Below are 70,299 nucleotides of genomic sequence, written 5' to 3'. Positions count from 1 at the left end.
TTATACCCTTAGTCAAATGAATGTCAGTTGCAAAATCATTTTTCTTCGTAATGCTTATCTAGTATTCTGTTTCCTCACTTGTTGATGTGATTAATAGATAAATAAATTCTGCTGGGACTGTATTATATAAAAACTATATAATGATAAGTACAAGGAATCTCCTTTGCTCAGATTTATTTCCACATGCTTCTGTACAACTACAGACTATAAATCTGGCTTCATTTGTGACTGATAGTCACATTCCAAAATCCTATTTTGAGTGCGTATGCATGTCACATTGTGAATGATAGGTTTCAATCAACCTCATGATCAATTAATTTTCCTTCTTTCTTCCTTTCCCAGATATTCCTGATACTTCATATGCAAGTTCAATACCAAATGGAGTCTTCTCCAGATTTCAATTCAGACCATCATTTGATATATCTGTAAAGACAGCTTTAGAGTTCCTAATCCCTAATAAAAATGCCACGGACATATGATACAATACACTCATCCATTAAAAAACACATTCTGGAGATTCAGATTTGTAACAAAGGTTAACTTTGTCCGTGCTCACTTTATGCTAGGTCATGTATCATCTGTCCATGCTGCACCAGCTTTGTAGTAGATCAGATATTTTCTGTTATCTCACATCCAGTAGAAAAGCAGAAGCCAACATTAGTATCACCTTGCACATGCTAGCTAATATAACAGAAGTTTTACTGTGTGTTCATCCCTGCTCTATATCAAATCTATATCCTGAGCCCTGTGACAGGACACAGACTTGGTATTAATGATTGAGAAGCCACAGCCTGAAGAGGAAAAAAATCTGTTTGCTTAGCATCCATGTATGCTGCAAGCTGTACCATCATTTTTTCCTATTCTGTTATGATCAACTGGTATTATTCTGGAGTATTTCAGCTCCATTCATGATGCATACATAGAAAAATGTTCTTCAGAGTCATTCTAAGAGAAAGCTATATAGCTTAAATTAAACATGATTATTGCTGCTTAGAACAAATAGCAGACTTTCTATTTTGCACATCATGAGCTCTACATTGTGACATTGTTTATTTTATTGAGCCTACTTTACAGAATTAAAATATTAATATATTAGTATTATTTGGATGATGGGCTTGAGTGTGTTTTTCATTTATATTAATTTCTCAGGAGAAATATGTTTCAAAGACTGAGTCAGAGAACAGAAATAACTTTATCTTTTAAAATTAAGAAACATCCTCTCCCTCTCAAAGATATTTACAGTTAAAGGTTTCAGTGCTGCATTCCTCAAAAATCAGAATATGCCAGTCATCCTATGACATCTGTTCAGCATTTCCAGTCCTCTCTCTCTGCTCTGCTGCCAGTTTTGCTGGTATGGCACAGGCCCTTGCCATGGTTCAGAGCTGCTTGGCCATCTTCTCACCACTGACCTGAGTGTAAATGGGGGTGTGCTGTCATCCAGACAACCACTACAAGACAGCCAGGGTGCAGGGAATTATGTAGCTGTGAAATAAGTGTGTCAGAGTGAACTAATATTTTTTACAGGATCCCCATGCTGTGACTGTGAACTGTTGTATTACGGTAATATTTCAGGTTCCACTTCACCCGTTTGCCCCTTCTGCGTTTCATGACTGCTATTATGAGACTAGGGAAGGAGTATCTGACCCTGCTCTTTGTACATCTCTACGGCAGTTGACCAAACTCGATTAAAAACATTAAGGCTTTCATTGGGAAGTGTTATTTTCAAATACGCTTGTCTCCCATCCTGATGCTTTGGACAGAGATGTGTTTTAATAATCCATCCATCTTGATGCTGATTCAGACTGTGAGCTTCTTAAAGCCACAATGAGCCAAGAGGGCATATTTTCTAGTGACAGGTCTGAAGAGTTACAGCACCTTAAATCAAATCAGTAGACAGCCTGTGAGTGGGAGCCTCCATGAGATGAATGAGCTGACATTTTTTAAAGAGTAACAACGAGGTAATAAACAAGATTAACACAAAACTAATGGATGAATGGAGATAAATACTCAGAATGTCCATGTAATGTCAGGGGAGTTGCATGCCAGACTTCTGGCAAAGTATTTGAGACAGCAGTAGGTAACTCATACCTACTAAATCACAGACATAAATCCTATGCTGCGTTACTGGAACATGAACAATCTACTCTGAAATGAAAGGGAAAAAGAAAGGGAATTCACGATCAGTGATAAAAAAAGAGCTGCTAACATAACTTGCTCCTGCTTTTTGAGCCAGGTTGTGGCTCAAATGTGCATAGGTACGCACCTAAGAGAAGTCCATAAGAAAGCGCACCACAAAAATGGCTCACATAGTCAGCTCTTGAAAAAAGAGAAAATTTATACTGGCAAGTTGGTTCCCAATTACATACTAAAACCAAAAATAAGAGAAAAATGACCTACTACTTCCATTCACAGTAGATCTCTTTGAAAAACTGAGATAACCTAAACCAACCTGTAAACATTCATAGCAAGGTTTAGAAAAGATTTCAGTGTATCAAGTCTCCAGCTGCAGTCTGAAGTCTTAGTCCTTTTTCAGTCAAACATTAATTAAAAAAGGAGATTATTGATTAATAAGTGAAGTACAAAAATCTGTCCAATGGAAAAGTTTTTGTGGCTCCAGCACAACACTGGAAATCCAGACATCTGACCTTTGCTGCTTTGACATGGAATTTCCCTGCTATTGGAAGCAGGTCATGTTAAGTTCCTTGTCTTTCAAATTCATTTGGACAAATATGGGTAAGATAAGGGAAAATATCTTTTATTGGATGACCTGTATGTTTAGAAAAAGGAGAGAAGCCTTTGGACTCAGAGGCTTCATCAAATTGTAACTCTATCAACTCTTCATTTTTCAGTTGTATCAATGGGTCTAAAGCAAGATACTACTTCTCTCTGCAGACCTTGCCTCCTTCCTATCCTCAGACTATCAAAGTATAAAAAGAATATTATTTGGTTACTTATCTGGAGCTGTTGAGTGTGACTGTGTAAATGCATGGTTAGTCTTGTACTTGTCAAATATGTTTTTATTAGCTTCCACACCTAAAGAACAATGAAAAAGGAGACATTAACAAAGGCTTAAAGGGCTGTGAAGTAGGGAAAAACACTATTGTATACTGTCCTGAGCTCTGCATGAAAGCTGGGATGTAAAGAGAGCTTTCCTGAGCTCATGCCACGGGTACAGATACAGTAATTAGTTGTGGGGAAGCAGGAAGCGGTGCAGAGGCGGTTACAGTGGTGCCATTCTAGTGAATGGACTTGCGAGAGTCATGTTGTAAATCAGAGTTTATCACTTTTGAGTGAGGCTCACTTTTTAGGCATGTAACCTCATACTTGAATAGAAACCCTTCTGTGCTGTTTGCTGCTCTTATAATCATTTGAACAAATAATGGAAACTATTACATTTGTGATTTTGTCTGCTATTGCTCAAAAAAATCCCATACAGTACAGAGATGCCTTTCATTTTTAAGCACTGCATGGTTTAAACTTACAAGAACATTTGATAAACTCTAGTTAAACTCTAAGGAAATAAATGCTTTCTTTTAAATCCATCGTTGTTTTTTGAACTTGTGAGCAACCAGTTAAGCTAGATGGATTTAGAAAGACCCTACAGTGTTTTTCTACTGAAATACCAAATGATAAACACCATTTTTCTCATGTCCCTGCAGAAACTAGACAGCCTAGGGTAACATAAAATTTTCTTTTACTTCCTTCCAACAATGGCACATTTCTTCTTTTAGAGGTTGATTAATATTTATTACTATAGTGAATGGCAACTTAAATATATGCTAGCAATTATGCAGTATATCGTTAATTTAAGAAAACAGGACACCTACTGTCAAATCACAATGGGTCCTTCCACAAAGAATAATTGGGGTGATATGACAACCTTTTAAAGGGAATTATTGGAGCATCATAATACCAGTTTAAATGGAAACACTTTATCATGCCAAAGCAGAGATTTCCAAATAGTATGCATGATTACATAGGTGATCAATAAGTGAGGCCCCTTAATTTATGTTCTATGAGTGGCAACAACAGCAAAAAGTGGGAAAGCAGTCATAACTTGAACATTAAAATTAGTGTTCTGTTCATGAATGATACTGAGAGAAGTATTTCATCCTGGATCTGTTTTTGGGGTGCAACGATGCATTCAGCAGGGGCTCTTGGGTTGGTGCATGATTTATGTGAAACTAGTCTTAAATTCTTCTCTAAAGAGGGCATAAAATAGGAGGTAGGGGAGAGTCTTTGGGGTTTGTTTTTCAATTTAGATTGTATTTAGAGCAGAAATCTTTGTTTTAATTATTTTTCTTTTTGAGATTCCTTGGTTGTTTTTAGATGTGAGTTTTGGAAAGTTAAAAGAGAACTCTAAGTGTCAAAAAGACACAATATTTAATTCATAAAACTAAGTGCCAAACTCTAAAACATCAGGTAAGCTTGGTTCTAGTTTGTTTATTTTTTAACTGCAATGCTCTGCAAAACTGCTTTTGCTACTTTTATAATTTTTTTTTATATTCTTTTAAAAATATTGTTATACTTCTACCATTTTTCTTTCTGATAGTGAAGGGCTAAATATCATAACATTTCAGTCTGAGATAAGAAGTCCAGCAGTATGATACAAACCCAGGCACTTGACACAGTGTTGAAACAGAGGGCCTAACACCTTTACCTGGACATTTTGTATTTTCTTTGCAAACACCCACTGTTTTCTTAAGCAGTCCTCCTGCAGATTCAGCTTCCTCCCTTCCCTGATCCGTCTCTGCAGCCATCCCTGCACAGAGGAACTGTGCTGGTGTCAGGTACTTGGGTGCTGTCCACCTTGAAGGGTGAGCCAGGCAGCCCGTTCCTGGTGTGTCCATCTGCACTGAAGCAACTTAGTGTGAGCTGCATAGCCAAGACAAAAATTGAAAAAAAAAAAAAAAAAGAAAGCCTTTGAGATTCAAAATAAAAGGTGGAAAAGAAGATTAGTTTTCTTCATAAACTCTGTATATATTTTTTTTTAACTTCACAGATAGTATTACAGAATTCAGAGACTGATCCATGATTTTAAGAGCTTTACTCACTACGAATAATCTTTTGATGATGAAACTAACTGCAGAAAGCTTTGGAAGAAAAATCTTGCATGAATATAGCCAAATTAGGAAAGCGATATCACAACAGCTATGTTCATAACCACATGTGTTGCTGTTTTAGTTTTTGATCTACATTTCTTGATCTATTTTTGGCTATAAATTAGATGACTCATTTGATCACAACCAGTGAAAAAACATAGCATATTACCACAAAATATCTTTTGAAGTAGAAAATACAGATTTTTTTTTTCCACTGCAGTAATAAATCTATTCACAAATAACCATGGGTAAAATCAGCACATACAGGAATTGGCTTGCTTAATTTGTTAATCAGTAGTAAAGGAGCTGCCTGGTTTTAATTCTCATTTGTCTTCTTTTTGATTATTTTCTTCTAATTATTCTTAAGTCTTTTTTTCCTTTTGATTGCTTTGCTCTGATTAAAAACCCAGGAGATGAAAATTTCTTCAGAAAGATTTCAACCAAATCCATATTTTTACCACTATATTCATGGAACAGGGGCAAAGACTTAACCCAAAGCAGCTGTGGAACAGTATTTTCTACTCCACTTAGCCCCTTTATGTTTGCACAAAAGAGAAAAATTGAGAACTGGCCAAGAATGTAATAACAAATTTCCTTGCTAGATGACGCAGCATAGTTTGAAGAAATCCCTTTAAGCGTAGCGTTTGCTCCTTGATTTGCAGCTCACAAACTGTTCTCAAAGAGACAAACGACACCACAAGCTATATGCAGACTCGGTATCACTGAGCCTGCAGCAGTCCACACCAACCCATTACAATGCGTTGTCTGTAACTTGAACGAATCCATGGCATCGTGAGTAAGTATAGTCATTGTCTATTTCTGTTGTCTCTGTGCCAGATTTTCACTTGTATCATCAAGGAGCAAGACCTGTGGAGCTCTTTTAAATTAACAGTATCAGCGTGAACTCACCCTGTGGGCAGAAGCAGTACTGATTGCAATGCAAGGATGATAGTAGCTCTTTCAGCCCGGTGGCATCAACCCGCTGGTTAACATATGAAAATTCATTTTCAGCAGCTCCAAGATTTCAGTTCTTTTTCTTTAGGGATGCATTTTATTTCTTCACAACAAAACAATTCAGCAAATTCCGGGTAGAAATTTGGCCTTTTCCCCCATGTGGAATTCCTGGAGAAATTCAGAAAATCTTACAGAACATCTTTCTGCTCCTTCCAGGTGCTGCCTTTCTCCTCCATGAGAGCTTCCAGCCTAACCTTCTCTCTCTAATTTTGGTCTCGTAAGCCCTCCAGTCTCCCTTTAGTCCTTTTGGCTAGTGTACATTGTGTGTTGTTAAAGCTGTACTAAAAAACTGGGCAGTATTTTAAGCAGGGCTAGCCAGGCTGCAGCCCCAGTTAAGGAGAACTTGTGCTAGATGGTAAGACCTGCTGCAGAGAAGTGCAGGTAAGAGCGCAGCAGTTAGTGCCCATAACGAAGGCAATCCAGGTGCAGTGTCCAACACTAAGAAGTGCATTGAGCGTATCTTGATTCCTAGCTCCAGGACCAGGCACTGCATGGGTCATCAAACAGGCCTGTGCGATGTGTCCCTTGTCACCCTTCTCTTTTTTCATTCCTTTCTTCCCATCTTTTGGTGGATCTCTGCTGCAACAAGATTTTGTGTTTTAACTGTGCTTGCCAACTGAAGGAAGCAACCTTGATGCACAAGTCACGCAGGGACAGGTTTGCAAGTTGTTACCTCTGCCCTCAGCTGAATGCTTTCAGGATTCAGTGAAGTGTAGGGAGGACAATCTTAACTCTCTAGATTCAAAAGTCAGAAGGGCCAGAGAGCTGCAGCTGCTGCACTCACATTGCTTGCTCTCTTCTTCAAAGTGAAGGCTGAAGCAATATAAGTGGCGGGAATATAAATCATGAATATAGCTGCAAACTCAGCTGAGTTAGAGGCTGCAAAACCTATCTTAGAAAGTATGGATCTGACCTGAGAAATGTGTGTTGCTGAGGATGTTTTAAATCACAGGAAATGATGCACTAGGAAAGATGGCTATCCGCAGATGACCTAATATGTTTTATCCTCCTCTGTCCTCAGTGATTCTAGTAAACTTCTGACCCTGGCAAACCAATAAAAAAGAACTTAAAGGAGTCAGGAAGTCTAGCTTAATCTTCAGCATCTTGTCAGAAAAAGAAAGGAACTCTGGTTAAGAAATGATTACTGATTTCAACTTCTTACTGCCATTATATCAGCTAGCAACTATTTTTTGTCTGGGGTACAAACTTCGGTCTTTGTAGTTCAGCTGACCTCTGAATGCACTTCAGGAAGCAATAGTTTGAGGACACCTCTGTGGGGATAGTTTTATGCTGCTAAAAACTGCCAGTGAGTCAACAGGAAGCTTGAAATCTCTTGCTGCTCCATTTCTGATAATGGAGCATCTTTCCCCCTTTGTCAATTTGTCATCAATTTACGAGGAATGACTACTACAGACATTTAGCTGTGTTTAGTCATAGGATGATTTTGTCTCTTCTTAGCAAGGAACTAAGTATAGCACAGACGCATTATTCAGAGGCCGTCAGTGATAACTTACTCTGGAATTCTTCCCGTGCGGTTTGTGCATTCAAGCCTTCCTCGGTGCGGGCTCTGACTTTCCCTCGCCACTGATAGAAGTGCTGCTCTTCCTGCCTTTATCTCTGCCTAGCAATCTAATGGGAGGCTAAAAGCAAATCTCGTCCTCGAGGACACCTGTGATTGTTCACTCCTGATGACCGACTGAATCAGCTAGAAACCTAAGAACTAAAATATTCAAAATCCAGCTTGGACCAGTTTCCCAACTCTGACAGTAGCTAGTATCAGGTGCTTCAGAAGGTGTTCTTGGTAAGGGGGTTTGAAATAATCTGTCCTTGATAGTATATCTCCTTCTGACTACAAATAGTTACAGGTTGCCATAATTGCATTGTGTTATGGTTAATTATAACAATTTTAGATATTTTTGTTGTAGCTACCAGCATCTAGAATATTTTTGAATCTTATTCACATCTTGGTTTTGTCATCTTCAAATAGCAAGAAATTAAGCAGCCTAACTGCAAATTGTGTAAACTATTGTTTACATGCTGATGAATAGCCTTTGTTATGCTCGGGAAGTCTAATCATCCATCTTGGCATGCAGTGTGCACATCTTCACAATTGCTGTTTAAAACTAAAATAAAACTTGCACTTCTGTATGAAGAAAACAACTGCATTTGCCATCAATACACAAATTGCTTTCTGTCCATGCTTATAGGAAATGCATCTCTCTGATCTGAGTCAGTGTATAAGGTCGAACAGACACCTACAGCAGCTGCCTCCAAATGCAAACACTGCGGAGGCAACAGGCTTAGCGGGCTGAGGTGCTGCTGCTGTCCCTGGCAAGGACAAGGCCCTGACTAGTGAGTCCTCATCCTGCACAGCACCTGGAGAAGCCACAAAAGTGTCAGCTTTCCCCTCCTTGGTCTTGATGCTATCAGATCTATTAAGCAGAGGCTATGTTTTGAAGTGGACTGAGCCTGTTAGCAGTGCAAAGCCCCTTGATTTGGGGTGAAACCACACGAAAAGAGATGGCACCTTGGCTAGAGCCACGATCAGGTGCACATGGCTGGGTACCTACAAGGTGCTTGGCAACCCCGTAGTGCCATGGAAAACGCTCACAGATCCCCCTCACTACGTATCTCCATGCCCTGCAGGTTTGAAAAATGCCTTCATAAGTTCTTTCCTATTTTCCACGTGCATGTATCAGGAAAATGAGATAATGTCATCACATTGCCATTTCAGACACTTTCTCTGGCTGCCAAATGCCCACCCTCCATGACATGAGTTTGAAAAACAATATCCCTGTGCTATTCCCTATGCTTAGTCTCAAAATGCCTTGGCAAGGTCAGGTTAAAACCTCTCCCAAAGGGATCTTCTCTCTCCTGAATTCCTTATCAGCATTTAGCATGATTCTTTGATAACCCAGATTATTTTGAAGATCTCTCTTCTATTTAAATATATTTAAATATACCTTCTAAAAATTTAGAAGTTTACTATGCAAATCAGGGTACATAATCAATTGGTTTCATTCATTGGTTATCTAGCCCCAAAATGCCTTTGGCCTATTTCCTCTCTTAGGCTAGCGTTACCTGTACAGCTCTATCTGGATTATTTCTATTGAGCTCAACAAGTTTACTGTCCAGAAGCCATATCGCATGGAGTACTGAGGACCCCTTGTTCTTGTGGACGTTGTTGGAAGCAGAGAGGCGACTGCAGAGAAAGTCTGAGCTTTGCTCAGTCTGTAAAAAGATACATTATCACCATCATCATCATCATCATGGTCACTGAGCACCCTGAGGCACCACCTGAGAACTGGGGTTGAAAGCTCTGCTGGGAGATGCCGGGTCAGTTTGCTTCTTGCCCCCAGCGAGGCTTCTCCATGCAGGCAGGGCAGCAGGCCGGGCAGGTGGGAATCGCAGAAAGCCCATACCTTCGCCACAGCCGGCCGCGCACGCGTCGAAGCGGGGAAGGAGGCTGGAGCAGGAGGCTGGAAATGCCAACTCCTGCCATCTCTTTCGAGGCTCCTCGCCATGAGATAGCAGCTCTGCCTCTGCTCACCCGTGGCATTTTTTGCACAGCTGCTTAGAAATGTGTTTGTTTGTTTTTGAAAAGCACGCCCAGGTGCTGGGGACAAAATGCAGCATGAGCGCTAGCAAACCCTGCCGGGGTCACAGGCAGAAGCGGTGAGCAGAAGGGACGTCACTAACCACAAAGTGCTCCTAGAAACAAAACACAGGTGAATGTGAGTGCAGTATGTCTGCGTCCATTTTGTTCAGGAATGTAGGCAAGAAATCTCAGAAAAATATAACAATATGTGAGGACGTCACATAAGACTGTTCAGACTGGTTTTGTTCCACTTGCAGAGAGACGGGGCAGTGCTGAGCCGGGGTTCAGCTCTCGGTGCCGGCAGCTCTGCCCTGATGCCGCGCATGAGGAGGCAGCTGGCTCCTGGGTTTTGTTGCTTCAGCACAGGCTTCCCCCGTCCCGGATGCAGGCAGGGCTGGGCGGTGAGAACGCGCGGGGACGGAGAAAAGGGGCAGCCGGGGCGGCGCTGAGCGCCCGCGCGCCCGGAGCCCCTTGCTTTCCGCGGACAAAGGCGCTTTGTGTGCAAACCCCGCGGCGCAGCAGGCGCGGGCAGGAGCGGGAAGGGAGACCCCGCTGTTCCCCATACGGAAAGCCAAAAGGTAAAAGGTTGTTCTTCAACATTTAACAGATACTAAAATTACAAGAAAAACATGATTTTAGACACTGTCTTCTGCTAAAGATATTTCATGTCTGTGTTCTGTGATAAACTGACCCAGCACATTCCTGTCTGATTCAAGAAGCCCTCTTCCCCCGCACGCTGAGCGTCCACGCCGCGGTGACCGGCCTCGCTCCAGCCCGGCGGCGCGCAGTGCCGGTGGCCAGCCGGGGAGCCGGCCGCCGCGCTGGCCGCAGCCGAGCGCCGCGGCCCTGCCGCAGAGCTCTGCCCTCACGCCGATGCAGCCAGCGGTCTCTCTGGCCCCAGCGCCCCCGGTTCCTTCCCCTCCCGCTCCCAGTTTCATAGAGAAAAACAGTAACGCGGCTTGGGGAAGCATCTGCCTGCCTTAAACCAACATGTTGGTTGCGGCATCGTTTCCTCTGCCGTCGCTGGAGGGTTGGGGTAGGGAGCGGCCCCCGTTCGGGTGGGGGCGAGCGGCTAAAAGCACCCTTGGGGCACTCCTTCTTTCCCATTTTCTTTCCCCCCTTTTCTTTTGTTTTTTCTTTCTCTTCTTCTTTCTTTTCTTTTCTTTTTTTTTAATTTTTCTTTTTGCTTTCCTTTTTTCCTTCCCCTTTTTCTTTCCTTTTCTTTTCCTTTCCCCTTTCCATTTCTAAGCGCCGCAGCCCTCGCCGTGAAGGAGCGGGGGGGCCGGGCGCGGCGGCTGCGCGCCGCGGGGGGCCGCGGGCGGCTCCGCGCCGCTCCGCACCCGCGCACACGTGCAGGCCGGCGCGCCCCCAGCCCCGCCCCGGGCGCGCGCCATTGGCCGCGGAAGTTAGCGGCGCGCCGCGGATTGGCTGTGGCGGGCTCCGAGGGAGTCGCGGCCGCCAATGAAAGGGGCCGAGCGGCGGCGCGCTGGAGCCGCCGGAGTTGCCGCGTAGCCGCGCGCGGGGAGCGGCGGAGCCCGGCGGGCGCGAGGTGGGTGCGCGCGGGGGGCGCGGCGCGGTGCGCTGCGGTGCGCTGCGGTGCGCTGCGCGCTGCCCCGGGGCTCCGCGCTCCGCGGAGCCTCCCCGGCGGTCCCGGTCCCGGTCCCGCTGCGCCTGCCCTGAAGGCTCAGCAGCCGCCGCGGAGGGGGGGCGCGGCGGGAGGGGCCGCTGCCGCGGTGGCACCGGCTGCGCGCTCCGGCTCGCAGCGCGGAAGGGAGCCCGTGAAGCGTTGCAGCGAGTCGCTTTTGCTGCGTTTTGGTAGGAAAACGCGTAGAGGGCAGAAACGCAGGGCGCAGCACATCCAGCGGTGTGGTGTCCTTGGGCAGATGTGGTCCTCTCTGGTGCTGCCCGGCCACAAGCGAGCAGATCTGAAAATACATCTGGATTTGCTCTTATTTCCATACCAGAAATCCACTTCAATAAAACTCCAGTGAGAAAAGCAACTGCCTGTCATCCAAATTAGTTTGTGTAAGGACTCTGCCTGCTGCCTCTCCTAGTCTTGCATCTGCTGGGGCAATTGCTCAAAGACACTTTGGGAAAAGCTCACCCCTCTTGAGCAGGCTGCTGAGGGCTTGCAGTGGCCTGGAGGATCCCAGTTCTCTTCCACCCTCCACAGTGTCCTCTGAGCGCCCCTCTTGGTGTGGTGCCAACACGAAGAGATGGGATGTTTGGTGCTGGCTAGAAACGTGTGCAGTGGGTTGCCCAGAAATAGGCGTTCTTGTGACCTCAACTGATGAGCCTCTCTGTCATGGAGCGGTTAGAGGAGCTGGATGTTTGTCAGCCCTTCCGGGTTCCTCGGGTGTCATCCCATCCCGGCTGGGCACAGCACGGGCCCGGGCTCTGCGTGCAGGATGGAGCCGCCTGCCCTGCTGCGCGACCCGCCTTGCGCCTGCTCTCCTTGGAGATCCCTCCAGGGCTTGCGGGGTGGGAAGCGCCCTCCGTCTCGGAGGTGGACGTGTCCCTCTGTCCCGCTAGCCTTGAAATGCCCCGCTGGTGAACGCGGGGAGGTCCTGCCTGGGAGAGCGGTGGCCCCAGCAGGCGGTCAGCGCAGGCGCGGGAGCTTCCCGCGGCGCAGCCTCCCCGGGCACCGCCGCGTCCCTGGGCGCCACGGGAAGGGCGCCGTGGGCACCTTGGCTCCAGCCCGCCCGCGGCGCCCCGGTGCTCGCGGCGGGCTGCCGGCCTTGGGCACCTCCGCCGGAGCAGGGCGCAGCGGCGAGGGCAGGCGAAGCCCAGCGGGTTCGTGCTTCAAACAGGCAATGAAATGACATAATAACAAAGGGGAAAAAGCGCGGGATTTGGGTCACTGTCTGAATAACGCGTGTCCGAAGACACAGGTGTCTCTGCGGAAGACGGCTGCTTAATTTCCTGACTCGTCAGAAGGGCACTTCTGGGCACGGGGCGAAACCCTGCCAAGCTTTAATCGGCCTTGGCAGCGTCGCGCAGCCCGTTCGAGCGAGGCAGCGAAGGCAAGTCTGGAATTCATTAGGGCTTGTTGCAAGGCCCTGAATATTTTTTTTCAATCACTGTTGGGTTTAATTATTGTTGATGTCTTGTCTAGCATATTATGGGATTCCTTGAGGAAATTAAAACAGCATGAGCAGGAAGGCGTTGTTTGGCAAATGGGTTGTTTAGATTAAATCCTAAATGGAGAGTTAAAACTGAAAACAAAGATAAAGCGTGATGGCTGGCATTTTGTGCCTTACTGGAGCTATTTGAACTGGACGGTGGAAACAAAAGGCACCAGGATTTGTATGCTGTTCTCGCTATATTCAGTCAGTATTTTTTTTCAGGAGAAGAAAATAACCCAGCTTATCAAAAGTACTATTCAAAGCCAATGTAAAGTTTTGTTCAGTTAATACAAATATTAGTTTTTTTTCTCTCCTCAATTTTTTGTCCTTCAGTTCCCTAGCATGGGTTTTACAGAAGTGCAGAGCAGACAGGCTATAGAAAAGAGCATGGTTGCTGCTGTGAAAAATCAGATCAACTACATGTGCAGCTCAAGATGACGGGGTACCTCGGGAGGTGGCAGGAGCCTCCAGCAGGTGTGCAAGGGAGCTCTGCCCTGCTAGGGGTTGAGAGCTTGTCCTCGCTAAGTCCAAACTTTAAAGCTCCTTAAACTCAAGGAGAGTAAGGGAGACTCAGCTGTCTCTATTCGTGTCATGAGCTGTATTGCTTGATCGAGGTGTACAGGATACTTGAACTAAATCCGTGAAGCTCTTCTCCCTTCCTTCCCCACCGTGAGCGCTCCTCTGTCGCAGAGCTCCGTGGAGAGCTGCAGATGGCTGCTCTGTCTTGGAGAAGACACTGCACTCAAGTAACAGAGGTTGTGCCTACAAGTAGTCTTCAGAGCACATCTGTAAAACTTCTATTCTGTCCAAAACATTTTCAAGCAATTTGGGTATGCGGCAATGAAGATAGTAAACACTGCAAGTGCTGTGATTGTGCGTGCAGAGCAATCGCATTAGTCATTTAAATGTGCAATGCTCATTTGTGTAAACGGTGTCAGGAACTGTACAAGCGGTTTCATTTCTGCTGTTGAAAGTCAGACCTCATAATTTTAAACAGTTAAATCATAGAAAGTTATTTATCCCTGGCAGGTTTTTCTTGACGGTTTGTGCAGACTGGCTGTAGTCCCTGTTACCAGAAGCTCTGTCTCGTGAGGAAAGGCTGGTGCAGGCCCCCTTTGCCCGACGGGGTTTCTGCCCGGGCGGGTGGGTTGTAGCAGCTCGCGCCCCAGCGCGGTGGTGACGTCTCGCCTTGCGCACGCCGCGCTGCGGGGTGGCGTGTGCTCCTGCACAGTGCAGATCTCTGCTCCAGGTGACCACGTCGCTACATTGCAGCCGCAGGGAAAACACTGCTGCAGCAGTCACGTAGGGAAACGTGTTGATCTCGAGGTGGAGACCTGCTGACTAGTATAGGTATGAAACTGTAAAGCAATAGAGGGGTTAAAGAGCTTATTTCGGGACTCAGACCTAAATCTAGTCCCATAAATTTACAAAATCGTTTCCTCCTGCATGGAGGGAGTCTGGAGTATTTGTCTGGGCTGAGCTTTGTCTTTTTTATTTTTAAAAATGGGAAAAATATTATTTCAGCCCCCCAGGAAGAGAGGTATTTGGATGCCCCAGTTCAAATCTATTGCTTCATTTAAAGATAAAAGCTGAAAGAAGAGGGAAGATGTCAGGGAGGAGTTTCCTCTTGCAGGTCACCAAGCTGACTCCCCGTGCTCTTCCCACCTTGCCTGATGTAAGTGCAGCTCCTTTGCCTCAGCTACAGGTGGTCTCCGAGCAGGCACAGACCACCGTCTGCCTCTAATGACACTCCTGTCTTGCCAGACGCGCTGTTCCTGCTCCCTCCTACTCACCGGTGTCTCGAGTGAAATGCCAAGTGCTTTTTCTAAGGAAGTTGCTAAAACTGAAAATTAATAGCAACTTTGGCTTAGGGTTGCTGACAGGTAAGACATGTGGAAGTAGTTCTGGAATTAATTTTCTGAACTGATAAAAGGGACAGGGAAAAGGAAAGTCTTTTCCATGTTTTTGGGGGGAGGGGATAGGTGATCCTACTGCTCATCTCTGGTTCATTTGGAACATAAGGAGTGCATGTGCTGGGTGACTACTTGTAAGTCAAAACTATGCATAAAAACACTACAAAATGGAGTAAAGACAGCTGATGAGCAGTTAGAAACAAAAATGCAAAAGGATTTTTCTGCTGATGCTTAATTCTGGATGCTGTTACCTGTACCTTTCAGGTATTTTTCAGAAATGTGCATTTGCATAAGTTCTGCTTCTGCCTGCAACATTAAAACTTCTTGCCATGGTTTAGAGACAGACTTCACATGATGCAGCGAAATGGCCACATGACTCCTGTATTAAAAAGTGCCATGAAAGTAGTGTTTATTTCTAGCAGTTGTGTGTGGCTGTTGGATGTTTTAGGTGCTTGAGTTTCGTATGGGATGTCAGACAGCACGAGGGGAGGAAGAGGACTGGCTTGAGAGGACATCCATGCTGTGGGAGCACCTCTGCTGCGTCCATCCTGTCCCTTGCGCTCCTGCAGCATGCCTGTTGGTGCAGGCAGCCAGGCTGAGCATTGCTGTTGCTCATCGCAGGGGAAATGCTGCAATTCAGTATGCAAGGAGGGTATCCTGCAGCTGTGCTGATGCAGCCTACCTTGGATACCTATGGATATCTTTGCTGGTGGCATAGGGTGTTCAAGGCTGTTCAGACCTCTGAAAGCTTCCTGAAGGAAGCAGAGGAGCCTGAGGAAGCAAGCTGGAAAGGCCAGAAGCAGCCACTGCTGTGGGGAAACAGTCCTAGCTCCAGCACATTTATGTAGGTGTTGGCCAGAGCAGCAGCAGAACAGGACCCCAGGCTCTAGAAGAACAGTCTAGAGTGGATCTTAATCCTGATGAGGCCTCACTAGACTTGGTTTTGCCTTTAGAGTGACAAAGTCTCTACTGAATAAATGAAAGGAAAGTTAAATCTAGCTCCAGTTGTCATGGTGGAAGTGTTGTTTGGAACCAGCCTGCTAAGGCAATGGGCTAAAGTCTCTCAGGATTAGCTTTAGCATAACCTTTGACAAAGTGTTTCTGACAGCATTCTTTAGCAAAAGAGCCTGTCATGGGAAGCAAAAAAAACAAAAACAAAACAAAACAAAAAAAAAAAACTTCCATCTTATCAGCAGGAACATGCAAGAACAAGATTGCCCAAAAGGTGTGGGCAACTGGCCATGGCACCATAGGCCATATTTGAGGTGGCAGGACCCTTCAGATGCTGTGTTCAGCTTCTGGGTATCACTAGCCACAAAACAGACTACTTCATGTGCTGCCTGTGAGAATCTGGAGCAGTTTCACTCAAAAGCAAAACCTTTATTTTTCTCTGTTTAAGAAACTCATGCATCAAGATTATGAAGCTCCAGGCAACAAAAAGCCCTTGTTCCTATCCTCTGTTACCAAGCCTGCTTTGCAATTACTCCACAAAAAAGCACCTGCAAGTGCCAACTAAAACAAGGAGTCTTCGGAGGGGAAACAGCCAGGCAGCTCCTGCCGGCCACACGTCTTAATCCAGATCATCAGGATATAATAACTGAGCAGTAGTATTATTTAAAGTACCCGTTCCTGTGTTAAATGTCCTGATCCAGGACACGGGCTGCAGTCCTGGAGATGGCTGTGGCAGCCACGAGTTCTCATTAGCCGTCGAAGGGCAGCTAACTTGCAGGGTTAGCGCCTGGCCAGCTGAGCCCCTGACGGAAGGGCGGGCAGGACGTGGGGAGGAGAGGCGAGGCAGGGGCTCGGGCATGCCCCTCGCACACCTACCTCCTCCTGAAATGCCTTTGTGCCCCTGGCCACATCTCTTGACTCTTCCTGTCTTCGTTTCCTCGGCTGTAAAATGAGAATAGCAGAGCTGAGGAGAGATTTAGGAGGTGTAGAAACCTGCTGGGAGCAGCTACAGAATTGCAAAATGTCACTGTACTGGGGGGTGGGGTGGGGTGGGGCAATTTCTCACAATTCAACCATTTCTCTTCCTGCTGGAAGCAGGAATAACAGAACTGATTAACTGAAGGATAATTGATGATGAAAACAAGATACTTACCTGAACACTTTGGAACTTAGCGCAGCTACTGTTTAATTAAATTTGGGTGGGTTCTTATATAATCCTATATGATTCATTCCATATACTTACAACTTGTTTTTATAATGTAGACCAAGTGTCTGAAGCTTTCTTTTCTTGCTAGTGGAAAAATCTGTTCACCTTATTTTTAAATTTGCCCTTTCCTTATCATTAATTCACACATTGTTACTGGAGAAGGGAATCCTGCCAACTATGTGCTTTTGGAGAGCAAGATATTTGCGGAGGCTCTGGGTCTACTATATCTCTGTCATCCTGTAGGTTGAAATCTGGCAGCTCTATTGAAATAGCTTCCTCGGATATCAGTGCTTTTCCCTGTGCTTTGTATGTTGCCAAAACAAAAGGCAATAAACTTCTCCCTCTGCAAAGTGCAATATCAATTAGTGCTTCCAGTATTCCAGATGATGCTACCTCGTCCACTGACTAACTTCAAGTTCTCTCACTGTGGGATAAATTTAAAATAGTCTTTTTTAAGTGTTGTTTTTTTCCCTATCTTGTGACCTTTAATTTGGATAACTCTGCCTGCTTACTGAATCTGGTTGGGAAACAAACTACTTCTAAGTCATGTCTACAATAAATGTTTTTCATCTACATAAACAGAACAGATCCGAACTCTCCTTTGCTGTTCAGAGTCAAAATGATCATAGTAGCAGGCTCCTGCATTGAATAATCCTGCTCCTGAGGATCATTGGTCACTTCCATAAACTTACTCCACCTGCAAGCACTGTCAAGGAGCCCTTCAGAAATCTGGGAGAGTTTGTCTTGTACAGCCCTGAATTTTCCACTTGGAAAATAATCCCTTCCCTATAGGGTGGTTTTCTAGTGGTAGTTTCAGATGGTTCGCTTCTGTGCCAGGACCATGGTTTGGCTGGGGAACACCACACCTGAAACTGCACCCAGCATGATATCATTGCTCAAATCCAGGAGACTTGTCACTCGTCGACAGGAGAAAACAGGAGCGTAAAGCTGAATGAGCGAAACTGCTAAGCTAGGTCGGAGCGCTGCAAAAGTGGCCAAGGCTGTTGGTCTCTGCTGTGCTATCGGTTTCCTTAGTAGTAACACCAACAAAGTGGAAATATATGCACCTCTAAAGCACACTTACAGTTATTTTTCATGTTTTGATTAGTCCAAGTGCTCTATTTTGGACAGTCTGCTCTATGTGCATCTCCCAGGACGGCGTGTTTTGGGGAGGGCAGTGATGCTCCCATCGGCTCTGTGCGAGCAGTGCTGACGCGGGCATCAGCCCCGTGTTGTGCCCCGCTGCTCAGCTTAACGAGCGCGAGCAAGCAACGTCCTCCTCGAACGAAACCCAGTGGTGCTTGCCTGCGAGACGCATCAAGTGTCTCTTCAGAGCCATCCCAAAGCTGACTTGGGCTCCGTTCTCAGGCTATGGGTAAAGGGGCTTGATCCCACCCAAGGTTCGCTCGCTGGACAGCTAAATGAGATCCTGAGAGAACCGTAGCGCCGAGCGCTGCGCGTAGGTGCAACATCCAGCTTTCGGTCACGTGTGCCTGCACTGCGCCAAGGTCGCTCGCGTGCTGCTTCGCTCTCTTCATCCACCCCGGAGGTTCAGAGGAGCAGGGAGCCTTCTGGAGCTCGGGTGGTGCCGGCCTTGCATCGTGCTTACTGCTGTGGCTCCCGAAGAGCACGTCTGCCAGAGCGCTCTCTGGAATGTTTCAGCTCTCCAGTGGTGCCTTTGGGGGGAGTTTTTTCCCCCACCCAGTCTTTGAGAGGCAGGTTTAATCAGAAGCAGGTGGTCCACTTCCTTGCAGGCTTGCTGAAAAGATCTTATAGGATTGGAAAACTATCTAGGAAATGCGGAGTGAGACTGATTACCGCTGCAAACTGTGCATTGAGGTGCATGAGGCCAAGCTCTTGAAAGGAGGTTTCCTGCCACCCAGGAGAGGGTTGAGTGGGACTGCTCTTCCACGCAGTAGAAGGACCTTTGCTCAGTGTTGTAGGCAGCAAAATAGTTTAGGTATTTAAACAACAGCTGCATGGATTTTTTTTTAAGGCCAAATTTTCAAAGTTTTCTGTTAAATGAAAATTTGGACCATTGTCCACATACTTGCACAAAAAAAGAAGTTTTTTTTTTTGAAACTTTCTTCAGTTTCACCTTGTGACTGGTGAGTCTTAGTAGATAGCTCAACCTTCAGAATTACTGTGCCATACTGCTGTGCTGCAATGTGCATAATGCTGCATGAGTACCCTCAGAAGTTTTACCTTGCTAATTGTTACTGCATTTGATTAGTTTTATATGCTTATACAAGTAGCAAATGGTCTCATTCAGACAAGCAGCCAGAACTTCAAACTTCTGAGACTGATGCAAACCTTTCACAGCTTGGGGGGAAAAAAAATCTCTAATTCAAACCAGGTACCTAAGAATCTCCTTTCTATTAGTGTATCTGCTTTTCAGTTTGAATTAAGGAAATGCAGATATGAGTAAGAATATTCCCTACACTAGTAAGAATATTCCCTACACAGAATATTCCAGAGTGAATATTCCCTACACTAGCTTGACTATAGCTATTTGAAGCACTGATACCTTATTTAAGACTTCAAATACTGTATAGCCTATGCATAAATATTTAGAGGAAGTATGAGTTAGCTCCCTATTCTTGTACAAGCTTAGCTCTATAGTATAAGCAAATAAACATTATCTAAATGATGACAAATTAACCTCTATCAATAATATTCCTAAACAGTTGTGCTAAGCAAGCTAGTCCCATGTGTGTAAATGTCATATGACCTTTCCCTTCTTGGTTGAAGGGACTTTCTCAAAGTTAGAACTCTTAATTTCCAATTCATTGCAGCTGCAGGAACCGCACCCAAAGCATTCAGACACTCCTGCAGCTTCCTTTTAACTCTCTTTGGCCCTGGCTGTGATTTATTGAAGCAGTGTCGATGCCAAGGCTGCATGAAGGTCTTTGGGTGTAGCCTCTGAAAGATCGGTGTTAATCAGACTCAGTGTGGGTGCTGGGGGGAAAGCAGCCTGCCCACCAAGGAAGGTGAAACGAGGACCTCAGCTCTGAAACGCTGCTATGAACTTGCAGGAACTTTTTGGAAACCAGCTTTTTCTCCTCCCTTCCTAAAAAGGAGGAAAAAACATACTTGAGGTAGCTAAATGTCTCTGTTGCAGTTTTCAGCCTCCAAATAAGGTGCCGCATAATAAGTGCTGTCGGGATCCAGAAAGCTCTTTGCGGAGCAGGAGGGCCTGGCTCGGCGGCCCGTTCTGGAGCCTGCGCTGCGGGCAGTACTCCTGAAACGCCCTTAAAAGACTGGAGCACGCGGTGACTCATGTAGCAATGCATCGGGAGGAATAGTGCTTTGGTGGGGGTACCCTTAAGCCTGCTCATAAATCTGCTTTAGTAGTAATTGTGGTCTCTTCTGGCATTAAATACAGTGATTAAGTCTGAGCTAGCTGAATCAACTCCTGCTTCATGTCCGATAGATAAACTGTCTTTTGGGAAGATGTGTATTCTTTGAAGCTTTCAGAGCCTTTGATTAGCAGCCATGTTAACCAAACTTGCCAAAACTAAATCTGACCTCAGGCCTGAGTTCCTGTGTGGATGCCGCTCCAGATCAGCCGCCTGTACTTGCGCCTGCTGCAGAAATAGGTGATCCTGCTGTTTCTGCCTCACTTCGGGCCGCTTGTTCCTTCCCATGCCTGCACCAGGAGCAATGACCCCGTGGCCGTGAGCAGAGCTTGCTGATCCTCAGGAAAATGAATGTAACTCGTGGAGTGCCAGGTGCCTTAGTCCGTGCTGACCACGTGGTGGTTCTGCCAGCCTGCCTCGCAACCCCCTGCTCCTCAGGTGTGATTTATGGAGTGCTGGTAACGGGCAGCCAGGAAGGAGAAAAGGACTCTTGGTAGCTGGGCTGCTTGATGGGTTATGGATCTGTGCTCCAGCGTATGGACAGCCTGAGGCACTTGCAGGTTTCGGTGCAAAGTGCTTGGTAGAGAGATCGACTGCAATCAAACCTGCCTTTAGCTCCTCTGTGATACACTAAATACTGTGAGATATGCCTAGAGTTCAAGCCATGACATTTTTCCCAATTCTTACGATACTACTGTTTGTTCTTTCAGATAGTTCAGAATGTTCCTTGGAGCAGAGTACTTGGCCACAGTATTTCAGAAGTAGATGTACCTGTGGCGCATGTAAAGGCACTAAGGTCTTCCCATTTGCTATTCTGAAACGCTTGCATCTTCAAGCATATTGTTAGTTTAGCTGCAGTCAGCTGAACCCAGACTGTGTTGACTCTCCAGCCTGCCCTCCATTTGCTGTTTCAGTTAAAGCAGATCTATGTGCAGGAACTAGATACACGTGAGCCTCGCAGAAAGGTATTACTGCAAAGTTGCTTTGTTTTGGAGGCTAAGACAGGGAACAAGGCTGTCTCTGCTCTTAAAAATAAGTTAATTTACTCTATATTCTGGACTTTACTGCGCAGTACTAAGGGTCCTCCTTCCTCAAACTTTCAGTATAGAGTAGTCCTGAGGAACTTGGCTGAGTAGAATGATGTTATCCATGCTAACATTAAGAACTAAAGTTTTCCTTGTACTCAGGTGTGATTGGCCTTGCTCTGAAACAGGCTTGCAGCTCTTACATAGCTGCTAATACAACTTGATTACAGCAGTCGAATGAGGCACCATGACGAGCAAACTGTGGGGTGAAGGAGTGCAGAGCTTGCTGCGCAAAGCTCACCACAGCTCCTTCTGAAGAAAGTCATAACCTATTGTGCCTGCAGTTGGTTTCAAGATTGTTCTTATTAACTAGAAAATGTGTGTATAGGAGAACTTACCACTGTTAAAACTATGCTTTAAGAAACTCAATTTTTAGTTCCTTGGAAACCTAACATTTTCTAAGATGTAACAGCTGTTACTACAGATTTCATAAACTTCCAGATTCACTTTGTACCCCTTTGAAATGGGATAGAACCAAGGAAAGAGCTTTTACAGGGTCATCTCTATGTTATTTTTGGAGGCTGACGCTCTTTAAGATCCTACTTTAACAAAGGAATTTCTTCTGGCGATAGGTTCTGCTTTCCCTTTAACACATCCAGTCAGCTGGCAAATCTCTCGTGGCCAAATTGTCCCTGTCCGTCAAACAGTACGGACTGTTGATCCTGCAGGTTCCCAACCCTTCAAAACCGAGCCCCTAAATTGGAGCAGGAATGAAATTCCCATGAATGTAGTGCGTTTACTACCTCGGATGGTCTTTAAAGCAAGCTGAAGGTGATAGACCAGTACAGCCAAAATTATGCTCCAGTTTGATTGGGTCTGTTGCAGAGCGAAAACTCCAGAGCTGGAGACTTTCTGCAGTACCCCCCTTTTGTGGCTGTGCTCTGTCTGTGTCCCAAAGTCCTCAGCGTGGTAAGTAACCCATCTGTAAATGCTTTGGGGCAATTTCCTCCATCAGTGGCATGTTACTGGCGCTGCTGCCACCAGTAATGTGGGGTTTTCTGGTGCGTGCACTGTTTTCACAGAGTGTATGTAACCTTGTTCCTAGGAGGTGCCCATTTTCTTTCAGGCTATTTGTTTTCCATCTACAGAATTGCTATATATTTTTTATACTTAAATGAGAATCTTTGTGGAGAAGTACACTTCTCCTTGTAGGAGAAGTGAGGACTAAAGATCTTCCAAGTGACATGTTTTAAGCATCCCTGATCAGATAAGGATAAGGATCATGCAACTTCATTTATGTCCTTTTGTTACAATGAAGGACTTCACAGCAGAAGCTGGCTCCACTTTCCTGTTTCCACCTTGGTTTTGAGTAACTTTATCAAGGCCCCAGTTGGTGCTGCTGTTTCATGACATTTCACATGTTTCTGCTGGAGGTCAAATTCGTTTATCAAGTCCATCTTGGCCTGTACCTCATGCATGGCCAGAGAGGTGATGCAAGGAGCAGCCTCGTCTTAGGAGTCTAAAGCAGAAGAAAAGGAAGAAAGCCCTAAGCATCACTAAAAGCAAGTGGCAGACTTGAGACTGTTTCCCTTAGGCCACCTCAGTAACAAATTCTTCAGCAGAGGTGGGTGAACCTGGCTAGACACAGGTCTGCTTTTATTGTGTGTGATTCCCTTCAGGTCTCTGGAGCTCTGCAAAGTCCTTAGAGCAAAGCGTTACGATCAAGTCCTAACGGCATGCCGGAGGTTAATCTGTGTATTGCAGAAGCGCAGCACAGCCTCCGGATTCGGGAACGACCTGAAATAAACCAACCGTGACGCAACCGGGATTAGCTGCAGGGGTTAGCGTTCCCTACCTGTGCTTCTGTGGCCTTTACGTTTTATATTGACATTACATCTCTTGTACTCGTTACTCCCCGAAACCATTTTTGAGGTTACCTGGCACATCACTACTAGGCAACACTGTTTTCCACTGCATCATCAATGCATCTTGTTTGTAAGTGTGATATCTGTGCAACTCACTTGCAATTACATCTATTCAGTGGCTTTTGTAAAAACGATCCAAACATTTCAATGACTGTTGCTTATATGAATACTCCAAAATCAACAAATATCCTTGAAACTGTGCTGCTTGTCTTTTCTTAGAATAAAACTTGCCTTTTAGTACTGCCAAGGCAACTGAATAGATTTCATCCAATCTGGACCTGGCTCTGTACCTTTCTGGGACAAGAGGCTTTTGGATTGACACTTGTTGCAAATGTGTTCAACACCTGTGAATGTAACCTATTTATTTTGATGTTTAGTATGTGCAGTGAGGCACCACAAAGTTTGGGCAGTTGGCCTTGCTGAACAAAAAGTTTGAGAGAAACTCAGTGCTGCTTTTCCTTGTAAGAAAGGAACAGGTAAAATGTCTGATGGTAATTAGCAGCACAAACTTTTGTGCAACATCCTGGTTTGAACTACTGAGAATCAACTTGAAATGTTACGTTCCATGGTCTTACTAAAACCCACAGAAGCTGGATGGTCGGCATCCTGAAATACCGCTTTACCTTGCTGCTTCTCCAGAGGCTGGGCCCAGCTCTCTGTGTGGGGAGCGGGAGTCCGATTTCACAGCTACATTTTTGCCTAGCTAAATAAGGGATTCACTGTGCTGGGCTGCAAGCGGCTGCATAGAGAGCACAGAGCTGCTTATCTCTAGAAAAACTGGAAAAGACAGAGGCAGGGGAGGGCAGGACTGGGATTTCCTTTAGTATAAAAGAAAACCGGAGTGTTCCCTCTCTCCTGACTTCCCTAAACGAGGTGTGTTTGAGATGAATCAACTCTGCTATGCAGAGCAGGACGCAGTTCTTGCTAAGAAGTGTTTAAAATATTGGAAAGCAGCGGCTCCAGATCCCTAGTTGGATCTGCCCTGGAGTTAGTGTCCACGGTGCAGTGCAGCAGTCACCCCTGTACTTCAATGGCTACATGAAGCAGTGAAGTTAAGTACTTTGCAAGACCAACTCTTCTTTCCTGTGCAGTGTATCTGCCTGTTTATCGCTGTCTGCAGAAAGATCTGAGCTGCCAACAGGACTGGTGCTTTTGGCAGTGCCTCTGAGCTGTTCTCACTGCTGCTTTAAGATGGGATGTGTGCAGACCACAAAGCCATGTCTCCTAGCAGGGTCTGCATCCAGTTAGAGCCAATTACATAACAGTGGAAAGTGCCTGTTCCCGTAGATGTAACCCTAGAAAGGGTGGAGTAATCTCTGAGCGTTTGTGCTTACGATACGAGTACATCTGTTCAGTGCTGGGAGGTCTGCGCCTAGCCTGCCCGTGGTCCACGAGCCTGGCTTGTTAGCCTGTGAGTGCCGTGGTTGTCGCTGCAGGAGCGTTCACACCGGGCCTGCTCAGTGTCTTCCAGTGAAACATCTCTCTGATGCTGGAAACCACTGTTGGGAGGAGAGCGAGAAGAAGCTTATGTAGCTTATGAAGCCTTGAGTCATGTGAGTGAGATGCACATTTCTTCCATCTGCTGTTCAGGACAGTCTGCTTGCAACAAACTCCGTTGTCAAACTAATGCCAGTGGAAGCTGTGCCAAAGGGTCACTGGCCAGGGGGTGCTGGACTGCTCTGAGGGTAACAGCACTTTGGGAAAACCTCCTGAAATTGCAGCTGAGTTGTGAAGGGCTGGCAGAGCCAGATCTTGACCCATCTCAACTTCTAGCAGGTGTCTGTCTTGCCAGACCTGTTCTTGAGCCTCACTACTCCCAAATGGGTTCTTAAACCCTACCCCAAGGGGGAATCATGTCTTGAGTTTTCTTCCTGCTTTCTTGTCTGTCTATTTTCCAGCCATTTTCCTAACTTGCCAGCATCTAGGATGGCCCTGTCTTTGGCCAGTATAACAAACCATGGTGCAACGCTGGGAGGCTGGCATATTCCTGGGATTGTTCTGTGATGTTTTTGTGGGTAGAATGGGCTCAATTTTCTGTCATTTCACTAGCTAAGAATTTCCTCTGCACAGACTAGCTTTCTTTTTTTAATGGTAAGAATGCTGTAATATACAAAAAGCCAAAACAGAAATCTTAAAATGCATTGTATCTTCAGCCATGGTGAGCAGAACTTGCTTTTCTTCCAAGCAGTTTGTTGACACAGGCATTTTTTTTAAAGGCATTATAAATTTCTTTGAACTCTTTTCCATTCAGATCTGTTATATCTCCTCTTTTAATACTGTGTTTTGAAATGGTCCTGGGCATAGGTGGAGTCTAAGATAGTCAGCGAGCATTTGTTTCACATTATCTTGCTGGGTTTGGATTTTTTTGCCATGTCTTATTTATGCATCTCTTTTTTTAAAAAATCTCCTTTTATGCATATTCTAAGAGTGCGAATTGCGAGCTGCGAAGAGACGTTCCATATCTGGGCAGGAAGCGCTGCTGACCAGGCAGCCGAAAACGGGCAGAGGCTCGTATTATGGTTGGCCCCTGCACAGAGATGGAAATAAGGAGTGCCTCTAACCTCCCTTCACTTTTGAGGAAGAGAGAAATATGCTGTCCTCCAAATACAGAGATGTTGCTGTGCTTTACTAGTCTTTGAGAGGGGAGTCAGTGCCCAGGGAGGTCCAGGCTTGCAGGGAAAAGTGCAACTGGAGAAGCAGAGGTGAAGTGCTCCTTCCTACAAGCTGGGGGCTTGATGTGCTCAGCACCCTAGAAACTCATGGAGTTGCCTGAGTCTGCTGCACTTCCGCAGGCAGCGGTGGAGGAGGGCCACCAGCCCACCCTGTTTCCCATCTCTGGAAATTTCTGCTGCTGAAGCAGAGGAACCTCAACCATCTCTGGGGCCATGTGTCCAAGAGCCTCTGAGGTGTCAGAGCCCATGCTCAGAGCAGCCCCATGCACTGCTCTTGTGATCTCTGCTCCCTGATGTCCTATAGCACTGTCCTGTAGTTGTGTGCATGGTGAGGAGCAGCAAGACATGCTACTGAAAGCTGCAAGTGAGAGTGTCCAAGGGGATATGGAGATTCTGATTGCTCAGGAATGCAAGTTAAGCCTTGGCTAGAGCAGTGGAACAAATGGGAGGGCTGGTGGCTAAATCATCTGAATTTGTTTGTGAGCAAACAGCAGCTTGGGCTTCCTTCATTTGTTCTTCAAGAAACGGGTCCTCAACCTTTATTTTGAAGCTCCAAGGCAAGGATTGCCTGTCAATGCTGGTGGGTTTAGTTCTGCAGATGAAACAATGGCAGCTTAAGATAAGAGCTGAGACTCCACTATCTGACCCATTTAATTATATTTGTTTGAGCTGAGTAAACGTGTAACTGTGATTAGACTATAGTGAAAGTTTAGAAACAAACCTCTGGGGAGAGATTGGCAGAGCCACCTTGCCAAGTTGGAGGTGGGAAGGTGAAACCTGCCTTGCTTCTGCTGTTCTGATGAGCCCTGCGAGAGGAAGTGTTTTCTGCAGGGTGTTTTGTTGTGCTGGGAGGTTGTGACAGGGCCAGGTAGGGGCTGCAAGCTAGATGTTCCTGGGGCTGGCTGCCAGGTCCGTGCTGGCTGCTGTGTGCCTGCAGCCGAGCCATGCCCAGCCAGCCTGTATGGTGTCGGAGTTGGTGGCTGTATCTGCACGCCTGTTACCTTCTCGTACCCCAGGTCCTCAACGGCATTTGCGCTGGCTGAAGAACCTGTTAGCCTAACGGAAATTTTGGCAGCCCTTCAAGTGAGGGCCCCAGACCTGTCTCCTGCGTGAACTGTGGGCTGTTCAGTGCGTGGTGGTGTAGGGCAGCATCCTGCTGACCCCAGGCTCTGCGAGTCGCGGGTCGTGGTTCAGGACACCCGCACTGCCCAGGCAATGGACAGCCAGAACCACAGCAGCTCTGGGAGTCTGTGCCTCCGCAGTGGGACCGGTGTCTAACTTGGATCTGCTGGCTCCTGTAGTGGCTTTCCCGTCGGGTATGACCACGAAAGATTAGAGATCATGCAGTCAACTTGGGTGATAAGTAGTGCAAGCCTGCGTTTGAGATCCGATACTTGGATGGTTTGGTGCGTATTGATTTAGTAGGTGCTTCCATGGTGTTTAGACTCAGTAAAGAGAAGCTAACCTCAAACCTGGACCTGGAATATGAAGCAGAAACCATATTTAGACAAGTAGAATAAATTAATGAGTTGATCAAAAAAATCAGGTAATAAAGCAGAATATTGCATTTAAATTCTAATATGGAGCTCAGAGCTGGAGGCTGTCTGCTGCTTTGAATTTTGCGCTCTCACTTGTAGACTGAAGCATCCAGTTGTCTGGTTCAGTGGTCCCACAGGCAGGCTGCTGACCATACTTTACCGTTTGCTTGTTTCCTGTTTGGGCTTTGCAATGTAATTTTTCTAAATGAAATTAGTTAATCCAGATGTTTGTGTTTTTAAATTTAACACTCATGGTCCCTTGCCTATACTCAGCTTCTGTCCAACTCATTAGGATCAGAGTCTGTTTTTGAAAAAATAAATAAAAGTCAGTTAATAAAACTTAGTCAGTTTTGGAGCTGTGTGCCAGGTAGCCAAGCGGTCTTTGCTGTAAACTTAAATGTCATCTGTTCTTGAGCACTGGCTGAGAGGTGAGTTAGAAATGTCCTATTCTGTGGGTGAGAGGCACAGAGAGGGTGCGCGCACACGCGTGCACATTAAGACCCTTTTAAGCTGTATTGTTATGAATTCCTGGGATGAGAAGTCTTTTTTTCAGTGACTAATGCAGTGTTTTATAGCTGCTGTGATTAATGAGTTACAGCCCCTGAAGTTTAGTCTCCTATGTTTGTTCTTCAAAACAAGGATACAGCGATGTAAACTTGCTTGTCCTGTTATGCTGCAATGGTGATGACGAGAGAAATGCCTAGGTCCCGGCAACAGAAAATAGCACTGAACTTTGCGTCTGAGGTGGTACCGCAGCAAATACTTCATCTGTATCTATAAATGTTTCTGTAATCTTTATTTTATTTTTTATGGAAGAGAGAACCCGTGGGACGTAACCGTAAGAGTGATGGGAGAAATCTGGATGCTGCCACGAGGCCGCCCTCCCCATCGCGCGTTGTCCTGCTGCAGCGTGAGCGTGCGAGAGCTCGGTGGATGCTTGGCCCCGGGATTTGAGCCCCGGCTTCCAAAACGACCTGGAAAGACTAAGCTGTGGGGGAAAACTGAGCACAAATGACTGGCGTCCCCTGGGAGGAGTGAGCTGAAGTGGACCACTTTGTACCTTTGGGGCTCTGTTTCTCGAGGATGAGCAGTCCTCTATATAGACTTAAATTTCAGAGGGGGAAAGAAAAGGCTTATAAAAGCGCATAGAATGCCTTAAAACAGCAAGTCCAGGGTCCCGCAGTTTTTAGTCATCTGTTTATACTGGTTTTGTTCTTACTACTAATACTACACTTTCCAAGTAAATTGTTTCTTATATGCGAATGTCACCAAGTAAACTTCTGCATTCGAAAGCCGTGGAGCGGGAGCGCTGGTGCCGGCGGAGAGCCCGGCGTACGGCCGGCGTGCGAGCCGCGGCCGCGCTCCTCTTGGGGAGAGGAGCCTCCTCCGGGGCGTCCCGCGTAAAGCGGCGGCGTGGCGCGCCGCGGCGAGGGTCCCCGCCAACGGCGCGTCCTCCTCTCTTGCAGATGTCGGGGAGCCAGCCGCCGGCGGGCAGAGGGGCGCCGTGTTCCCGCTGCCGCGGGACCTGCGGGGGCTTCGAGCCGCACTCCTGGAGGTAACGCCTGCGCGCGCGCTCGGCCCGGCGGCTGCCGGCCTGGCCGGGGCTTCGGGGGCCTTTGGCTCGGCCGCGGAGCTGCGCTCGGCGTCGCGGCGCCCCGGGCAGCAGCTGCTAACCGCTTTGCGGGGAGGACAAAACTGAAGGGTCCGCCCCCGAGGCTGCACGCGGCCTGAAGTGGTCCCTTCGGTACGGGGCCTCTGGTCTTAACAGCGTGGGCCAGGTCGCGTAGACCTGCAGGGATGGCTGTGCAAAGGACTCTTTTCTTCCTTTTTTGGCTTTTTGTTTTGAGACAGTTTGCATGAAAGTGAGAGAAGATGCTCAAGCAGTTCTGGTAAGTGTATGCGATGCATAAGGTTACTGTCCCACGCTTCTGGAGCGAAGAGCTCCAATGGCCATGAAGAGGCTGCCTGCGGTGGGTGCAGGGGGCTGCAAGGTGAAACCTGTAACACTGCACAGGATAGCTGAAGAGCTGTAAAACAAAACAAGACTTTTTCCTCCCTCTCACTTCTCTGAACTGTCTATTTTTGTTCCAAAGCACAGCAGGCTTTGCCAGCACACCCCGGTGAAATGCATAATGGCTGAGGTGTGGAAATGTATTTAGGTCTGTGATCTGCTAACCTGAGTGCCTTTCTGTGCGCGTCAGCCCTCCTTCCCCGCTGCTCGCTGGCAGCTGCGAGATGCTGCGCGTTGCCCAGCCCCGCGTCGTGCAGGAATATTCCCTGCCGTTACACTCAGGGAAGGTACCCTGTCACGTCCGGTGTCCGCAGAGCTGCGAGAGCTTGGCTAGGCTGGTTTGGGGCTGGTCGGCTGGGGTACCAATACCAGCTGGTGCCAGCAGCGTGCAGCTGGTGTCCGTCCCCAGCAACGTTCTCGGGGAGACTTGGCACCAGTGCAGCACCCCGGTCGGAGCGAGGACCAGTACCTGCTTGAGGCTTGGCAGGGGTACGGGCACTACTGCCCTGCCTGGTGCCCCAGGACTTCGGTTCTACCTCCCGCCACATTAGAAAAGCAGGGAAATAAAGTCAGAGCCCAAGTCCCTGTCACTGCTTTGCAGCAGCTCCTGCCTGTGAGTGCAGGAGTCGGGGTTTTCCTCGCAACACCAAAAATGTGTCAAAACGGGTCACTGCCATGTCTCGCAGGAGCCAGTTCTCAGCAGTTCCAGCAAGACCTCACACCCTTCTCCTCTCCCCATCCCTGATGCGGGGACATAACCAAAAGGATAATTCTGCGCTTGTGGCAGGTGCTGTGCAGCATGCCTTGCTGTTGCGCTTGTCCCTGACGGCGTATGTGGCTGGAATAACTGGCAAAAGTAAAGCAAAGTCACCTTATTTCAGGAGCTCAGTGCTATGTCAGCAAAGTAGCTGTTGCTACTAGCTGTGCAAAGCTCAGGGATGGCTGCAATAACATGCATAGTGCCAGAAACACTGTTTGATATTTTATTTTCATTTTTTCCCCTCTTAAACACAAATTTAGGCAAGTAGCTGCTAATATCAGTAGCTAATGGAAGCCAACCAATACTGCATGTTCATCTGAGCTGTGGCAGTAAACTTCTGGCATGCCCTATTTGTTGGCAAACTGAAAAGGGAAAAACAACTGGGGCTTCTGAAGTAGAAGGGTTATATCCAGATGTCATTAATTGAACGACAATTAATGTCCTCTGAGACTGTTTTGCAAACCCTATACTCATTTCTTTGAGCTCTGTGAAGCTTTGCTGCTCTGTGCAGCTTGCCACCGTTGCCTCTGCGTGCTGGAGTGCGGCACAGTCTCTGCACACTGTGCTGCTTGTGGCACTTAGATGTTGTAGCAGGCTTCCAGATGGTGGCACTTAATTTGTGTTGTGCAGTCTTGAGTCCTAAGCTGCATGGAAATGCAAACTTTCAAAAGCTCATTTGGTTCAGTCACTACTGTTTATCTTAATTACATTACAGGCTAGCTTGAATCCTCTTTATTGAAGAATCATACTGAAATAGTTGGGGTTGCATCAGAGTGGGGTTAACCATCAGAAAATGGTTTCATAGACTTACCTTTCTATTTTATAGCCATTATAATTAAAACAGACATTTAGATATCAATTCTACTTCTAGAAGTCTCAGTTTTAATGGAGTATAAAGTGCAGTAACAGTGAAGGCCAACACTTTACAGCTGGGTACTACATGGTGAGGTTGGAAGATTAAAAATCCCTTTAAGCATCACTTAAAAGTTCATGGGAACTAACTGCAGGCTGGTAGGAACAGTTTATTAGTGCTACTGCTGTCGTTTTGCTTGGGATAGCACTTAGGGGTTTATAGTTTTATATTCCACACCACTGCGCATTCCTCTGGGGCATATCATGCTGGATTCCCGAATGCAGCTCGTGCCACATGCCACAAAAGCCTTTTGTTTTCTGTCGTAACCCTGTTTTGTCTTTAACCTTTTAAAGCAACTGAAGCTTGGTGGCTGGGCCCTCAAAAGATCGCATGCCTCCTGCGGTCCAGCTTATATCAAAAGGATGATCTCATTTGTTGCCCGCAGGAAAATATGCAAGTCATGCAAATGCAGCCAGGAGGATCACAGCCTGAGCTCTGACGTGGAAGACGATCGGAAAATTGGCCGCCTGTTATCAGATTCGAAGTACGCTACGCTCACCGCCAGGGTGAAAGGAGGTGACGGAGTTCGCATTTACAAAAGAAACCGCATGATCATCACCAATCCCATCGTATCCCGGAAGGACCCGACCTTCGACACCATCACCTACGAATGGGCTCCGCCAGGACTGACCCAGAAGCTGGTAAGGTGACCCGCAATGGGTTTGGCTGGTAGAGGAATGTCGCTTAATGGGGAACATAACTCAGCTTTGGAATAAAGTTACTGTGAAAAATAGTAAAACATATGGTTTGCCTCACAGAGCAAAAATGCGCGTAATGTTTAGTATTTTGGGAAAACCGCATAAATAACCAAAGTAGATGGAAGAGAGGAGTTGGTTGCCTCTAGTGGGTTCTTATAGGTTTGCTTACATTTCTAGGAGAAGTCTTAATGTGTTTTACAACTAGAAAGTTCACCACATCAGTATAGCTCATGCCCAAAAAAAACATTGCTGAGAAGAGAATCCATCTCTGCTGTCCTGCCAGTTATATAATGCCTGCACAGCCCACATAAGCACTTTTAAGCTCAGAAAACCCAAACTATATGTGGAAGCAATTCCTGCAGGCCTTTGCAGGATGTCTGAGCCTTGCATAACAAAGTCTGGGGCAGGATGTGATCATGCTCCTTAAATACACCCGGAGGAGGTCACCAAAGAGGGAGAGAAACTGTAACTACAGGCCAAGGCATGGGGAGTATGGAGCCCAAACGGGCTGTGAATTCACTTAAGAGCATGGAAACGAACCTCTAAAAGGAAAAAGGGGGTGGCACAGGCTTCCAGGAGGAACGGTGGAAAAAAGCTTTTTGTGCGGTTTAGCAGTCTTAACTTTATTTTCAGGATTGTATTGTAACTGGGGGAAAAAAGGGTAGGAAGAGACCTTTAGGGCTTTGACATCCCAGCAAGTAAGAGAAGCCCTGAGTTATCTGTTGAAAGGCTGGTCTTTTTCAAAGCTAGGTGTGGGACTGTCTTGAAGTGCTGGCCAACGTAGATGGAGGCAGTTATCTGTGACACTTCCAGTAATCTGGATTTTTTTCAGCCAACACTTCAGTAAATTATACTTGAGTCCATGTCTCAAAAGCAGTGAAATTCAATCGATGCAGAGAGTAGTCATGCAGCATATAAATCTCACTGCGTTTGTAAATTATTCTGTTTGAATGCTATGAAAATGGGCTTTAATGATAAGGGAGAAATAACTATCTTTATAGTAATTATTTTCTTTGCTTGCTAACATCAATACTGTTAGACTTGACTTGAGGTGCCATGCCTGTTTTTAACTAGCACTGTAACTGCTGCTCAGTTGTGCCTCTGCAGATAACTACATGGCCTGAAAACTCCCCTGAATGCAGAATTATTTCCTGCTGAATACAGCATCACCTAGGCCTTTGGGTTAACTTCCCACAGAAATATCGAAATGGAGCCAAGACCTGACAGCCAGCCGGCCGACAGTGTTTGCTTCATTTAGACTTGCAAAGCCCACGTAAATGAATGACAGCCTAGGCCTGTCCCAGGGCTCTTCCTGCGCTCCGAAGGTGGCCATCATCTCCAAAGGGTCAGGCCGTAGGTAGGGATCTCTTCAAGAGGCGGCTTCTGTTCCTACCCTTCCTCTTGCCTTTTGTCCTACCTCTCAGCTTAGATGAGTGCAAACCAGCTCTTTCCCAGCCCCAGGGTCTCCAGCTGGACCGAAGCTTTGCGCTGTTAGGTCTCTGTAAGTCCTAAGAAAATGTGAAACTCTAGGAGCTACTGAAACACCTTATCTGGTGTCTCTCCCTCATCAAGCTCGCTCTTTTCATGGAAAGGCATCACTTCAATGGAAAATATCCTTGCCCAGCAGCTCAGCACAGCCTTCAGACCTTACAAATCGGGGCAGCTGACCTCAGGCCGTATGTTTGAAGGGCCTGTTGTCATGGCAGAGTAACGAGAGGGATTCTGTGACCACCTGTCCCAGGGATAAGCTGGCAGCACCTCGTCTTCAGGAGACGGTCTGCCAGCACAGAGCTGGGTTACAGACAGTGAGGGTTTGCAGTATGCCAACTGCCCCTTGGGATGCAGAAGAAATAACTTACAGGCGCATGCCAAGAGCTGCAGCCTCCAGCTGGAAGCAGACGGAGGCACGGTCCCCTCTCCCGAGGCATTTGTTCCAGTTCTCCCTGTCACTTCTGCTGGGTCTGGGATGTAAAGGGCAGGGAACTGACTCCATTTTCCCCAAAGGAAGGTAACTAAATCAGTGCAGTGAGGAAAAAAATGTTGGATCTAAAGCTAGCACAGTTTGACTAATATTTAGGCCCTGAAAGGGAGTGTGGTGCAGGCAATGAGCGTGTGTTAGTGTGCAGCCGTGCTTGTTCTCAGTTCCCTCTGTGATTCCATTTTTCTAGCATCCTGCTGGCTTTAGTAGCTGGAGCTGTTTGCCTTAGAGTTCAATGCTGTGGAGCTTCGTTTCGCAGGGAAGAAGCACATTAGGACAGTACGCGCTAAACTGTAACTAGACTAACCTAAAAGAGCTAGATGGACATCTGTAGCCAGAAGCCTCCTGGATGCAGCTTCCAGCTTATGGATACTAATTCTGCCAGTCTCCACTGCGTAAGGTTGCTGGCAGAGCCACCCCTCCCAAATTCGCCACTGAAGATGGGATTTGTTTTTCTTACAGCTTAAACGGTCTTGACCAAATAAGAATGATCTCAGGCTTAAAACGGGCAGATAGCAAGTGTTCCACGCCATCGGGACGGTTGGAAAGCAAGCAAATGTCCTGCCCCGTGTTCCTTCCTGCGCCTACTATTTGGTCTTGGCAAGCATATAATGCAATTATGGGAATGAATGGAAGTGTTTTTAGGCATGTGGAAATAAGCTAGCCAGCACTGGACTTCTTGAGGGAAAGTATTTAACTCATTTTTAAACTGCGGTACTAAAAAAGTACATATTACACTGTCATTAGTGGATAGCTTTTGCTCTTCAGATTAAACTAATAGTTTAAAGCTGTTTGAAATTGCAACCAGGTTTTTTAAAAGAATTATTGAGAAAAAAATGTAAAATTGCATGCAACTACAAATCAGGGTGACAGACTGGATAGTTAGAGACCAACTCAGTTGCCTTCACCCTCTTGGAAAGACTGGTGGAAGGGGGCCTGCAGATCATACTATAAATAATTGTGTAGCTATGTGACCAGCCTGTGGTGCTAATTAAACCACTGTGCTTTAATGAGCAGCCAAGACTGACCCCCACTTGTTTGACTGACTGACTGTTTGATCGTAGCACTGCTGCTGGTAGCTTGCTCTTTCCTCCTCCTTCCCCCCGCAGCCCTTTGGTAAGAACTAGCACAGCTGGAATCTCTGTTTAACCAGTGTTTGCCTTCTGCAGGTCCCGGGGGAATTATGGAACTTGTTGAGGGATCGGCAGAACAATAATGGCAATTTTCCAACCTAACGTGATTTATTAGGCGTCGTGCCCAGCTCCAGATCTATCAAATTCTGTTTCTGCTGCTCAGAAGCAGGCTGCCGAGCCGAGCTGGCGCCTTCAGGGCAGGGCCCTTTTCTTGCTCCCGGCAAGAGCAGCCCAAGGCGGCTGCTTTCCTCGATGAGCCTGAGCCGAGATGTGTGCCCTCCGGCAGGGATGCGCCGCCGAATGCGGAGCGGTTACCCCTCCGCGGCATCCAGCGCCCGGCTTGCCGGCGAGCTCGCGCCCCTGAAAGTCAGCCCCTCAAGAGCGGTGGAATGGGATTCCTGCAGAGCTCGCAAGTGGGGAGGCTCAAAATGGATGTGTTTCATGAAGCTTTTGTAAATTGGCATCGTGTCTGGAAAGACTGGAAGATATCTTAGTTCAAGTGAGAAAAAATGCTCAGTAACTTTGAAGGCAACCTTGATAACTTCTGGCTTAAAGATGGACTTGACAAACTTTCAGGAAAAATTCTGGCTGCCAACGGTTCTCGTGATAGTTCAAAAGGGGCTTTTGCCAAAAAGCTTTCGGGGCAAAAGTGACTTGCCTCCAGTAATTTCCTTCTGAAGGCAAAGTGGAAACTTTGGGTATTTTTTTAATATTACTGTTTTGAAGTGGATGGTCCAATAATAGGAGGAAGTTCAGAACTTGTTTTCGTTAAGCTGTGCCTGGATAAGTTATGAAGTTAATACCAAAGTTCCTGGGGAAAGTGAAAAGAGCAGTTTATAAAATATCTGAGAAACCCAGTAGTTAACAGTGGTGAAAACTTAAAATGTTCTTCCTTAATTATCTGAGTTAAGGCAACATCATAAAGCATTTGACCGTAGTAATACACTATGGCAGCAAAAGAAGCAACTCTGTTGTCCTTCACTTCAGTTTTTAGTGTCAGGTTGAATTTTGTTTTCCTGATCTGTTCTCTAGACACATCTTGACCTCTGCAGTTATAAGTTTAAGCATTCCCTTGATCAGGGGTGAAATCATACTGCATGTCTGTGCTAGCCGTGCTGCTGACTAACATAATTCTGCTTTTGAGAAAGGCTTGACTTTGCTTTTATTTCATTTGTATTAAAAATGTAGGGTCTGGCCCTGGAGTGGAACAAGATGTCTCGGGTGCATCTGCTGGCACTTTGCTCTCCTGTAGCTCGGTGTGGGTGTATGTTAGCCTTGGCGCGTTTGTTGCAAGTTAAGAATTTCTTTCATTAAGATGCTCGGTTTTACTGCTCCCTGCTCGTGTTGCCTCTGCAGCAGACCTCAGTCCGACTCTGTCACAGCGAGCATGACTGCACAGCATCTAGACTCTTCTGTCTGGTTTTCCAGCTCTCAGGTGTTGATGGTATTATGTTTTGTAGGGCAATATCTGTGTGAGGCCTGGGATGAGCTTGAAGTGTGTGTTTGGGGGGGGGCGGTGTTTTGGTTTGGATTTTTTTTTCTTTTGCTTTTGTAGTTTGTATTAGGTCTTTGGACTTCTGTGAAAACCATCTTTGTAGCAGATTGCTTTTACAGCATCCTCCAGCTCTGTAAGCAGTTACTCCTGAGCAACCCAAGGCTGCAGCCCAGGAAACTTCCAGACATCAATCATCTGCTTGCACAGTGGCAGGATAAACTGTGTTTTGATGTCTAATGTCATAACTTGCAGCACCATTAACATGTGCTTCCTGAAACAGGGAAGAGGCCCTGACTCTGGTAAATCATTTATCTATTACTGTTGCAAAATTGAAAGAGGGAGGAACCCTGAAATATTTCTATTTGCCTGAATGTAGTCAAAGTAGAAGCTGACTTTGTTTCATATAAGCATGGTGGGTTGTTCAGTGCTGAATGCCATGTAAGCTTTCTTGGAGTTAAAGGGCTGCATCAGACTAGGCTATGTACAGTAAATAGTTAATCACTGCTCCATTTCATTAAAATTAAATTTGCAAATGCTGACCAAGTAAGAAACAAATTTAATGCAGCTGGATGCTGGTCTTTAAAACTTCATGGCAAACAGCCAACTGGCTGCCCCTTAGCTCTTCACACTACAATAGGAAAAATGCCTCGAGTGGGAAACTCCCTTTCCTTTAAGCTCCAAGCCAGACAAAGTTAACTGTACAGACCCCATCTTCCTGCAGATGTTAATCCAGCCTGGACACACCTGTGGCAAGATCACTATTTACTCTGCTTTTAAAGTAGAGGCTAGTGGCCAGCTGACTAGGGGACTTAACTTTGCAGACTGTTCCCTTACACTTGCTTTCCACCTTAGAAGGCAACTATAACCAAATACCTTCCCTTCAATGCATAATCCGTAGCCCAGTGAAGTTGGCTGTCAGTCTTAGAGATGGAAACTCGACAGTCATCGGACTACTACTTTTTTTTTCATGGATTAAGATTTTATGTGAACTATAAAGGTTTGGCTGCCAGTAGGTTTAGAGCCTTTTCTCTTAAACTGTCCAGATCATTAATATCTCACCCAAGTGCTGTGCGTGCCCCCCTTGGAGTGCATGAGGTTCTGTTCTCCATCGTGGCCTGTGGTGCCACCATCCATGATTTTGGGCTCATGGCCCTGGCTGGCAGCCCAATACAACTGCGTGGCCCAAGGAAGCGAGCTGGGTGCTCTTGTTACGGCCTTTATCTGTTATCCAAAGCACACTGGTACTCAGTGCGAGGGGAGTACGAAACCAGCTGCTTTTGGGTTTGTTCATGCATTTGTTTGCGTTTCTGGACTTTTCAGCAGTTTTGTTCTGTAATTGTCTGGAATATGGGCATCCTGATGTCAGCAAGGGGGAGCGTATGCTGAGATTTGAATGCAAACTAGTTACACGAGTGGGAATCGGATGGAGCTGTCAAAGCCTCCTTGTGTTGCTTCACACAGCTGGGAGGGGATGGGTGTCTGCACCTGTCCACAGCTGCCTGAATTCAAAGGGAGAAGCCACTTGCTTTTCATGCACTGAGAGTCCTGAGCCATTTCTCATCACAAAACCTGAAGACTGCTCTGCAAAGCTCTAACAAGTGCTCAGCTTGTCTGGCTGCTGAGATGCAATTTGTCTGAGCACATGTTCCACTTTAGATTGCTCATCTAAAGCTAAAGATCAAGGCACAGAATTCATACTGAGTACTGAATAGCCATGATGTTAATATTGTGTTTGGCAGAAACACTTCTGCATGAAGAAATTATTGCTTGAAAGAAATCTATCTGCAAGCCATGACCTTAATTAGAGTATCTTGTTTATCCAGACAAGAACCCTTGAAGTTGAGAAGAGGTTTCTGTTCAAATCAGAAAATATGTGAGGATAGGGGAATCCAGGCTTACCTAGCCTGGTGGGGACATGCGTCTCGGATGAGGTCCTTCCCTCTGCTTTGTTTCTGCATGGAGACTAAGAGCTCACCTGACACGCCTGGGACAGGGCAGGTGCTCCTGGTGCCAGCTGCAGGAAACCTGGGCCTCTGGGAGTGAGGGGTGGTGGGAGGCATTCCCCTGCTCTCCCGGGGAGCTGCGCACGTGGCACTCCATAAAACTGCTCTGTCCTCCAGGGAGGAAAAAACGCGGGTGATTGTTGACTGAGATCAGGTTATTGTCTGGCTGAGAATTGCAGCTGAAAATGCTCAGGAATTTTTCTGAAGCATGGCATGGAGCAGTTTGGGAAAGCCATGTGTTTCATGGCAGTGCATCCATACCATGAGCAGCATAGCTGTTTGCAGAAGTCGTGGTGCAAACAAAGCCCATGTTGCCCTGCAAGAAGATGACTTTGAGGTAACTGTGTGCTCTTGTCTCTGCCCTAGGCCATTCAGTACATGGAGCTGATCCCCAAGGAGATGCAGCCGGTGGCAGGCACGGAGGGCGCGTACTATCGCCGGCGGCAGCTGATGAGACAGCTCCCTATCTATGACCAGGACCCTTCCCAGTGCCGCGGCCTCGCTGAGGGCGAGGCGAAGCTCATGGAAGACTTTGTAAAGAAATACAAAGCCGATGCTCTGGGTGTTGGCGAGGTCGCGCTCCCTGGGCAGGGCGGCAGCACGAAGGAGGACGGGAAGCAGCAAGACAAAACCCTGGCTGCGAGCAAACCCTCCGAGTCCACCAACGGAGCTGTCGACAGCACGCCCGCGGGAGGGCAGGGTGTAAGTGCTGCGCAGGCCGTAACGCTTTTCCAAAAAGCTGTAGCGCTTTTCCAGGCTAGCCTAGCCGTGCTGCAATGCTTAGTTGCATCGTGGCTCCCATAGGTGGATGAGCAAGGTTGCAACCCTTGAGCACTCCATCCCTACTGTATCCATGTAATAGCCCTCAGGAGGGTTTGCTTTCTCTCCCTCTCTCCCTCCCTCCACAGCCAAAGCTGTGCTGAACCACCATGGTAAGTAAATGTCCTTCTTCTGTTATGGAAAGAGCCACTGATTGCCAAGTAACTTTGCATTCTTGCCAGCTCCGAAAGCAACTCTGGCCTGACATATCCTAGGGCAATCATGAGAAAATAAGGTACTCAAGATGAGACACTGCATTTCATTGCAAATTGGAGAGTTTTTCAGCAAAGCTTTCTAGACTAGTTCAAGTAGAAAACACAAGTAACAGTGCATGGTGTCTCAGTCTAATGCAAAGCTGTGAATGTGGACGTAATGCTCCAAAAACTAGTAACTCTGGAGAGCTTAGGCAACAGGCCATACCTCTCTCTGGACGTAAAAACACATTTCCATAGGGAAATGAGATTCTCTAACATCCTTTTAGACGTGTTTTCTCTAAACCCAGTCTAAGAGGGGTCTGGAGTGGCCATTGCGATTGTTGAACAGATGCTTGCCATAAAATATATTGAGTGAATGTATTTCATACTGGCTTCTGTGAGAATATCTAGCAGCAGAGGATTCAAAGCTGAGGAAGAAAAAGGCATATGAATGTTTTTAAGCAACATTTTTCTGGCCATTACTATACTGAGATTGTAACACATTAAGTGCAGTCAATTTTCATTCCATATTGGGTAATGTCTCCTGTCTACTATGTCCTTTTCCATTAACATGTATCTGACTTTTAAAGTCCAGTGATACAGTAAAAATTTATCACTATTGCAACAAAACATTGAATTGGACAAAGTGTAAGCTAAAAAATATCAGCCAAAAAAGGAAGGTTTCCATTAAGCTCATTAATAAAAGTCATCTTAGCAATAAGAGTTTATTTAGACTACGAGTTTGTGCTTCCAAATAAATACATAACTGTGATGTTATTCTCTGTAGAGTTTAAAGCATTATTTTTCTAGAGGCGCTAGCTGAAACATGGAATTGCCTCGAAACCAGGAGGAGTTGCAGGAGTTCCACGTAGACTAGCACGCTGTGCAGCTGAGTTCTGGGCAAACTGCAAAATGCTACAGTTTCTTGCCATGCCAAAGACAAACCTCCTATTTCCCACTCTAACCATCCAATTGTGATATGATCCATCATGCAGAAACTGATGCTTTTGAAGTGATAGGAGTTGGCTATGACCCAAGAAATGAAGTGTGCTAGGCTCCCAGAAGGCCTATTAGTTCTGATACAACTGCACTGGAAGGAAAATGCTGTCATTGAAAAATCAGACAGCAAAACTCCCTCTATCTTTCCATAGTTGCTTATGACTGTGTTAAATATTACTGATTTGGAGCAGTAGAAGGGTACCTCCCTGCAGAGCGAGAGAGGGCCCCACCCAGGCTAGGTGGGCCCTGGGCTGGCCTGGCGGGCGTCGATGTTCCCTGCTGCTCTGTGTGTCCCAAACCTTGCTTCTGTGAGGCTGCACGGTGCGATGCCATACTGTGTGTAAAGCAAGTTGTTTCCTAGCTGTACAGTGATGCTAACTTTTGAGTCCTGCTGTCCTTGCTAAAACATCATAAATTCCCATTCTTCCCTGTTACTGTAGCTATGCATGTTTTCCTCATGCAGTACTTGATATTTTCTGTTCCTAATGTGTCTCTAAAAAAGTTTTGTATTTTTTTCTAATGCAGGCTACATTCTTTGCATCAGTGTAATGAGAGATGCAAGCAGCCTCATTTAGGCATTTACCTTGGTTGTGGTTGAGGTATAATGTAAAGTTAGGAGCTGAACCTTTCTGCCTTGTTAATGGAAGGGTGAAGGTGCCCAGAGCACAATAGAGGCTAAAATTAAATACCATGAATATTCTTCATAGCCAAGAATGAGTCCTTGGAACGTGTGTTGTAGTTAATATGAAAGAAAGCCTTTGGCTTTACAGATATTCTGCAGCTTGCCTGGATTGCTTGAGGGCAGATCTCTTGTCTTGGTGCCAGGCTCGTCAGTCCCATCAAATCATATCCAATTCTGTGACATGTCTTTTTTTTTTTTCAAGAAATTAAAAGTTGCAAGTGTCATTCAAATGCATCTCTTAACAAGACAAACAGGGTAGCATGTAGATATTTTAGTCCTTGAGGAGATGGTCCAAGAGAGCTGCAAGTGATTATGATATAGCTCTTTACCTTGCACTGTGTGTGAGGGCAAAAGCAGAGATGTGAGCAAAATAAAAAGCTATCAAGGGAGAGATACAGAATGAATGTAAAGGGGACTGAGAAATGAAGTGTGCAAAGACACTGGGAATTTTAATGCTGGACAGGTATTCAGGATTGAAACATAGGCAGTAGAGATCTGGGTACCTCTGTACTTGTTTGACCATCTTCTACACGTTTCCTAAAACTGGGATACTAAATGTAAGCACTGTACCCAAGTGTGGAGAAATTTTCTTGGAGTCCTCTTCCTCCCTGCTCTCCAGGAGCTGTGGTTGAGCTGCGTGGGTTTGAGCAGTCTTCAGCGTGAGACATCTGCTGTGGATGAGTTTGCCCCTGAGCCCCAAGACTTTTTGAAGATATGAGTGCCTTTGGGGAGCGTAACGTGGTGCTGAATGGCTTCTTTTGGAGATCCTGATTCTGAAGCAGCCTGAGTGATGTTTCTTGATTGAGTCCACTAAAAGTAGGATGCAGATTTGAATCTATTTAATATGAAGCCTTTGAATGAACTCCAGTGGCTTGATTTCACCCTATTTCAGATTAGGATATCAGCCTGACCTTTATCATGATCATGATCAGGTGTAAGACTACCCTTGCTTTAGCAGAGAACAACCAAGAAACAAGACGAAACCATTTCCTCGGGCATTTGTGTGGTCCCTGTGCTAAGGTTGTTAAACCTCCCATTGCATGGCCAGGCCAGCTGTGTTGAGATTGGTGTGTAAAGCAAAACATACTGGGCTGGGGTAAATCACCATGAGGAAGGCATCTGAGTTCAAACAACCTTTTGAACTCTTTCATGCTGCAGGGAGGGGCCCCATAACTGGAACAGGCCTGTCTTTCTCTTAGCTGCGTGTTTTCCACCAAGCAGAAAATAGTCTGTAACCCTCCTGGAACTGTAAAGTCTACTGTTACAAGCCTGTATGTCGGAATAAAATCAAATGGTAAAGTAGTCGATCAAAATGAGCTATTGTCCCTAAAAGACTGAGGCCAGCGATCTAACAGCTACTGAATGGAAGCTAAGCTGTGTTCAGGGAGCTTCTACCGTGGAAGCCGTGGCTGTAAAATAGCAGCAAGGGAGAAAAACAGCTTAGCCAGGAGACGAGGAAGGACGCTCTTGGCCAGTGCCGCGGGTAGCAGTGCTAATAAAGTCCTCACTCATCTCCCTACACAAGGGAGTAAAATGAGTACCAAGCTGCAATCCAGTCTGAAATTTGAAGACCTGCTTTTTATTTTTTTGTGGTAAATGGCAGGGGAATAGAAATTATAGAATGCTTTTGATGCTTAGTGAAAGCCCTGTGAGTAATTCTCATAGAGAGAAAGAAATAAGATGCTTTTTAGCTGTTCTCGCTGGCAGGAAATTTGAGCAGGAACTTGGAAAGCTGCTTGTGTTTATGTTCTGTCCTGAATGTCAGATCTTGCAAGATAAGTAGAAGTGGGATGGATGCATCTTGGAGGTTTCTCTCAGGGTGGAAGCGTCGGGTTAGCTTACGACAGCCTGGGTAGGGTTCTCCGGCGTTCTGAATTGCTGCTTAAATCTGGTGCAAGAGCCTTAGGGAGGCATCAGTGACATAGGGAGAAATAAGGCCGTGCTCCCATATGGCAAGCGTGAAGTTCATTGCTACAGATCTACTACTACAAAAAGCGAGGCCAGTGTATCGTGACTAATGCTCTGCCAGCAGGTCTGCACTGTAATTGCAGGGTTTTGTTATGTTATTTCCTGTAAGAACAGAAATAGCATAGCTCCTATGACTAGAAGCTTCTTCATTCATTTGCATAGTTTTTGGGTGTACACTTATAAGTGCTTTGAAACCCTTCAAAATGAAAGGGACAATATAAGTAAATATATCCCCTTTCATACTCGCATGAAGAACTAAGCCAGGAAACACTTTGTGCCCTCTTGCGCTTTTGCTCATAATACTGGATTAGTTGGTAGGCTAGGTTGTGGCTCTCATCTCGGCAGGGACGTCCAAGGGCAGCGTGGACAGTTAGTCTGCGTCCTCTGCCATGTCCCATCTCTGTTGGTGAGGTTCTTCTGCAGCTCAGCAGTTATTACTTACGTACTTCGGAGAAATTTATTTTTCTATCGCTCTCCTACCCACCTATTAGAAACTTGTCAGCTTAAATCCAAAGCATTTAAGTGAAATCATTGAGCTGGGAGGTGGCAAGTTACCAACACGGGATCATCGAGAACGCTCACTGCACAGGACTTGGAAGGGACAGCGAGAAAGTTGCTCTCTAAGTTGTCTAATTGGGCAAAGCAGATTAAGCTGTAACACGTGACAAAAGTTGCTTAGACACTACTTTTTTTTTTTTTTTTTTTTTTTTTTTAATAAAAGCTTTAGCCAGATTGCTTTAAAGATTGCTAGCAGAAGTATAGCCTTGCAGCCAAAGGCTTTGCTGGAAGAAACTCCAGCTGCTACTTACGGGCACTTCTTTTACAGACCGAAGTGTGCAGGCTCAGCAGCCATCAGCCTGCCTTGGGCTGTAGAGACTGCAGTGAGAACTTAGGTGAGAGCCAGGCAACCGCACGTGGTCTGTCAGCTCTACAGAAGAGCTTTAAAGCTTGCTTTTAAAATATCACAGGATCACCCTGTGGGCCACAGATAAAGAATAAACCCAGTTGGTCTTGCACATAATAAGCACAGATGTTAATTACTCTTCAGGTTAGCCAACTCTTAAGTCTTCCTCTTTACAATGTTGTAAATTGAGAGCACTGTGCTGAAATCTGTAGAGTGATGTCTGTCTTATATTTAAAAAGTAGGTAAAGAGAAAAGACCAAGTTTATAATCTCTACCCAAAATATCTGCCTCTGACACGCTGCATTTTTCTGCACTAGGATGCTGTTGTAGTCATCTTTCTGCACAAGGATGTCTTACAGCTTTCTTGGAGAACCTTTGAAGCTTAGGGAAGCTTGGCTTTAGTTTTCAGGACTTCTCTTCCCCCAAGCCAAATATGTAGCTGATGGTGGCAGTGTCGTTCTTACCTGCTGAGGATCTGGCTGGAAGATAGGAAACAATTTTCCAAATGAGGACTAGCAAATTTTAAATTTACTTACAATGACTTTTAAATTGTAATCTGCCACTTTGGGTGTTTCTGCAGGATGTTGGCAGTTGATTTGGAGGCACTGCTTGTGTTAACTGTGAGCATGGTGATGGTGCCTGTGTTTCCTGAGCTCGTCTGTGTGGTGGAGACATCTTTGCCAGCGTTTTTCTCAAGCTGCAGCCACTGCCCTTCCCCTTTGCTGAGCTGTTCGGTAGCGCCCTTGCAGCCTGTTCTTTGTTCACTATGCCTTTCAAGCTGGTGTGGCTGTAAAATTTGCCTTTTGCATTCTTAAACTTATCTTCACAGAGCAAGAGCTAAAATAAAAGCAGCCTAAACTACATGGTTTAAAATCCTGGCATTAAAGACTTTATTTCTGTTCTCCTCCTTGGTGCTACGGGATGTCAAGCAGGAACACAGTAGGTCCCTTCAGAATATTTAGTGAAATCATGTGTTGCTCAGTTTTTTGCTAACTGCTGTTCTTTCCAACTGCGAGAGAATGATGCATTGCAAAGATGCTGTGGCCTGGAGCGCCTGAGTAGCGCAAATCCGGCACGTGCGTGGAGCTCGCTGCTTTTGATTGTGCCGCATGCCCAGGCCGCCCCACGCTCGCTTCCGAGTGGCTAGGACTAACGATGTTCTCCACCGCAGCGCTGCGAGGTGTGCAAGCAGGCGGTGCCGGCGGACTGCCCCGTCGTCTACGCGGACAGGGCCGGCTACGCCCGGCAGTGGCACCCGGCCTGCTTCGTGTGCTGCAAGTGCTCCGAGCCGCTCGTCGACCTCATCTACTTCTGGGAGAACGGAGCGGTGTGGTGTGGGCGCCACTACTGCGAGAGCCTGCGGCCGCGCTGCGCCGGCTGCGACGAGGTGGGGCTGGCCTCGCGCCCCCGCTCCCCGGCCCCTGCGCCCCGGCTCCCGCCGCCCGCTCCCCGGCGCGCTCCCCGGCCCCCGCTGCCCGCTCCCCGGCGCGCTCCCCGGCACGCTCCCCGGCCCCCGCCGCCCGCTCCCCGGCCCCTGCGCCCCGGCCCCTGCCACCCGCTCCCCGGCCCGCTCCCCGGCCCCCGCTGCCCGCTCCCCGGCGCGCTCCCCGGCCCCCGCCGCCCGCTCCCCGGCCCCTGCGCCCCAGCCCCTGCGCCCCAGCCCCTGCCGCCCGCTCCCCGGCGCGCTCCCCGGCCCCCGCCGCCCGCTCCCCGGCCCCTGCGCCCCAGCCCCTGCGCCCCAGCCCCTGCCGCCCGCTCCCCAGCGCGCTCCCTGGCCCCCGCTCCCCGGCCCCTGCCGCCCCGCGCGTTAATTTGGGGCCCGTCTAGCGTGCGCCTCGCCCCCCTGCTAGCTGTATCCTTCTGGTGTTGGTCGCTGGGACGTGCAGCTTCACTGGGGAGCTGGAGGGACCTGCGCTGGAGGAAACAGGGTGGGAAAGTAAAATATTGGTGGCTTCATCTCCGCTAGCTGCGCTGTATTTATCTTGGAGCAGGAATCTAACTCTCGTCATGTTTAAAGTGACGCTTCTATAGTTTGTAATTGCAGCCCTTGTTTTTTTTTTTTTTTTTTTTTTTTTTTGGCTTGATTGCTCCCGAGTAGTCCCATCCCTATTTACGCGTTCTCTGAAGACTGATCTCAGCAGCTGATGGGTTTAATGGCGCGCTGGCTCGGGGCGCTCCGTCCCGACGAGCCCCGACTCGGCGGGGTGCCGCTCGCCTCGTCCGTGCCGCCGCGCTCGGTCGGGCTGCCCGCGGCAGAAACGACGGGAACGAACGATTCTCTGCTTGCTCCCTAGATAATCTTCGCGGAGGACTACCAGCAGGCCGAGGGGATGAGCTGGCACAAGAAGCACTTCGCCTGCGTGGGGTGCGAGACGCTGCTGACCGGCAAGCCCTTCAGCCTCGACAGCGCCAGCCTGCTGTGTGCCACCTGCAGTAGAAGCAGACATCCCTGAACCAGAGCCGCTTGGGAAAGCACCCTTGGCTCCCAGATCCAAGCCAGAATTGGTGCAGTTTGAGAAGTGGAAGGTTCTTTAAAAAAAAAAAAAAAAAAATTGTTCTTTAGGCTCAAATTAGAGCCTGGCTATTCACTTGCCAGCAGCTAACTACCCCCTTGCATCCTATTCGTGTCCGAGGGGTGGGGTGTACGAGGTGCATCTTACTACGATCAGGTTTAAACACAAATTTGGGATTTTTTTGTTTAAAATGCAAACCTCTCAGCTTCTCATATTTAAGTTCTTGCAAATTCTCTTAGAAATAGCACATCTCAAAGTTAATTTTTGATATACTAAACCTATGGTGATGGCCAATAACAAGGTGTTTTTTGAAATCCATACTGGAAGTTTACATTAATACAATGTTGACAATTGTACTAAATCAACGATTTTAAAGAATTTGGTTAACCAAGCAATAACTTTCTGAAAGCAGATGATATAAAATACCTGCAATATGTAGCTTTCTCCTTGTAAGTTTACAGTAATGTAAAAATAAGTAAAGACTGGCATACAGAATGATTTATTTAACCTTAGCAAGATAAAAGCTTTATAGATCTACCCCAATGGCAGACCAGTTATGGACAGTTGACTAATTCAACTAATCTGAGTTGTAGACATGAAACGGGAATGCAGACTTTCCGGGCAGCTCCTCCCAGCACCTTGTTGCTGAGTTCTCTCCCTTGCCGCCTCCCTGTTTCAAGTGAGTGTGTTTTAACAGAGAGGCGTTGTGTTCTCGCACTAGTACCGGAGGTAGCTAGCATTTACAGCATGGACCTTATTTCAGCTTGTCTTGACCAGGAATTTTATGGAAGACAACACTTCAGCTTGAGTTGTCTCAGGTTTTTCATGTCTGACATACTGCAATGCCAGTTTTCCTGTCTTTTGTTTTTTCCCCTGTAATGTGTTACTGATGGTGTCCAAGAAGGAGAAGTGTGTCTCCATTCCAGAGCCTGCGGAGCGGCTGTTCGCCCCGCCGGTGGCGGCGTGCTCTCCGTTCGCGAGGTAAGATCGCCGCTGCATTTCAGACTGAACAGGGACAGCGGCGGCCTAGAATCAGCACTGAATCCACTTGTGTTTCCTTCCCCGTGTCATGCAATCCTTCTGTTGGTCACAAACTGTCCAACAGTCCAGACTAGTAGATGTCTGTGCACTTGGTCTTTTTTCTTATACTAAATGTCAGTTATTTGCCAGAAAGAACTGGAATACTGTTTGTAGCGGTGTAAGGAGCTCACAGCTGCTAAGATATTTCTCTTTCCGACAGAAGATGCTGGCTTCTTGCTTTCAGAGCGTACTCCCTGCTGTGAATGTTTGCTTAATTGCTGTAAAATAGCTCACAAATGACAGCATGCAAGTTTGACAGCAGGATGCACAAAGCAAGCTTCCACCTCTGTCCTTCTGCTCGCGCAGCTGCATGCAAGCCTCTGCTGTGTGCAGCTTGTTGAAGCCTTGCACCCCGTGGTGACGATATCTACCACTAGGAAGGAGTAGGTCCGAGCTGATCACTGTTTTAGAGTAGGTGAGATAAAGACTTAGTGTAAAAGATGCGTCCAAATGTTTTGTGGGGGTGAGTGTGGGCTGCTCTGGTGGATGCCTCCAGCCTTCCCACCTCCATTTGTATAGTTAATGTTCCTGGAAATGCTGAGAGATCTCAAAAGAGTAGATGAAACCCTGCCTCCAGAACTAGAGCAGCAACATGCCGCTCCTGTGGTGCTGAAGGCGGGAGCGATGGGCACGTGGTGCTCGCGCTCCTGGGCTGTCCGTGGCCCTCGTGTCAGTCTGACCCATCTCTGGTTATACAGCAGCTACTTCCAGTGTCTGGGGGCATTGCTTCTGGAAACTCGGTGGGATGCTGTAAGACATCAGAAGATGCATAGGCCCCAAGTCACACTAAGGCATAATCAAATTCTCTCTGAGTAGCTTTAGATACAGGCACTTTGGTTGTTAGCGAAGCAGGGATGAAGAGCTAAACCCAGTGCTTAGTTTTATTGCATCTGTTTTGTTACAATGGAAACTTCCTAAAACCTTTGTAATTTTTCTGAAGGCACGATGTTGTTCTAAACCCTGCTAAGTTAAGGCAGCCAAACATGCGTATGCTCAAAGTAAGCAGTGATGGAAATAGCCTGCATCACTTAGGAGACGCTGTTTCGGCAAAGACACTAACATCCAAACAGCATTCCTTGCTAGAAAGTCACTGTCCATTTGTGCATGCAGCTGGTTGCCTCTCTCAGAGCGATTTGCCCGCAAGCTAGGTATACGGAGATAACCCATCCAGGAAACGTATAAACCAAATGCAAAAATCAATAGAACACCGAGTTCTTAAAAGTGAAAAGCTATTAAGTAACTAACCACCAGGACCACGGAAAACGCAGATTGCTGCGGTCTTTTCCCCTGGCTGGCCTGGGTTTTGTTCTGCCTTGCCTCGGTTGGCTGCAAAGTGCTTGCAGGGTGTTTGTGCTGAAGTGAATGCAGAGGAGGGGCGAGCCGGGTCCGTGACCCGAGTCGGGTGTTTCTGCAATGCTGTGGCTGAACTGGGACGCTGGAAGCCCCGTGCCGGACGCAGCTGGAGCTCTGCGTGGCGCCGGCGGTGCCGGGCAGCTCCCCGTGCCGGCGAGGGCCCTCGGGAGCCCCCGGAGCCCGGCTCGGCCTCCTGGCACTCGCAATTCGGCGCCGCAAAAAGTGCCCTTTTAAAGTGCTCGGCGCAAAGCGAGCTCCTGGAGCGGGCAGCGGCCGGCGGGGCTGCGGGGGCGCCTGGGCACGGGCACGTTCTGGGCGAGGGCGGCGCTCCCGTGGGTCCGGACCTCGTGGGTCCCGCGGGCTTCTCCTCCCGCATCTCCCAAATAATCGTTAGTGACTCCAATAACGAACCTGGCAGTGGAACCGGGGCGGGCTGCATAAGCGCTTAACGAAGCTCTTGGTTTCGGTGTTCGTGCTCTCCGCAGCACTCCTGCGAGCGCCTGGCTCGGCCCCTCCTCGGCGTGCGGGTCGTCTTTGCGTAAACAGTCTGCGCGGGGCCCTTCCTGCAAGGAAGGATTTGCAGGATCAGGGTCCCTGCTTTCCATTTTGAAATTATTTTGTTATCAGCCATTTTTTTTCTGTTCTGCGGCTGTAAACTTAGCATGACTGAATTAAAATTATGTAGTTTTCAACTGTAGAAATGAGTGCAAAGTTAAGCCCAATGTTTAAACTATTGGAACGAGAACACAGCTGTTACTGTCCTAAAACTTTTTGCAACTAAAAGTACTTGTCTAAAATCCTGAATATCAACAATCAACACTTCTTTTTTTTTTTTGAATATTCTACGTAATGCTGCAGATGCACTCTAGTTTGATCTCTTACTCTCTAATTTAGTGCTCTTAAGCTCATTAAATCTGGGCTTGCTTTTTCATCCTCTCCGGACAATAGCTATTGAGCTGTTTGCTCTTCACTATGTCCTGGCGTAAAGTCCATTTTGCATATAAGGATCATCTTCAGTCATAGTGCCTTTGTCATGGATTTGTTTTCCTGGGTTGTGATCACCATCTACTGCTCTCCTACTACAGATAGCATCAGCTTCTTTCTTTTTTTCAGTCCGTTTCCATAAATACAAAAATACTCCATCACTAATGGCTTTATTCAGCTGTTTTGAGTTGAATGCCAGTGCAGCATGTTCTAGTTTGGATTGGGTTTTTGTGAAATATAAATTGTAATTTTCTTTTAATGTCCCTGTTTCAGCATGCACATGCTTACTTTAAGTCTTTTGGATCTCTGGCATCTACCCCAGCTTTCCAGGTATTTTTGTAGCCTCTAAAATACTTTCTGCTTAAAAAAACAAAAACAAACCTCATTGCAATTAAACAGCTTAGCAAAACGCTGTGCATTAAATTAATGGATTTAACAGCTCAAACCGTATGCCAGTCTTTAGTGTCTTTATTAAAACTGAAATTCAGTGTGCACATGTCCCGCAGGTGAAGACATCACGTTTTATTTTGCTAGGGTTTATTGTCTAGAACGAAGGGCTGCTGCAGCTGTGTCCTCGGTGCGCCGCGGTCGCTGCTTTTCAGGGGAGTTTAGATTTGCAGTGGGGCGCTGCTGGCTCGCGGAGGGCTAGCCGCTGCCTGCGGAAGCTCGCTCTTGTGAATTGGTAAAAGTCGAGGTGTCTCACGAGGCTGCTGTGTGCGACAGGAGCAGCCGTCTTGTTCCACAGCCGCTTCCAGCCCCTTGTTTCAAATAAAAACTCCTGTTAAAGAGCATCGATCTCGCTGGGCTGCGTGCGCGCCCTCTCCCTGGTACGGGATGCTCTGAGACCCCGGGGCAACGCCTGGTGCCCGCTCGCCCCGCCAGCCCCTTCACGTTATTTTCTCACCAGCCTCCAGGAAGGGTCTCGGAGACGTTGCAAGCGCCGCCCCGGCTTGGCCCCGTCGCCGGCGGCTCAGGCCCTTCACGGGGGCTGGCGCTGGGGGGACGAGCCGCGCTGCCGCCCCTCGCCTCGTCCCGGCTGGGGAGGGCTGGGGCCAACTCTCCTCCTCAGCACAGCGTAGGAAAAGTCCTCCTCGCTCGGGTATTTCTCCAGCGCCCTGGCTTGGCCCTGCTCGGCTGGACTCGGCGTGATGCTGGCTGTTTACCCGGGGGTAGGCGAGGGCCACGGAAACGGTGTCATCTCTAGCACAACTCAATAATTACCTGGGTGGAAGAGGCCTGTCTTGCTCAAACTTTAAAGAGTTTTATTATTGCCCTCAGTTCTTTATATAGTGTAATTTCAGGTTCCTTTAAGTGTCAAAAGTTGGTGGTGTCAGGTGAGAAAAACATAAACCAAAGGCAGACCGAGGTGGCTGTATAAACACTGCAGTAGAACTTTCCAAAACCCTCCGGGGGGAAAATTGAGGGGTGCAAAACCAAGTATTCAGGAAGTGCTCGTGTTTCACTGAAAGCGTTTGTCTGGAGACCAGACGCAGCCGCCGCCGCCTTAGGGCTCTGCAAATAACAGCGTTCATCTGGGTATGTGTTACTCTATAGAAAGCAGGGTTACTTAGGCCTCTATACATCTAATTTGAGCTTTTATTTACTTTTTAATTCAACCTGTCCAGTCAAATCACTTAACAAGTAAATCTCTCCACAATTACATGTTTATGTATTGTGTCCTTATTTTAAGACTTGGTGCGTGCAAGCCTTGGCACCATACGTGTCTTACAGTACTTTCCTTACTCTGCCTTGCACACTGCAAGAACACTTGGTTTATGTCTTCCAGTATCCCCGCGCTGCGCTGCGCTCCTAAGGAAACGGAGGGGAAGGGGTTTCGGCCCCCTGGAAGGCAGGGCACCTTCTCGGCGAGCGCGGGCTCGGGGGTTCCCACGGCGCGAGCCGCGGCCGGGCCTTCGCGAGGAGCCCCGGGGAGAGCTGGCGGGGGCCGCTCGGGCCCGCCGAGGAGCAGAAGCGGCGGCTCGGCCGGCGTGCCCGCCGCACCGTTTGGCGTGGGGCGGCTGGAGCGCGCCGCGGGCAGCGCTCTGCCAGCCGAGCGGGGGAGCGAGCAGAGCAGCCCCCCGAACAGGCTCCCCGCGGCGCGGGCGCCGGCCCTGCCGCGAGCCCCGCTGCAGCGTTTCGGTGCCGGCGCTCCCGCCGGGCGCGGGAAGCGGAGAGCAGGCGGCCGCTGCGCGAGCGGGCCCGCAGCCCGCACAAAGCCGCGCTGCTCTCCCGGTTGCTTTTTCCACGGGTATTTCCACGCCCCTGAGCTCCAGAGCGCGCTGCAGGAGCCCGGGGACGGAGGCGAAGGGGCAAGCGGCCAGGGAGAGGCAGCGCGGCAGCACGCAGCCCCGCAGCCCCGCAGCCCGCTGCCGCGTGCGAGCCCCGGCGGGGCCGCCTGAAACCCCCGCTGCCCGCGGCCGCAGCCCCCGCGCCGCGCCTGTCGCTTGCTTTTTCCTGTACAGGTTGAACGGGGGACATGAAAGATTAAATCTCAGTAGGCAGCAGTTTGCAGCCTCATCTATCCTTAACGCCTGTACACGGTGCCCCAGGACCAGCAACGTCCCTGCGAGCGTTCAGCGCTTGGCTGGAACAAATCCGTCTCCCGCAGACGCACCCTAAAAACGCTCCCCGTTGCTGTTGGTTCGCTCGAGGCAGCTTCAGCTTTTTTCTCTGTTTATTTTTTGACACTAGTGTGCCTAACGCTTGCAAGCCAAGGAGGGCGAGCGTGTGATAGTTGCAGGGGTCTGCGCGCCTTCCCAAGCCGTCCCCAAGCGCGTGACGTTCGCCAAGGAGCCTCGTCCCTCGGGAGCGCCGGAGCGCCGCGGTCGCGGCGTCCTCCCGCGGCACCGACCCCCCGCCGCCCTGCTCTGCAGCAGCAGGGGCTTTGCTTGGCTTTTAGCCGCCAGAAAAGGCGCCGCGGAGGGCTTGGAGCGCGCTAGAGTTTACCAGGCTGCTGGGCACGGTGTTTAAAGGAAAAAAGCCGAACAAGCGGCACGGGCTTCCCGCTGGGCACGACGAGCGGCCGCAGGCGGGGAGCCGTCAGGGTTTTGTTGCGTATGGCAATCAAGCCCAGGAAACGGTCCCATGATCTTACGCTGAAAGAATCTGGGAATTATGCAAGGATTTTCCTAAAAATGCCGTTGTCGGAGGAATGAGGGTTTGCATTCTTACTCGGGACACGCTCTGAAGCGCCAGCAGCTCTGCGAAGCTGCGCAGCCAAGACTCAACCGGCGCTGCAGCGGGAGGAACGTGTTTCACCCCGAGTAGCTGCTCCGAAGGGTTTCTGATCGACCGAAAGTGTGGTTCAGAAAGGCCGCGGCTGAAGCGGGCTCTCCTCTGCGCGGTGCCTTCCAAGGAGGGAGCGAAGGCCGCGCGCAGCGGCGCGTGCAGTGCCGGCGGCCCGGCGTGCCGAGGGGCATCGTGCGCACGGCGCGGCACGGCTCGGCTCGGCTCGGCTCGGCGCTGCGCGGCTCCGGCGGTGATGGTGCTGCGGGCTTTCCCGTGCCTCTGAGGACGAAACGACCCCAGCGCTCCCCTTCCTCCAGTCGTCTCAGTGCCGAAAGCGGGTTCTGCGGCAAGGGTCGATGACGGGACAGGCTCCGGCACGGCCGGGCCGCGCGGCTCTGAGTGCGCGGTGCCGCCGGCGGGTGGCCGGCCGGGCGCGAGCGGGGCCGGTGCTGGTGGCGGGGCGCAGGCCGGGCCAGCCCCGGCCGCGAGCAGCTCCCCAGGGGCTCGGCAGGGCTCCTGCTGCGGCGCAGCTCCGCGGGAGCACGGCGAGCGCCGCAGCCGGCAGCTGCTGCCACGCCGGCTGCTTTGGGCACGGTGTTCCCAGAACCGGAAAAGGGGAAAAGCCAAATACGGCAGCGGTTTAGTGAAATCACGTACGGAAACGGGAGAGCGGGAGTCGCCCTGCTGATGAGCAAGGGCAAAAGGGAGCGAGGAGCTGCCGGCGGGGACACCCGGCACCCAGCACCCTGCACCCCGCACCCCGCACCCTGCACCCGGCACCCTGCACCCCGCACCCAGAACCCCACATCCAGAACCCCACACCCAGCACCCGCACCCCGCACCCGGCGGCTTTCTCTGTTGAAACGCTGTTTCTCGGCGAGTTTCTCCGGCATGTTTTTGGCTTCTCGGCTGCGCGCCTCGAGCTCGCTCCCGCGGGCGGCGGAGGCGGTACGTCGGGCGCTTCAGACGCGGGGAGGCGGGAGGGAGCTCGGCCCCGGGGCGGGCGGGCATCGCTGCGCGCCCGCCGCCGCCGCCCTCCTTCCCCGGCCCCGTTCCTTGCTGCCTTACGCAGCTCGCGGCCCCGTCCCGCGGCGAGCGGGGGCCGCGGGGCCGGCGCCCCCGGGACCAGCCGCGAAACCCTGCCTTGCCCTCGGCGCCCTGCTGCGCCAGCAGGCGCGGCGCCCGGCGGAGAGCGCGGCCGGGCGCGGGCGCGGCGAGGGCGGGGGCTACTTCATCGGACGGGTGAGCCCCCTTTCTACAAAGCCTTGCCGGACAAAGTGTGAAACCCACCCCAACCCGTGCGGAGGGGCGCTCGGCCTCGGCTGTGCCGGGCAGCAGGGCCGCAGGGGCCGGGCGGACTCTGCTGCGAGCAGCGGCGGCCGCGCCGCGGCGCTTTCGCAGCCGAGCCAAGCGGTGCATTCGTTTCTCTGCTGCAATCGCTCGTTTTGCCCTCGTTTTCCCATGGCTGTCACAGGCAGGGGAGGGTGCTGCTGCCGTCTCTGCGCCTTGCGGTTAGCAAAGCAGGAACTGGGGCTGCAGCTGCGGCCGCCGCAGCCCCCGGGCCGGCGCGCGCCGGCAGTCCGGGCGGGAAGGCGAGCGGCGCGGCGGAGCGCGGTCCCGCGCGGCCGCCCCGCGCCGGCTCCCGCAGCTCGGCCCCGCGCCCGCGCCCCCGCTGTCTCGGTTCGGCCCCCGTGCAGTCGCTGCCCTCGGCCGCGTGCGGTGTTGGCAAGCCGCGCGGCGGGGGCGCCGCCGGTGCTGCCGATCGCCCGCTCGCTCCCCCAGCGACGCGTCCGCGCCCGAGCCGGCGGCGGGGCGCGAGCGCCGAGCTCTGTTTTCCTTAGCCGGGACAGAGGCGAGCTATCACCCCGAGGAATTTTATAGTTTCCTGTGAAAGAAGGGCTGGTAATTCATCAGGCATGAAAAAGCGCGTCTGAGCCAAGAATTTATTTATTTTTACGCTAAATATAGTTGAAATTCTATTGAAAAAACAACGCCAGGAATGGCCCGGTTTTCGTCACCAGGAGCAGTGGCGGCCCCCGGCCCCGGCCCCGGCCCCAGCTCCGGCCGGGAACGGGCGCACGGTTGGGGCCGTGGCCGCCGGCGAGACCCTGCCTGGTTCCCGCGCGGCGCTGCTCCCCGGCACCGGCACCGCGGGAAAGGCCGGGGGGGGAGCGCCGACCGGCCCCCCGCACACCCCTGCCCTTGGCCCCCCGCACACCCCTGCCCTCGCCCCCCGCACACCCCTGCCCTCGGCCCCCCGCACACCCCTGCCCTCACCCCCCACACACCCCTGCCCTCAACCCCCCGCACACCCCTGCCCTCGACCCCCGCACACCCCTGCTCTCGGCCCCCGCACACCCCTGCCCTCGCCCCCCGCACACCCCTGCCCTCGGCCCCCTGCACACCCCTGCCCTCGACCCCCGCACACCCCTGCTCTCGGCCCCCGCACACCCCTGCCCTCGCCCCCCGCACACCCCTGCTCTCGGCCCCCCGCACACCCCTGACCTCGCCCGCCGCACACCCCTGCCCTCACCCCCCACACACCCCTGCCCTCAACCCCCCGCACACCCCTGCTCTCGGCCCCCCGCACACCCCTGACCTCGCCCGCCGCACACCCCTGCCCTCGACCCCCGCACACCCCTGCTCTCGGCCCCCGCACACCCCTGCCCTCGCCCCCCGCACACCCCTGCTCTCGGCCCCCCGCACACCCCTGACCTCGCCCGCCGCACACCCCTGCCCTCGGCCCCCGCACACCCCTGTCCTCACCCCCCGCACACCCCTGCCCTCGGCCCCCCGCACACCCCTGTCCTCACCCCCCGCACACCCCTGCCCTCGGCCCCCCGCACACCCCTGCCCTCGGACCCCACACACCCCTGCCCTCGGCCCCCCGCACACCCCTGCCCTCGCCCCCCGCACACCCCTGCTCTCGGCCCCCCGCACACCCCTGCCCTCGGACCCCACACACCCCTGCCCTCGGCCCCCCGCACACCCCTGCCCTCGGACCCCACACACCCCTGCCCTCGGCCCCCGCACACCCCTGACCTCGCTCCATGTACACCCCTGCCCTTGGCCCCCCGCACACCCCTGCCCTCACCCCCCACACACCCCTGCCCTCGGCCCCCGCACACCCCTGTCCTCACCCCCCGCACACCCCTGCCCTCGGCCCCCCGCACACCCCTGTCCTCACCCCCCGCACACCCCTGCCCTCGCTCCACGTACACCCCTGCCCTTGGCCCCCCGCACACCCCTGCCCTCACCCCCCACACACCCCTGCCCTCAACCCCCCGCACACCCCTGCCCTCGACCCCCGCACACCCCTGCTCTCGGCCCCCGCACACCCCTGACCTCGCTCCATGTACACCCCTGCCCTCGGCCCCCTGCACACCCCTGCCCTCGCCCCCCGCACACCCCTGCTCTCGGCCCCCCGCACACCCCTGACCTCGCCCGCCGCACACCCCTGCCCTCGGCCCCCGCACACCCCTGTCCTCACCCCCCGCACACCCCTGCCCTCGGCCCCCCGCACACCCCTGTCCTCACCCCCCGCACACCCCTGCCCTCGGCCCCCCGCACACCCCTGCCCTCGGACCCCACACACCCCTGCCCTCGGCCCCCCGCACACCCCTGCCCTCGCCCCCCGCACACCCCTGCTCTCGGCCCCCCGCACACCCCTGACCTCGCCCGCCGCACACCCCTGCCCTCGGCCCCCGCACACCCCTGTCCTCACCCCCCGCACACCCCTGCCCTCGGCCCCCCGCACACCCCTGTCCTCACCCCCCGCACACCCCTGCCCTCAACCCCCCGCACACCCCTGCCCTCGGACCCCACACACCCCTGCCCTCGGCCCCCCGCACACCCCTGACCTCGCTCCATGTACACCCCTGCCCTTGGCCCCCCGCACACCCCTGCCCTCGGACCCCACACACCCCTGCCCTTGGCCCCCCGCACACCCCTGCCCTCACCCCCCACACACCCCTGCCCTCGGCCCCCGCACACCCCTGTCCTCACCCCCCGCACACCCCTGCCCTCGGCCCCTGCACACCCCTGTCCTCGCTCCACGTACACCCCTGCCCTTGGCCCCCCGCACACCCCTGCCCTCACCCCCCACACACCCCTGCCCTCAACCCCCCGAACACCCCTGTCCTCGCCCCCCGCACACCCCTGCCCTCGGCCCCCGCACACCCCTGTCCTCACCCCCCGCACACCCCTGCCCTCGGCCCCCCGCACACCCCTGTCCTCACCCCCCGCACACCCCTGCCCTTGGCCCCCCGCACACCCCTGTCCTCACCCCCCACACACCCCTGCCCTCGGCCCCCGCACACCCCTGTCCTCACCCCCCGCACACCCCTGCCCTCGGCCCCCCGCACACCCCTGTCCTCACCCCCCGCACACCCCTGCCCTTGGCCCCCCGCACACCCCTGCCCTCGGACCCCACACACCCCTGCCCTCGGCCCCCCGCACACCCCTGACCTCGCTCCATGTACACCCCTGCCCTTGGCCCCCCGCACACCCCTGCCCTCACCCCCCACACACCCCTGCCCTCGGCCCCCGCACACCCCTGTCCTCACCCCCCGCACACCCCTGCCCTCGGCCCCCCGCACACCCCTGCCCTCGCTCCACGTACACCCCTGCCCTCACCCCCCACACACCCCTGACCTCGCCCCCCCCACACCCCTGCCCTCAACCCCCCGCACACCCCTGCCCTCGGCCCCCCGCACACCACTGTCCTCACCCCCCGCACACCCCTGTCCTCAACCCCCCGCACACCCCTGCCCTCGGCCTCCCGCACACCCCTGACCTCGCCCCACGCACACCCCTGCCCTTGGCCCCCCGCACACCCCTGCCCTCACCCCCCACACACCCCTGCCCTCAACCCCCTGCACACCCCTGCCCTCGGCCCCCCGCACACCCCTGTCCTCGCCCCACACACCCCTGCCCTCGGCCCCCCGCACACCCCTGCCCTCGGCCCCCTGCACACCCCTGTCCTCGCCCCCTGCACACCCCTGACCTCGCCCCCCGCACACCCCTGCCCTCGCCCCCCGCACACCCCTGTCCTCGCCCCCTGCACACCCCTGACCTCGCCCCCCGCACACCCCTGCCCTTGGCCCCCCGCACACCCCTGCCCTCAACCCCCGCACACCCCTGCCCTCGGCCCCCACACACCCCTGCCCTCGGACCCCCGCACACCCCTGCCCTCGGCCCCCCGCACACCCCTGCCCTCGGACCCCACACACCCCTGTCCTCGCCCCCTGCACACCCCTGCCCTCGCCCCCCGCACACCCCTGCTCTCGGCCCCCGCACACCCCTGCCCTCGGACCCCACACACCCCTGTCCTCGCCCCCTGCACACCCCTGACCTCGCCCCCCGCACACCCCTGCCCTTGGCCCCCCGCACACCCCTGCCCTCGGCCCCCCACACACCCCTGCCCTCGGCCCCCACACACCCCTGCCCTCGGCCCCCCGCACACCCCTGCCCTCACCCCCCACACACCCCTGCCCTCAACCCCCCGCACACCCCTGCCCTCGCCCCCCGCACACCCCTGCCCTCAACCCCCGCACACCCCTGCCCTTGGCCCCCCGCACACCCCTGCCCTCAACCCCCCGCACACCCCTGCCCTCGGCCCCCGCACACCCCTGTCCTCGCCCCCTGCACACCCCTGCCCTCGGCCCCCGCACACCCCTGCCCTTGGCCCCCCGCACACCCCTGCCCTCAACCCCCCGCACACCCCTGCCCTCGGCCCCCGCACACCCCTGTCCTCACCCCCCGCACACCCCTGCCCTCGCCCCCCGCACACCCCTGCCCTCAACCCCCACACACCCCTGCCCTTGGCCCCCTGCACACCCCTGCCCTCGGCCCCCCACACACCCCTGCCCTCAACCCCCCGCACACCCCTGCCCTCAACCCCCGCACACCCCTGCCCTCGCCCCCCCCACACCCCTGCCCTCGGCCCCCGCACACACCTGTCCTCGCCCCCTGCACACCCCTGCCCTCAACCCCCCGCACACCCCTGCCCTCAACCCCCGCACACCCCTGCTCTCGGCCCCCGCACACCCCTGCCCTCAACCCCCACACACCCCTGCCCTCGCCCCCCCCACACCCCTGCCCTCGGCCCCCCGCACCCCTGCCCTCGACCCCCATGCGCCCCTGCCCTCGGCCCCTCGCACCCCTGCCCTCGGCCCCCAAAAACCCTTGCCCTCGCCCCCCCGCACGCCCCTGCCCTCGACCCGCCCCCCCCCCCCGACGTGGGAGCTGTGCTGACTGCGGAGAAGTTAAACATGGGTTTTAGTAAAGCGAAGCGCTGTAAAGCAGCGCGGCCGTGGGGCCCCGCGCTGCCCCCGGCGCCGGGGCGAGGTGGGCGCGGGTACGGGCGTCCCGCAGCGCCGCCACCTCTCCCTGCCGACGCCACCCGGGCAGAACCCCTCGGCCAGGCCCCAAACGGCATGAGACCACGGTGAAAAAAAAGTCCTGGGGGAGCAGAAGAGCTTCTGCTTGGGTTTAAGTGTGAGTGTCGAGGTCTGTGCATTTGCTTGCACGTTTCCGAAGTGCTCAGGGTCTGTTCGCTCCAACTTCCCAAGCTTTACGCTGCAAACCAAAGTGCTAGAACTAGCCTCAGGCCAGAGCGATCTGAGGTTGGTGGGAGCTTTTGTTTCCAGCATTTTCCAAGGGGAATGTTGCAAGATGGGTGAGAAAAAACAACAACAAAAAAAAGATTAAAAAAAAAAAAACCCACAAAAAACAAAAAGCAAGCCCTGTCAGAAAAGGTGTCTCCAGGCTCTTAAGCCAACAGCCACGTGTTGCGTCAGGACCCAGGGCAGATGCTCTGCCCTGCCAGCAGCGCTTGCTGGTAAGGCAGGGAAATCATCTCAGCTCTCTGCTGCTCCCGCGATTACCCTGGGCCAGCCCGGCCGCAGGGTCGGCAGTGGAGGCTGCACGGGCACTGCATTTCTGCGCTGCGCAGCGCATTCCCGTGCTGCACGCTGCATTCCTGCACTGCACGCCATGCACTGCACGCTGCATTCCTGCGCTGCGCAGCGTGTTCTCGTGCTGTGCGCCACGTTCCCGCACTGCACGCTGCGTTCCCGCACTGCACGCCATGTTCCTGCACTGCATGCTGCATTCCTGCGCTGCGCAGCGTGTTCTCGTGCTGTGCGCCACGTTCCCGCACTGCACGCTGCATTCCTGCACTGCACAGCACGTTCCCACACCGCACGCTGCGTTCCCGCACTGCACGCCACGTTCCCGCGCTGCACGCTGCATTCCTGCGCTGCACAGCATGTTCTCGTGCTGCATGCTGCGTTCCCGCACTGCATGCCGCGTTCCCACGCTGCGTGCCGTGTTGCCGCACGCCGCACATGGGGTTCCCGCGCCGCCTGCAGCCCTGGGGAGCGGGGCACCCTGCACTCACTGCCAGCATGGCCGTCCCTCCTGCAGCGCTAATGCTCACGCAGGCGCTACCGCCGGTGGGACAACGTGGCAGGCCAGGCTGAAATCAAATCCCTTCAAGGCAGGCTTGATAATTTAATAGCTTTTGAAGCATATTGCTACAGAGCATGCAGTAACTGGGGAAGAGCGGTAAGTAGAAGAGGGAAGGGAAGGCTCCGGCGGGGGTGCCGGCGTGCGCAGCCGTGCGCAGCCCTGGCTCCGAGGAGGCGGCACCGCGGGGACCGCGAGCGAGCGGCGTGAGTGCAGGCAGTGCCCCGCAGCCCGCAGCGGCCCCGGCGCGGCTCCCCGGCTCGCCGGACGCTGCAGGTGCAGCAGCACCGCTCGGGGTAGTCCGGCGCGCACACCGCGTTTTCCAGGCCCTGGATGAAGTAGCGGCAAGGCTTCCCCGAGATCCGGGAGCGGACTTCGGAGAGGGGGAGGAGCGCGATGGCTTGGCGCTAGGCAAAGAAAATGTCGTGACAAGCTCAGAGTTAATGAGCAGAGACCGCATCTCTCTTCAAGTCAGCTTAAGTAGAAAGGAAAGGAAAAAAACACCCCCCTCGCCCAGGTTTTAGCCAGAAGGGTGCCAGGTCCGAGGCGGCTGAGCGGGGCAGGCAGGGTGCTGCGGGAGGGCGAGCGCAGGGTGGGCCGGTGCGCGCTGAAGCGCCCCGCTTCCAGCACGGCTACGTAAGCTAAACCGTTAGCTCCGTCACACACTTGCTTCCAGGCCTGCGGCAGTGGCGGTGCCCGCGGCGTGCCGAGGGCCGTGCGTCACCGCGGTCCTCGCTGCCCTCCCCTACGGCTGAGCTGCGCCCAGGCGTGCCAGTGCTTGTGCCACAAGCTCCCGGCGCTGCGACGAGAAACCCGCCAGGCAGCCCTGAGCCCCCGCCGTCTGCGGGGAGCAGCTCCGGCAGCCGTGCAACGACGCGGCTGCAAAAGCTTTTGAGCAATTGCAATGGGGCTGCGTGTTTCTCAGCAAGCCTCAAGCGCAGAAAGCCCCGCGGCAGCGCTGCATGGCTTGGGGGGGCAGGACGCGGCCCTGGTGCAGCGGCTGCGCCCGGCACCGCTGCGGCGCGGGATGCAGCACCGCCGGCACCGGCCTCCGCGCAGCACCACAAACTGCTGCAGATTCAACCCCTGTGGCCTGCAGCGGGGAGGAAGCCGCTGTCGGCTGCACTTATCCGGTGGCTGCTGCCGGTGGCAGGACGAGCGTGCGGGTCGGGCACGGCACCAGCCCTGCTGCACGCTCATTGGAGAGCCCCGCCTGGTCGTGTCTTGTCTGTGCAAAATGAGTTTAGCAAGTCTCACGTTTCCCCAGCCTGAACCAAAGGCAAGTTTGGGTGAGTTTGTCATTCCTGATCAGCCAGCAAAGCCGGCAGCACACGCGCCCAGGCTCGTTTGCCAGCCTGCAGACTGGCTTCGTGTAAGGGGCGGCTGCCGGCAGCGGCAGCACTCGGGTTGCTCTTCCGCATCAGCGGAAACACCGGGACAGGACCAGGCGCAGGGCAGGGGCAGAGTGGGGCAGGAGCAGGGGTGGGGGCAGGGCCAGGACCGGACCAGGCGTGGGGCAGGGGCAGAGCAGGGCAGGGGCAGAGTGGGGCAGGGGCAGAGTGGGGCAGGGGCAGGGCAGGGGCAGGACAGGACCAGGTGCAGAGCTGGGGGACAGGGGCAGAGTGGGGCAGGGGCGGGGGCAGGGGCAGAGCGGGGCCGCTGGCAGGTCGCTGCTCGCAGCGATGCCCCCGAGCTGCCGCTGCTCCCTGCGCCCCGACGGCCAAAGCGCGGCAAGTCGCTGCCATCTAGCGCCCGGCGGAGCGGCGCGGAGCGGAGCAGAACTGTGCAGTGCGGGGATGTGCCGTGCAGAGCGGTGCGATGCAGCATGGGGAGCTGCAGCGCGGTGCGGTGCGGTGCAGCACGGGGAGGTGCAGCATGAATCGGTGCGGTGCAGTGCAATGCAGAGCGGTGCAGTGCGGGGATGTGCTGTGCAGAGCAGTGCGATGCGGTGCGGTGCAGCACGGGGAGGTGCAGCACGGGGAGGTGCAGCACAGGGAGGTGCAGCATGAATCGGTGCGGTGCAGTGCAATGCAGAGCGGTGCAGTGCGGGGATGTGCTGTGCAGAGCAGTGCGATGCTGTGCGGTGCAGCACGGGGAGGTGCAGCACGGTGCGGTGCAGCACAGGGAGGTGCAGCATGATGCGGTGAGGTGCAGTGCAATGCAGAGCGGTGCAGTGCGGGGATGTGCTGTGCAGAGCAGTGCGATGCGGTGCGGTGCAGCACGGGGAGGTGCAGCACGGGGAGGTGCAGCACAGGGAGGTGCAGCATGAATCGGTGCGGTGCAGTGCAATGCAGAGCGGTGCAGTGCGGGGATGTGCTGTGCAGAGCAGTGCGATGCGGTGCGGTGCAGCACGGGGAGGTGCAGCACGGTGCGGTGCAGCATGATGCGGTGAGGTGCAGTGCAATGCAGAGCGGTGCAGTGCGGGGATGTGCCGTGCAGAGCAGTGCGATGCGGTGCGGTGCAGCACGGGGAGGTGCAGCACGGTGCAGTGCAGCACAGGGAGGTGCAGCATGATGCGGTGAGGTGCAGTGCAATGCAGAGCGGTGCAGTGCGGAGCAGAGCGCGCTGCCACCGCGGGAGCTGGGGCTGTGGGAGCCAGCGGAGCGCTCCTCCTCGCCCCACGAAGTGCCACTGGTCCCGCGGCCATCCGCACACCAGCTGCTTGTTGCCATTATGCACCAAGTCACAGTTTTAAACGCAGCTCAGTGAACCCAGCAAATCCTGCCAGGCTGTGGCCACCCGAAGCCAAGGGAATATTTGCAGGCCTGATACTTACGTCAAACATATGGCCAGCTTCAGAGGAAACTACAACTGAAGCCGCCAAGCAAATAAGGATGAACAGAGCTTTCTTCTTCCAAAAGATGCTGATAATTAAGCAGAGGCACTTTAGCCAACAGCAAGTGGAAGGGATGGGAAAATAAATGGTGGGGAAAGTGCCGGCAGAGCGCAGCCCAGCGCTAAGTAAACAACACATGGTGCTGGGGATTTGGCACCGCGGGAGAGAGGCAGCACCTGCTTCCCATACGGCTGCAGGGCGCTTTGGGCAGCGCCCATCAGTCTAGTGAACAAACAGCTTTCGCTGCTGAGAAGTGCAAATCATAGCCTGGAGATTAGCTGGAAGACAGAAACTGCCGAAGAGCCGGCTTTGCGAGGCCACGTGGAAATCCAAATCACCTCCCTCTAGGTTTATTTTGGTCTTTGAATTTACTTGTATTTTTAATGTGAAATCTCATCTTTCCTGTGGGTGAAAAGACAGTATGTCCTAAGGTTTATTCAAAATCAGCACTTCAGGTGCAAATAGTGATAAAAAACAATGTTTGCCAGAGCTTTGAGAAGGCAAAAGGAACAGTAATAACCACAATCATCTCCTTTGTCATTCAATCCATTCCTGAAAAATGATTTCCATGGTATTTCACTTATGAATTTCTTTTCTGTTTGCTATAGATCACCTCTAAATAAATTACAAAGTTGGTGATTAATCTCAACATCTTATTGTGCCTAATTGAGCTCACTAATCAACCATAATTAGCTCAACCAGGACATGTTTGGGGGAGCCCGCAGGCAGTTTCCCGCGGGTTTTGGCTCCTTTAGCTGCTGCAGAGCGCGGGAGGGGGCGGCAAGCGCAGCGCTGTGCTGGGCGATGGCTCGCGGCGAGGCCGGGCAGCTCTCCGGCTCGGGGAGGTCCATGACGGGGTGCACCTGAAACGGAGAACCTGCCGTGTGCAAAAAGAGCCCGTGTGCCTGGCACCAACGCGGTCACTGCACCCTTCAGCAAACGTGCAACGAAGGACCTGGGCACGTAATGGAAAAACGCAGACTCGGTTCTCAGGCCAAAGCCCCAAAGCCCCAAAGCCGTGCGCGTGCCCCCGGCGCCCCGCAGTCAGAGAACCGCCGGGGTGCCCACACCAGGGCCCAGGCCCCGCGCGGCTCGTGGGGGCGCACGGTGGCTGGAAGAAGCTGCTGCTCTCCAGCCCGCAGCCTCGGATTAACGCGCGCACTGGGCGACTCTGCGGAAACGGCGTCCCAAGGGGATCTGCGCTCGCCTTGTTCCAAGAGTTTCAGGTCAAACTAGGAAGGTTTTACGCAAAGCCTCTCTGTTTGTCCCAGCATATGGACAATTTACAGAAGAAATATTGCGCTTGCAGGCAAAACCTGTCAGGATTAGTCAGGAGTGATGGCCATTTACGTTAAAGTCCCGCCGATTTCAGTGCCTATAGGCCCTCAGATCTGAAACGCGTGCTGAAGAGTGACTCAGCTGCGAAAACGTCATACAAATCCCAGTGGGATTCGGCAGCACCAGTTGCAAAATCCTTGGTAGAGAGGCATGACACTGAGTAATAGCTCTCTGGAGGGCCATTGGGGCCGTGCTGCATGGCATCTAGCTCAGAGCCTTAGTACATGACTAACGTTTCTACAGGCTACTGCAAAACAACCAATAAATAATAAAAAGGCACAGCTAAATCCTCACTCGATTACACTCCCGTAAACAAAAACTGGACTGAGACCTGCACAAATATGGACGTGGCTGTAAGGGGAGGAAATGCTGCATTTCAGTCATTTCCGGACTCTTTCTCCCGTGGTTTTAGTGGGAGAAGGCGGAAGGCTCCCCCTGGAAGCCCTGCATTTAGAGGAGCGAAAGGGAGCGCCTGCCACGCACCTGGCTACCGTTTTGCTTGAGGGGCCTCCACGGCTTTTGGTGCCCGCAGCAGCGCAGGCGGCGCAGCCGCTGCCGTCAGCAGCTCCCGGGCGCTGAACCCAGGCCCAGAGCCGGCTGGAGAAGCCCTCTTCAGCAGGACGAGCTTCCCGGGAGGCTCCGAGGGGAAGCGGCCGTGTCTGCGGGGCGGACGCCGCTCACCTGAACGTTTTCGTCCCTGACCACGTTCGCCCCGTTGGCTGCACTGAGCAGCTCTCCTGGGACGTCCAGAAACAAACTCGAAGATGTTCCTCCCGCAAGGGAGGGGAGCAGACGCTCGGGGGCTGCTTCGAGGCGCTGAGCCGGCCACCAGCCGGTTCCTAAACGCCTGGGCAACGCGTGCGCGCTCCCTGATTTCTGACGCCTGCCTAACCTTCATGCTCGCCTGCGTTGGTTCCTCAATAACCTCACAAAAAACCAAAATAACCGAAATAACCACTATGACCCCCCGCCACGTTACTCACCAGGTTGTCACCAGCTGTCGGAAATGTTGGAGCTTTTTCTCTTCCTGACACGTCGTACAAGTCTCGCTGCCCCGGCCGGAACAGGTATTACACCTTTTGAGGCAAAAGTAAAGATTTTAAGCAGTGTCTGAGCTGCCTGCCTTCAGCAGCCTGCGGAGCCGAAGGTGAGTTTAAGCCTATTCCTTCAGCTGGCTCCTCGAGCCATCGCGAGCCCCGGCGGAGTCACGCTTTAGAGCGGCCGCCGTGATCACCCGCGGCACCGTCTCTGCTGTTCGGAACCTGGTGGAGCCGCAGAAACAACGCAGTTTTAGAACGGCACCTTTTCTTCCTTTTTTTGGTCACTTACAGCTCACTTTAAGCCTATTTATTAGGTCCGCCGCTCGCCAGAGCCGCGGGCAGGCCTGCCGGCTGCGGGGTGGCACCCGCCCCGGGGCAGTGCCGAGCTGCTCTGCTCTCGTTGAACCCCCCAGCTTCTCCGGTTTCCAAGAAAAGACTGGAATTGTAGCAGAAAGGTTTAAAAAAAAATAAAGGAAGAAAAGAGAGGCCCAAAAAATCATTTCCCAAAGGTTCAATATATCTCATGAGTGTGGGACACCGGCTTGGATTCTGGACTCTGAAGGTGGGACGTACAGCATGGATAATAGCTGCTAAAACCAAAGCAGAGGAGACGTCAGCCCGGGCAGCGCCCGAGCGAACAGCCCGGCGTGCCTTTCGCGGCCCGTGCCGAGCAAAGCTGGCTTCGCTTTTGCTGCCGAGTCTCCGCCGAGCGCCCTTGCACGTTACGCACCGCGTCTGCAGCGCACCAGCGCACGGGAATCGGTGGCGACTGCCAGAATCGGAAGGCGCCAGCTTTACAAACCCGCCGTTTTCACGCACGCAGCTAGCGTATTTGCTAACTCAGCCTTGCGGAGAGCAACATTGTGCCAAGTAGGCACATTGCAAACGAGTACATGAAATAGCTCACAAATAGTAACTCTAGATTAATTAGGCGTTTTGGTCAAATTCACTAGTGATATCAATCAGATGCATTCTAAGATGAAATGCCTTTTTTTCTTAGATATGTATTTTTCTACTTTTATTTATTCATGCAGTTAGTATCTTTTTTATTTAAGTAAGTGTGTTTAATCAGATGATTGACTTTAGTTAAGCAGCAGTCTTACTCTTGTTCAAGCACAACACATCGTTTAGCAGCCGAGGGCATGGCGGGTGGCTCGCGTCGCGCCCCGCCGCCGCACCTGACCAGGGCGGCGCGGGGCAGCCGGAGCCTCCCGGTGCGCTCCGTTTCTTCCAACAAAAACTGGAGATAAGAGCCTGAGTCCCAACTTCCAGTCCAGTAGAAATGGCTTAAATGACCAGGTTATAAATATCCCAAATCTGGAGCAATTAGCTCAGCACCGCACTTGTTGCTATGGCGATGCTGCTGGAACGCACACTAGCGCAGCTCCGCGCTGAAATAACAGCGAGCCCGGGGTGCCCTCCGCCCGCAGCCAGGGAGTTCAGAGCTTTGGCTGGAACTCAGCAGACGCCCCAGGTCTCGCGCCGTGCGGCAGGGAGCCCGTCCTCGACGGGCAGAAGTAGCTGGCGAGGTGGCCGCGGGCAGGGTGGCCCCGGGGCGCCCTTTGACGGAGCTGCGCCCACCCCGTGGCAACGTGCCACCTCGCCTTTGGCAGAAGGTCGGGTGGCAAGAGGTCTCGTCTTGGTTTTAGGCAACCAGGGCGATTCCGGGTGGTTGTGGAAAGCCGACGGACCGTCTGGAGGTGCTGCCACGGGCTGCTGTGTTCCTGCACCTCCGGCGCGGTGCACCAACAGCTTTGAGCTTCGTGCACGGAAGGATTCCCCGCTCCCCAGTAACCTCCAGAAACTGGCCATGTTTCCCTGTCTTCTCAGCAACACAGCACAGCAGAGCTGTTTCTGTCGTCATGTTTCAGCCACAACGCTGCCACGAGGGCCAAGAGCCAAGCAGAGACTTGACCGGGGCAAACCTCCGTTGGCTTTCCTGAGCTGTCCCACATCCATCTGTACACACTTAAGTTCCTCAGGTGTCTAAAATTGGGCTTTTGCAACAGGCCAGGCCAGCCAGCTGGGTGCAAGCCGGACCCCGTTTGCCTGCGCACTCAGCTCCAAGGTGCCCCGTGCCTTCGGCCGCGGGTGCTGCGGGACGAGCGCCGGCGGGGCGCGCCGGCGGCTGACCTCCCTGCGTGCCGCTCTCGGGTGACGGACGGGCTCCGCTCTTCTCGGCGGCGCTGAGGCAGACCCTGCGTTTGCCCTCCCTGCAGCCTCCGCGCTTAGATGTCTGCGAGACGGACAAGCGACGGGCCCCTCTGAAACCCCACGGCCGGGCGGTAGCAAACGCCGCAGCTCACATGCCACAGCTGGGCAAAAGCCTGTCCGCACCCATGGAAGCACTCCCATTTTCGGTGGATTTAGGATCGGGCCCTTAGTCAAAAGCTCTGGAAAGCCTCCATTCTTGGCAAAATCTAGCAGAGAGCACGCAATATTTTGTCGCCATGTATGCCCTTGCCTAGTCCGCACCGACTTGGCTGGCAGAGCTGGCGGTCAGCCTCCCGCGCAGCGCCTTCAGCACGGCAGCCAGCAGCTCCTTTTCTTCATTTGGTTAAACAGTGGCTTCCTGTGCTATCATTACTTCTTCTAAACCTAATCAAGGCTTCTATCATTCATAAATTAAGGAACCGCAGAACTCAATTACTTTTCAGTAGTATCAGTGACAGCAATATTTCACATAATTAGAGTTTCCTCATGCACCATATTAATCTCTAATGAAAAAGATATAGCCAAAGGCATGAGATCAAAGATCCATTATGACAGGTATTTTGATGAGGTAGCATTTTGTTAAAAGATAGCAAACCCCATTCTATGATTAATCTATAACCCATGTCATGCAGTTTAGATTGGACTCCAAGAATCCTACCTTAAAGATGAAGCCGGGAACCATCCCAGGAGCAGCGGTTCGGGGTGAAGGTAACACTTTTAAGGAGCAAGTACCTGTTCCACTGCAGTCAATGCAGTCAGGACTGTGCTCTGGACCCGACCAGGTGCCAGTATCTTTAGCCCCATGGATGTGACATAAAGCACGCGCCGACCATTTCAACTCCTGCAAGCAGTGACTGGGAGCATGCACAGGCAAACATTTGGTAGAAGAAGGGTTCATTCCATTCTGAAAACAGTTAGTTTTTAACGTATAACTTGAAAACTCAGTTTATGAATGCATTAATCAAGAAGTGTAATTGAGTAAGATCAGAGAAACTTGTTAGCATGGCATGCAATATATTTCTTCTAGTTTTACTTACTGTCTGCTTTTATTGCTTGTTCCATTTTTCAAAGGGTAGGAGCAAAGATGATCTCGTCCCAGCAGTCCCATGGAATACATTGTTTTCTGCAAATTCTGTGTTTGCAGACGTGGAACCCTGGCCCCTGGAGCCACTCTCCCGGCACACAATGCAGGCGGTGGGAATTAATGAATTAATGTCAAAGCTGGAAGCAGCAGAAGTGTGTCAGGAAAGACAGTGCCAAACCACCCCTGCAGAGCACACGGGCTTCCCAAGGGAAAGCCACTGGAGAGGAAGACCCTCAGAAGCCATGGAGACTGCACAGGGGACCAGACTGCAGCCGGGGCAGTGCAAAGGCACCGCAGGATCCTTCAGCCCAGTATGGTTGAAAGCCAGTAACAGGAAGCACCAGCCTGGGCTTAGCCTGCGAGCGTGGGCTCCAGGCGCCGTTCCGCCTGCCGAGAGGGATCATCAGGTGCACTGACCCCCAAACTAGCATCTCGCGTGGGGGACGTCTCATGAACCGCCACCTAGCCGAAGCTCTGGCGATGAGCTGTTTCCCGGTATCTGTTACAGTTGTTAAACTGCTCCTCTTGGGCATCCCACGTTAGTGCTCTTTTTTATTTTCAGCAGCATATATCTTCAATGCGCTTTTGTACTTCAGCCTTCATCCAGAAAATCAAAGCGTGCTGTGCTGTGCTCAGGAGCATTTCTTCGGTAGACAGCATTTTCCCTGAAGCCCCTCTCCTGCGCTGCTGGCATGGCTGCTCCATCACCGCTGCAGCCCGAGCAGCAGCATCCTTCCAGGCCCTGCTAAGTTAAGTTGTATAGCTATTGAGAATAATTCTTCCTATTTTTTTAAGGTAAATCAATGGTTTTAGCATCCTAAATGCATTGATAGGCTCTAAATGCTACTCATAAGGGTAGATCCTTGTTGCAGCTACTGGGGCTTCAGCACCTGCCAGGGGAGAGCAGGATGAAGAAATGAAGTCTAGCAACGTGCCCACTTGCTGCTTCTGCCCTGGCACAGAGATAACAGGTGGGTCAGGGCCTGTCCAGAGTTGTTAACACCAAACTATTCTTTTCCATCCAAATCCAAGCCTGTCTTAATAAATCCTAATAAAATCCTAATTGGATTTTGTGTTAATGCAGCCTGTTAGCCACGTGTTTCTCAGGGGGGTTCTGCTCTTTGCCCGTGTCTGTGCTGTATCGCAGCCAGAGTTAATCAGATTAATAGCGTC

General features: G+C 51.6%; 1 protein-coding gene across 3 annotated transcripts; it reads left to right on the top strand.

Annotated features, from left to right (window-relative positions):
• Positions 1-11,204: 11,204 nt before the first annotated feature.
• Positions 11,205-51,576, top strand: LMCD1 (LIM and cysteine rich domains 1). Of its 3 annotated transcripts, none has more exons than XM_062585977.1 (6): positions 11,205-11,263; positions 28,896-28,984; positions 31,499-31,754; positions 38,787-39,122; positions 45,158-45,373; positions 46,281-51,576. In XM_062585977.1, exons 2-6 carry the CDS (start codon positions 28,896-28,898, stop codon positions 46,437-46,439), a joined length of 1,056 nt encoding a protein of 351 aa, XP_062441961.1. In that variant the 5' UTR covers positions 11,205-11,263; the 3' UTR covers positions 46,440-51,576. The 3 variants fall into 3 exon arrangements, with proteins under 3 accessions (XP_062441961.1, XP_062441960.1, XP_062441962.1); XM_062585976.1 differs by lacking the exon at positions 11,205-11,263 and adding an exon at positions 14,424-14,514; XM_062585978.1 differs by lacking the exons at positions 11,205-11,263; positions 28,896-28,984 and adding an exon at positions 29,242-29,318.
• Positions 51,577-70,299: the final 18,723 nt, after the last annotated feature.

The sequence above is a fragment of the Rhea pennata genome, chromosome 12 (assembly GCF_028389875.1).
Source record: "Rhea pennata isolate bPtePen1 chromosome 12, bPtePen1.pri, whole genome shotgun sequence".
Lineage (NCBI taxonomy): Eukaryota > Metazoa > Chordata > Aves > Rheiformes > Rheidae > Rhea > Rhea pennata.
Note: the sequence above shows the minus strand (reverse complement) of the source record. Positions and strands in the feature narration are given on the sequence as shown.

Excerpts from the sequence above, each read along its gene's own strand:
- LMCD1 (XM_062585976.1), top strand. The coding sequence starts at position 14,446 with ATGTCAGGGAGGAGTTTCCTCTTGCAGGTCACCAAGCTGACTCCCCGT. Across the intron at positions 39,123-45,157 it reads CGCCCGCGGGAGGGCAGGGT|CGCTGCGAGGTGTGCAAGCA; the intron begins GTAAGTGCTGCG and ends TCTCCACCGCAG. Across the intron at positions 45,374-46,280 it reads GCTGCGCCGGCTGCGACGAG|ATAATCTTCGCGGAGGACTA; the intron begins GTGGGGCTGGCC and ends CTTGCTCCCTAG.